At 36.3% G+C, this 72,089-nt stretch overlaps 2 protein-coding genes and 1 non-coding gene across 3 annotated transcripts; all 3 read left to right on the forward strand.

The window, feature by feature from the left end:
* The first annotated feature begins 31,101 nt into the window (after positions 1–31,101).
* On the forward strand, positions 31,102–32,246 carry LOC140866525 (protein IRX15-LIKE-like). The gene has a single exon (XM_073271526.1). It carries the CDS (start codon positions 31,201–31,203, stop codon positions 32,131–32,133), a length of 933 nt encoding a protein of 310 aa, XP_073127627.1. The 5' UTR covers positions 31,102–31,200; the 3' UTR covers positions 32,134–32,246.
* Positions 32,247–58,279: 26,033 nt separating this feature from the next.
* LOC140870201 (small nucleolar RNA R71) lies at positions 58,280–58,385 on the forward strand. Its single transcript, XR_012147174.1, has one exon. It is a non-coding gene; the product is annotated as a small nucleolar RNA R71 (small nucleolar RNA).
* Positions 58,386–66,858: 8,473 nt separating this feature from the next.
* Positions 66,859–67,320, forward strand: LOC140861175 (uncharacterized). Its single transcript, XM_073264185.1, has one exon. It carries the CDS (start codon positions 66,859–66,861, stop codon positions 67,318–67,320), a length of 462 nt encoding a protein of 153 aa, XP_073120286.1.
* Positions 67,321–72,089: the final 4,769 nt, after the last annotated feature.

Below are 72,089 nucleotides of genomic sequence, written 5' to 3' on the forward strand. Positions count from 1 at the left end.
ATTGATATCCCAAAACTCAACTGGCGGCATAACGGCTATAGCTGATCAAACCGGAAATACAGACAGTATAATATCAATCCAATAAACTCAAATCAACCATCAAACCCAAAAATGGCTCAAACCCAAAAAATCTCCAAAACCCAAATTTCGAATAATCTTCCAAAAATCAAAACAATTCCGAACGACGCTCAAATTCAAAACTGACTGAGAATAAACGATCAGAACTCTGCCAAGAACAACATACTCGAAACTCAGTCGATTCTAACAACATCCAAAAAACAAAACGTATCTGATCGGAGAAATACTTACGGTATAACGAAGCTCTCGCGGCCGTGATCGCTAATCTGCCTTCAGAATTAAATTCCAACGGACGGATCGACCGGAAATCAAAATCACAAAGCTTGGAATGGGTTTGGGGCGTCGTCTATGGAGGAGAGAGGCGAGGGAGAGAGGAAGAAGAAGGAGAAGGAATGGAGAAGAAAAGTCAAAAGCCCATTAAATATCTAACAATATCCATTTTTGCATTTTAGTCCCTGAAAAATCCGAAATTTGCAAAAAGGATCCTGATCAAAATCAAGTCGGCTCTTGAACTCTGAATCCTCCGATTAACTCAATTAAGCTCAATTAAGATAAACTCGGGGCGTTACAGTTGAGCCGAGTCTTTGATCGAGTTGTATGTTAATCTCGAGCCTTTGTTACTTCTTTTTCAGATTGTTTGAAGGTCGTTGAGTTGCGAGGGTGCAAAAGTTATATCGTTCTGAAGATTAGAGCCGGTTTAGTATCTAATTCTTATCGTATGAAGTAGATTCTAGGGAGTATCTGAATGAGTTTGTTGTTGTTATTTCCAGGTTTGGAGCATCGACGTCTTGAGAAGAGGTATAAGAAAACTTAGAGTGGAATGGAACGTTTATCTCGAATCCGACTTGATTCGAGTGTTCTGGAGAAATCACATACTTCCATGTTAATTGATTTGCTTGATTAATTGACTTGATTGAGTTATGATTTGCATTGCATTCATATTGAGTCAATTGATTCGTTCATTTTGATTTAGACGATCTGAGAATTATAGTATGGGGAATTGGCAGGAGATTTACTGCAATGACTGACTTAACCCTCTATTGTTGCTTCAGAGTCTAGGGGATTGAATTATACACTATCCACCCCGAGTGTAGAGTAGGTGTGATTCGTGTGATAGTTCATCCTCGGGATCCCAATAGAAGAAGAGAAGAGCTTATTACCTTTTGATTATCCAGACTTGATAATCCCAGATTTTAAAGTCATGCATTTCATTTTAGATTCCTTCTTGAAGTACATGACTGAGATTTGTGTATCATGCTTGAGATTTTATATCGTTAGTTGATATATTGAATGATATTGCATGTTTGTTGTTTATACTGGAAATGTTATTCTCACCGGATTATCTGGATGTTGTCTTGTCTTTGTATGTGTTCTTGGCAACAGGTGGGGCAGGACCGAGTCAAATATCGCATGGATAGTGGGGATGTGAAGGTAGAGTGAGACTTGATTTAGAAGTCGTATCATCATGTCTACCTAGTTATGTTGGAACATGTTTAGATATCGAACTTCGTTGTCTTGTTGTATTGAATAAGTCGACTTTGGTTATCGAATATTGATGTTTGCATGTTGTAATTTCTAATTTGAATTGTTGTTGAAAGTTGGAAAAACCTGTTCTGTTTTCTGATGTTTTTCTGGGATCAGGGTGCGCTCGATCTCACAATTTGGCACGATCGAGCTCAGCCCCTTTTATTCTTGGACAGAAGAAAGCGCAGGAGGGCGCGCTCGATCGCACGAGTTCATGTGATCGAGCGCGGCACCTCCAATTTTCCCGGGCAGAGAGTTGGAACTCTTGGGCTCGCTCAATCGGTTAAATTCGACCGATCGAGCGAGACACTTTTTAAAAAAAAAATTTTTTTTATTACTTTTAGTCTTGGATCTTGTATGCTTAATTGTTGTTTTATTCGAGATTAGTTGTTTAGAACCGAGATCTCACAATAAAACCATTTAATCAAGAATACTCTTTTAAATCACGAATAATAAAATGAAATAACATAAAAATCATTTAACACAATAAAAATATTTAAATGACAACAACGTTTAAATCAAAATTAATCAAATGAAATAGCTTAAAGTTTATTTAAAATTCCTTCAGAAATCATGAGTGAACTTAAGAATTTTCTGGGTATTACATAAGATCCTAAATTCTTATTAGACTTCTTCAGACGGTGATGTATAATACTAAGCTTTGAAGGCTTAGATTCCCAAATCATTGAAATACGGTTAGTGCTCTTCAAACAGCAGCTAGGATTTGAGTAACCTTTGAAAAGATCTCTCGAAGATTGTATTTGCTTCTGCTTAGCTAGGTTTGAAAAATCAGTAGAGTGTTGAAAGCTCTAAGTGCTCAAGATCGAAGACTTTGGTAAGGTTGGCTCACTTTTTCTTGTTTTCATATGTGATTTTTTTTATTTATATATTTCAATATTCCAACGTCTCTTTTGCTTCGATATCTGCATTCTATCTTAGTTGCATGGAAAGTTGTATGAAATGTCTTTTCAAGCAGATACTCTAGCAGATTAATTTTCCTTTTTAAACGGAGTAGGTTCTGCTATCATTTGAATATCTTATGTTGGAGTTTCCGTTTTGTCCATTCATTGTGTCTTCACAATACATGCTATATACGGCTTGAAGACTTTTATCAGAAAGCATCTTAAATGCTTGTCCTTTCGCATTTAACTTGTCTTGTCAAAGACCCATTTTCAATATTTGTGGCTTGGGAGATCGGTTGGCATCTTTGAGACAATAGATAAATTCCTCGGTCTCGGTTGACATCTTTATTTTTTATATGCAACATTGATCGGTTGATATCCTCTTATACTGTTGTTACCCCGAGAAAATATTTCAACCCGAGCCCGTTTATAATAGGTCAATCCGATATGGCCCAACATGTCAAGGTCCAGCCCAGTTTGGACTATGTTGGACTTTGACCAAGGCTGGTCATTATGGGCCTACCCAAGTTGTTTCTAATGGGCCGCAAATATTCTTTTCGAGTTCAAGTAGGACTCTGATATATATGAGATAAGCCTGAATCTTTTCAAATATTCACGAGATAGAGATAAGCTTACAAAGGGACCAATGGATGAAGAGTCCTAGTCCAAGACATGTTATAATTCTACTAGGTAACTTATTATTCTTTCCCTATAAATACAGGTATTGTTATGGTTGCATTATTCATTATTCATTATTCATTACTCACTTTTACATTCACGCACTCATATCTCCCAGTTTTCGCATTAATCATACCCTCTGCCTTCAAGACACTGACTTAGGCATCTGAGGGGTCACGCCGAAAACACCTTCGGCGTCCCTTTGACCTAGCTGTTGCTTGTGCAGTTCCGCCATACCCGACCCGACCTACTCTATAAAGGAATTGGAGGATCCATTCTACCAGACCGAGCCCGAGGTAAAATTTTGACATCATCAATTGGCGCCGTCTGTGGGAAACAAAATTTATTCCCATGTTTCTATACGGTTGAAAGAAGAAGAAAAAAAGAGTTTCGATCCAAAATTTGCCTCAAAGTCATCGGCATCTTCATACTTGGAAAGATAAGTGTTTTTTTTCCTCTATCAAATTATATCAAATATTTATAGAACCTCTTTATGTGTGGTCGAGAAAAAGAATAAGCACTATTTCCAGGATTGCCCGATCGCCCCGCCACTATTTTATAAATTGAGTAGAATTCGCTAATCCTCCTGTGAGTGTAGAATTTATGTTCATTATAATTTAAAATATTCAATACATGGATTCCCATCTAGGTTTCAACAATTTTGATATATTAAATCTCTGAATCTATTTGCACGTGCCTTTGTTGATTGTAATTCAAAGATCTATGTGTAAAAATTAAATTGATTATTATAATTTTATTTTTTTTTCCCGATAACTAATAAAATAATATTTAGATCAATAATAAAGTCTAATCTATCTTCTCAGCCCATTATGGGTCACCCAAGCCAAATTGAGACGACTCCAAATCCTTTTGGAATTGAATATGTTTCTAAGACTAAAAACACGTATACTATATATAAATTTGTGTAATTTTAATTATGACAGTTAACTCTTTATATCGCGATTATGTCATTATATCAAACTGACCCAAATTGTCATTGACGATCTTCATCATGTGGCCCATTTTGCATTGTTTCATGGATTTATCACCAGCCGAGCCTTTTAATGCTCTAATTGAGGCAAATATCTTCTATATAAGAGTTTATCAAATTCCAGAGATTTTCTTTACTGTATTTCCCCTCACGGAAATTTACACAAGGAATTTCATCTACTTGACTTTGGATTTTCTATAATATATTTATGGTGATCATCAGACATTCAAATTCATTTTGGATCTATTTTCATTGGTTCTGTCTCTTGGTGCAGAACTCAAATATGTTATATTTGGCTTCATGAACATTGTTTAGACTTGATTCATGACCTTTTTAATATCGGGCATAGTATCTTGACACCTTGTGACAACCTAGTCGAGCCTACTCGACCATTCGAGGAATAAAGATAAGTTTTCTAATTATTTTTGACAAACTATTTTTGTTGTGACAAATTTTGAGATATCTCATAATAAATTTTTTATGTGGAGTCATGTGTTTAATTAACTCAATATTATATTATGTTTCTATTGCTTGGTATTTTTGTTTGGCTTATTTTACAGAAATCGCCATGCAATCTAGCAATAAGGCCCAATTCATGGCTCAGCACTTCACAAATCCACTCCGGTGGTGCTAAACCAAAATTCTCTCCGGGGGTGGTAAACCAAAATCCTCTCCGGGGGTGGTAAACCAAAATCCTCTTCGGGGGTGCTAAACCAAAATCCTCTCCGGGGGTGCTAAACCCAAGCCCACACCAGTGGCATCAAAAGCCCACATCAGTGGCATCAAAAATCCACAAAATCCACATCAGTGGTCTTAAAGCCCAAGAAGGTCTGGCATTCAAGGACCACATCAGTGGAACTAAAAAGCCCAGGCAGGTCTGACACTCAAGGACCACATCAGTGGAACTCAAAAGCCCAGGCAGGTCTGGCAGACAAGTTCCATATAAGTGGAACTCAAAAGCCCAGGCAAGTCTGGCACTCAAAGTCCACCTCAGTGGCCCACGTCAGTGGTATTCAAAGCCCAGGCAGGTCTGGCACTCAGTTTCATCAGATTGTCGTCTATTGTTCTTTATTCGAGCTCGGTTCTAATCAGACCTTCATCTAGACCGTTCGTCCAAAGGAAGCACATGTAGTTCGGGGTCAGTTCTACATTATTGGTCTAAATTCATTCTTCTTTTAGACCAGTTAGGAAGGTACTATTGTTACCCCAAGAAAATATTTCAACCCGAGCCCATTTATAATGGGTCAATCCGATATGGCCCAACATGTCAAGGTCCAGCCCAGTTTGGACTATGTTAGACTTTGACCAAGGCTGGTCATTATGGGCCTACCCAAGTTGTTTCTAATGGGCCGCAAATATTCTTTTCGAGTTCAAGTAGGACTCTGATATATATGAGATAAGCCTGGATCTTTTCAAATATTCACGAGATAGAGATAAGCTTACAAAGGGACCAATGGATGAAGAGTCCTAGTCCAAGACATGTTATAATTCTACTAGGTAACTTATTATTCTTTCCCTATAAATACAGGTATTGTTATGGTTGCATTATTCATTATTCATTATTCATTATTCATTATTCATTACTCACTTTTACATTCACGCACTCATATCTCTCAGTTTTTGCATTAATCATACCATCTGCCTTCAAGACACTGACTTAGGCATCGGAGAGGTCACGCCGAAAACACCTTCGGCGTCCCTTTGACCTAGCTGTTGCTTGTGCAGTTCCGCCATACCCGACCCGACCTACTCTATAAAGGAATTGGAGGATCCATTCTACCAGACCGAACCCGAGGTAAAATTTTGACATCATCAACTGTGATTGGTAAAGGTCTTTGTAACGTCCCAATTTATCAATCGGAGTGTTACTCAGCATGCATACTTAAATTTGGTAAAAATAAAAATTTTGCAAAAGCATAATCTTCTTTATTAAAAAATGCGTAAAATAAGTGCACAAATAAAATAGCATTTAAAAATCTTTGCCAAACATGGACATCGACATAAGATTCAAAATTTGTTTAAAACATCTTCCATTCTAAAGCATTCGCACTCATGCATTGCCCGTTGCACCGACCCCTGCCTCTTCTTCATGTTCGCCCACATAATCATCAATAAAAGCATCCACATCCTCGTTACCTACACCATTCAAGTATAGTGAGTCGAAAGACTCAGCAAGAAAATGCATAAAAAAGGATTTTCTAACTTTAAAAGAGAAACATTACTTAATCTTTCATGCAATATCATCTCGTAAAATATTTGGGATGATGAAGTATGAGTAGTGTGGTAACCGTCATAACGAGTCATTCATAGTTTCCTGTTGATCAACAAACATATGGCATTACGCCCGTAAACTTTCATTCTTTGGATAGCCGCTTCGGAGCTCATCCCGAAATGCATACCCCGTATAACCATCCCGTGAGCCATGTTTGGATAGCCGCTCCGGAGCTCATTCCGAAGTGCATACCCCATGTAATCACCACAAGACGCATAAGTCATCAAAATATTTTTCATACATCATAACATATCATGCTTCATACATATTATCGTCATTCTTCCATAATCATGAACTTTCATAAAATAATGTCGTGCATGCATGAACCAATGTGAGAAGCCTTCATGCATAAAATACTTCCTACATTTCATGATTTTCATGGAAAAATAGTTTTCATGAAGGTTGAAAACATAACTTATATTACAAAGTATATTTGGTCCACGTGAGTCGTTCCGTCCGTCACGAACATTCAAAACTTGAAATTTTTGCATAAAACCTCCTAAATATACTTAAGACGTCTTAAAATAACATGAAAACGAATTTAGTGCCCTTAAAATGAAGGTTAAAAATTTTGGGACAGCGGCATTCCGGACCCTTGTCCGAAACCTTGCACGGACCCATGTCCGGATGGGGCACGGACCCCGTGCAACCATCCGTGCACAACAAAATTTCAATTTTTAGGGACAGAGGGTACCCGGACCCCCTTCCAGGGTCTAGACATTCGCGAAATAAAAATTTTGGCCTGCGAACAGCTTTCACGAAAATCAGATTTTTGGGTTTCTAATTCGGCCAATCTTCTTGAACCTTGGAAAAACAATTCAAAACTCTGATAAACCTTCAAATAACACCTCAAAACTCATTCATCAATCCATTAATTCAAAGATTTGAATAAAAAATTCATACCCAACACACTCAAACTCAAAACTTGGATTTCAAGCATCTAAGCCCTTACAACTCATCAAACTTGTACCAAAAACATCATGAACGCCTCACGTTTCACAATTAATCATATATATTCATGAATCATCAAGAACTATGCATAGATCATCAATCTTCAACATAGGGTTTAAATATTTAAAATAGCTATATTCTTGAATGGGTTTCAAAATGATAAAAAAAACTTGCCTGAATTGTTTGATTGGGATTAACCTGGACTGCAGAACGATCGAGCCTTGAGAAGTGGAAGAACCCTAGCCTGAAGATAGCAGTGTTTGAGAGAGATTTTGAGAAAAGAAAAGGGAGCGTTCAAATGAGAGTTCAGAATAAAATTCTGAACGCTTATTTCTTTTGTGACTAATGGGCTCTAACACGGCCCATTAGTTACATTTAAAATCCTTTAAAATTTTTACTCTTCCAATTTAATAAAAATACGCTGCATCCCTTTAAACTTAATTTAAAATATTTTCTTAACTCGTTTCAAGGCTAGACTCGTTTCTGCGACCCAAGATTAATTCCAACATGAAAACTTTAAAATCATACATATTACATAATATTTCAGGCATTAAAATAATTCACATAATTAAACATAACAATTAAGAATACTAAATAACATGCATTAAATCACATGATTTAATTATCTTAACGTGATTAAGCTAGTGGACTTTTGGACCTTACAGTCTTCATCTCGGTAGATGTCTTTAGATCGGTAGAAGTATTCAGCTCGACAGATGTATTCCTGTTAATACATTTGAATGGCGGAAATCCTATAACAATGATGTATTGTTTTGTTATCACCAAAAATTTAGGATTAATAAATTTTCCTTTTTTGGTGATGACAAAACTTATGCCTCGAAAGCTTGAAAATAATAACATGGTAATGAATTCATTGCGAAGATGAATTGCATTGTTAACGAACAATTACAAGACACAACAAACACAATATGACTCCTATTACACCTACTACCATATGCAAACATAAAACTTTACCTTTCGAACCAACTACTACCTCTACTATGGCCACCTCTACTCTTTTTGACATCAGATGCACTCTGTTTGTGCTGCTGCGTGTCTTGTCTGTGACGATCCTCACTTGATTTTCTCAATTATTCCTCCTTTTTGGCACCAATACAATTGAGGTGAGATATGATCTCGCCAAGTTGACTATCAACTGATGTTTGAAAAGAGTCAATGCATGAGTCGATATGAGCAGTTTGGTTAGCTTGAAGAAAAAATATTTTAGCTGAGGTGTGTTCATTGGTATGGCACACACTTTGAGTTATTCTATCGATGATAGCCTCTATAGCATGCAAATTCTTGTTCTTATATTTCTTTAACTTAGTGACGCATGCGTGGAGGTCAGACGATAAGACGGTTAGGCGAGAAATGATGGCAGAACGTGAATCGGAAATTGCGGCATCTTTCCCTTGAATACGATTGTTCAGACATTGCACAGTTATACGGAGGTTCTCAATGACATAATCTAAATCATGCTCGGAAGATTCATTTCCAGATGCATTGTGAAGAAACAAAATAGTTTTTTCCAAAGCAAGAAACAGAGGTGATTAAAATCTGAGTATCAATGGGACCTACAATGTTAGGCAAAATGGGAAGGGAATCATGAACTGCTTCCAAGATTTAAGTGTGCCTCGGAGGAGATTCTCATGTTTTCTGATTTTTTTTCGATATGTCGCCAAATTTTAGAAGAAGTTCTTCAAGGATAGTGTCAGGAGAGGAGACATCAGTTGTTTTCTCAGTGTGTTGAACCACTTCAAAATCTGATAGGGACTGGAGAACTTCAGTCACAAATGTGAAAGGAATTTCAGGCAGGTGACTTTCAATACCATATGTGGGTACAACCGATGAAGATTGGTGAGGTTCGACATGATGGATTGTTGGGGGTGCTTCAGAGATGTTGTACATTCCGCGAAGATGGATGAAAAATGCGGTTGTGGAAGCCGGGCTCGACTACTACCAAACCAAATCCGGGATAAATTATTTTTATAAATAAAAACTCTTAGATATATTTAAGATGCCTTAAAATAGCATAAACATGATTTTAGAGCTCCAAACACTAAAGTTAAAAATTGGAAATTTTAAGGTGCACAGACCCCTACATGGAGGCCACACGGACCCCTTTACAAACCAATTTTAAGGTGCACAGACCCCTACATGGAGGCCACACGGACCCCTTTACAAACCCAGGCACGGACCCATGCCTTCAATAAATTTTTGTAAAAGTTTTACGAAGAGGCACGGACCCTCTTAAGACCCTCTTCCAGGGTCTTGACATGCCCAAAGTCTACACATATCCAAAAGGGTATACCACAACAAGTCACAAATCTCACGAAGAAAAATCCGGATGTCTCAAACTCGATACATGGACATATCTTACAATAAAAATAAGTACAATGCCATGAACAAGACAAATACAACAAAACTCAACAATGTAATAACTCGACATTGTTCCAAAACGAGCCCGACATAACATGCTTTTATCTGGAGTTCCACTTCTAACTCAATCCCAAGCTCATGGCCTCCTATGACTCGACCCTGTAACACCTATTGCAATGCACACATACAAGACAAAGCAACAGCCAAAAAACCGGTAAGTATAAAAACTAAGTATGAGCAACAAAAACATATAATCGTTAAATACTTCAATTCAAATGCATTTCAAAATTGATAAAACTCAATCGATGCTATTTTAAAAGAGATAATGGTTTTCATGAAATGCATGTTCAAGAGTATGATATCTTCCAACGACGTATATCAAATCATCGAGGTTCGTATCCGAACCCGGCATCAAGGTTTGTCTCCGACCTTGACAGCGATGTTGTAACTCATCATCGCATCAATATTGTAAATCGCCATCGATTTATTCTGTTAGAACCTAATGGGGGGGGGATTAGGTTCTTTGGCAACTTTAGCAATTTAAAGCGATTATACTAAACGCAAGCGGAAGACTAATAAAGCAATCAAATATAAAGCGGTAAATAAATGCGTAAAGTAAATAAAGCAGTAAAAGAGAGATAGGAATTGTTTATGGAAGTTCGACGATAAATCGTCTACGTCTCCCCTTCTTGGTTAAGTACGATTAACCAAGGATCCACTAGCACTCGAACACTTGGCCTTGATGGCTCCAAGGATAGCCTTTACAACTCAACACGATCACCGCGCCGATACAACTCGAACACTTGGCCTTAATGGCTCCAAGGATAGCCTCAAAAACACTTGGCTTCACACTCAAGTGTTTACAACAATCTCACAATACACTTGGCTTCACACTAAGTGTTTACAACAATAGCACAACCAACTCACAAACTATTTTCACAAATAACTCTCAAATATTGATTGAGCACTTTGGTAGAGAGAATATTGCTTGCAAATGAGAGAAGAAATGAGTTTGGATGTCTCTAAATGGTCTTGGCAAGCCTCTATTTATAGTTGTCAAAGATTTGAATTTGAATTTGTGTGCTTGGAGCGTTTATTGGGAAGCCAAGGAGTAGAGACAAAGTGTAGGCGCCGCTGCCTTCTTTTTCCAGCACTGAGCAGATTTTGTGAAAAAATCATATCTCTCAATTTAACCGTTGGATTGAGCTCAAATTTGGACAGTCGCTTGAAAAATCTCAGTCTTCAATCTGAACGGTGGAGATTGAATTTGAAAGAATCAAACACGTCCAGTAAATCTCGGAAGTCGCAAAATCACGTTCTCGCTTTTGTTCTAAGCATTACTTTTCAAAAATTCGAATCTCACAATCCATCCGTTGTATTGGCCTGAAATTAACACACAATCTTTGTAACATCCCGATATTGATAGTGATTGGTGGAGATTGGATTTGGATGCTTCCATCGATTCCAGTAGTCTTCTGAATCCGATACTTCAGCAGTTAGCTCCTTGCAGAAATAGCTACTGTTCAACATATTTGCAAAAATCATAACTCCATATCCAGCCGTTGGATTGATTTGAAATTTGGATACAGACTTTAAAACATCATGGAAATCCATGTGATTGGTGGAGATTGGATTTTAATAACCGAAGCATTCCCAGGTATTTTCTGAAGTTGAGTCTTCATAGTTCATTCCTTGCAGAAGTAAGTACTGTGCAGCTTTGTTAAAAAAATCATATCTCCATATCCAGCCGTTGGATTGCTATGAAATTTGGAGAGAAGCTTGAGAACATCCTGATCTTGATTTTCACTGTTGGAGATCTGATTTGGATGAATGGAAAGTGCCCGGTGAATTTTGCAAGTTTCTGCTTTATAATATTGGCTTGTCCTTGTCCATTTCTTTTACAACTTCAAAGTAACTTCCAAGAATTTGATTGTTAATATGATCTAATCTGCAAAGTCTCACTTTAAATGGTTAGTAAAAATTAACCGAGTTTTGTAATCATCAAAACATAATATTATGAGACTTGTTAATGCATTAAAAACATTAATCTCATAACACGAGATTTGTATGCGTTTAAGGCGTAACAATCTCCCCCTTTTTGATGATCACAAAACTTGGTTAAATAGGGGAAATAAAAGTACAATATTAAATAAACAATTTAAATTTGCACAATATAATTGCAAGAATAAAACTATGCATAAATAAAACTCCCCCTTTTTTATAGCATATTATTCTCCCCCTTAGTTAACCATTTATATTCTCCCCCTTTTTGTGATAATCAAAAAGGCTGGAAAATTAAATGAAAAAAATAGAAAAGATGATTTCTAAATACAACACATAAATTCACATAATTAACAAAATATGAGCGTTTAATATTGAATAAATACAATTAATTTGTATTATCCAACATTAAATTTGCTCGAATTTTATATTAAGCTCCCCCTTAATATAGCATTAAATTTATTTATGTCTTCAAATGATTACAATTCAATCATTCCAAGTTCACAACGCAAACGAATAAAAGTATTTTCATCTAGTGGTTTTGTAAAAATATCGGCAATTTGATTTGTCGTGTCAACATATTGAAGTTCAACTTCATTTCGTTCGATGTGGTCACGAATAAAATGATGACGAATGTCAATATGTTTGGTGCGCGAATGTTGAATCGGATTCTTTGTAAGACATATGGCGCTAGTGTTGTCACAGAAAATAGGGATTTTTGAAAAAGAGACGTCATAGTCGAGCAATTGATGCTTCATCCAAAGAACTTGCGCACAACAACTACCAGCAGCCATATATTCGGCTTCGGTCGTTGACAACGCAACACAGTTTTGCTTTTTGGAAAACCAAGAAACCAAACAGTTTCCTAAAAAGAAACAGGTTCCACTAGTGCTTTTACGGTCCACCTTATATCCACCAAAGTCGGCATCACAGTAAGCTTTTAAATCAAAGAAAGAATTTTTCGAATACCACAAGCCAAGATTTGGAGTATTTGAAAGATATTTGAAAATGCGTTTTAAGGCGAACAAATGTGATTCCTTTGGACATGATTGAAATCGTGCACACAAGCAAACACTAAACATAATGTCCGGTCTACTAGCAGTAGCATATAATAAGGAGCCAATCATACTACGAAAGGAAGATTGATCTACAGTTTTACCATTTTCATCCTTGTCGAGTCTGATTGCTGTGCTTATCGGTGTGGATGATGATTTTGTGTTCTCCATTCCAAACTTCTTTAGAATCTCCTTGATGTATTTGCTTTGGTTCACAAAGAACCCATCCTTGCACTGTTTGATTTGTAATCCGAGGAAATAGTTAAGTTCCCCCATCATACTCATCTCGAAGTGTTCCTGCATCAACTTAGAGAAATCTTGACAAAGAGTTTCGTCAGTAGAACCAAAAATTATATCATCAACATAAATTTGCACAATCAAAAGATCATTTTTGACATTCTTGGTAAATAAGGTAATGTCGATCTTTCCTCTTGAAAAACCATTTGAAAGCAAGAAAGTAGACAGTTTATCATACCAAGCTCGAGGATTTTGTTTCAAACCATACAATGCTTTGTTTAGTCTAAACACATGATCAGGCAAAGAAAGATCAACAAAGCCATCAGGTTGCTCAATATAAACCTCTTCTTTCAATTCACCATTAAGAAAGGCACTTTTGACATCCATTTGAAATAACTTAAAATTTCTAGAGCAAGCAAAAGCAAGTAGCATGCGAATGGATTCTAGTCTAGCAACAGGCGCATAAGTTTCATCATAATCTATGCCTTCTTCTTGACTATATCCTTTAGCAACAAGCCTAGCTTTATTTCTAGTGATATTGCCATGCTCATCAAGTTTATTCCTAAACACCCATTTAGTATCAATGATAGATCTATCATGCGGCCTAGGAACAAGAATCCAAACATCATTGCGTTTAAACTCATTCAACTCATCTTGCATCGCAATTATCCATGCATCATCTAACAAAGCATCATCTATGCATTTAGGTTCAACATGCGAAACAAAGGCAAGATGATTACAAATATTATTAAGAGAAGAACGAGTGGCTACTCCCTTCGAAGGACTTCCGATGATAAGATCCATTGGGTGATCTTTGTGAAGCGTCCAATCCTTCGGAAGTGGTGTTTCCTCAACGGAAACATCTATATCATTTAGGCTTGAGGAAGCCAACTCTTCTTCGAGTAATTCTACATCATCAATGTTAGTGCGAACAATAGTAGACATAGATTCATCAAAAATAACATGCATAGATTCTTCAACAAGTAAAGTGCGTTTATTAAAAACTCTAAAGGCCTTACTTGAGGTAGAATATCCGAGAAAGATACCTTTGTCGGATTTGGCATCAAATTTGCCAAGGTTGTCCTTACCATTGTTATGTATGTAGCATTTGGAACCGAAAGCTCGAAAGTAAGAAATGTTAGGCTTTCTCCCTCTCCATAATTCATATGGAGTTTTCTTGAGAATTGGCCTTATTGATACGCGATTGATAATGTAACAGGCAGTGTTCATTGCTTCAGCCCAAAAATATTTTGGTAGAGAATGCTCACATAACATGGTCCTTGCAATCTCTACTAGTGTCCTATTTTTCCTCTCAACGACCCCGTTTTGTTGAGGAGTCCTAGGACAAGAAAAATTATGACCGATGTCTTTCTCTTCACAAAAGTTTGAAAAATTCTCATTTTGAAATTCAGTTCCGTGGTCACTATGGATCTGCTTTATTGAAAGATTTTTCTCATTCTCAACACGTTTCACAAAAGTTTTAAAATAATCAAAGGCATCATTTTTGTGGGCTAAAAACAATGTCCACGTGAATCGTGAGAAATCATCCACAATGACAAATGCATAAAGCTTCCCTCCTAGGCTAGCGTTCCTCGAGGGACCACATAGATCTAGGTGAAGAAGTTCAAGGGGCATAGAAGTTGATATAAAATTTTTGCTTTTAAAAGATTCCCTTGTATGTTTGCCAAGTTGACATGCATCACAAATAGAATCTAATTTTAAATTGAGTGGCATACCAACAACTAAATCAAGTTTAAAAAGTTTTTCTATGGTACTAGGACCAACATAAACTAGTCGTCTATGCCAAAGAATGTTGTCATCAACATTCAAGGATACAAGGCTTTTAATATTTGATAAAGATAAATTGTTTAAAGAAACCTTGTAAACATTTTCACTTCTATATCCTTTGAAATTTATGGATTTGTCACTAATAAATGATACAGTGCAGTGTTGGGGAGTGAATTTGACTTCATAACCTCTATCGCACAATTGACTTATGCTTAGTAGATTATGCTTAAGTCCTTTCACTAGGAGTACATCATCAATTAGACAAGAATTAGATATACCTATTGAGCCGATGCCTTCAATTACTCCTTTGCTGTTGTCTCCAAAGGTGACAGTCCCCTTCTCCTTTGGTTTGATTGATTGAAGAAGATCCTTGTTCCCCGTCATATGTCTAGAACAGCCACTGTCTAGATACCATATGCTAGGAAGAGCATTTTTCTTGTTTCCCTGAAAATAATTGATTTTGGTACCCTTTAGTTCTTTTGGGTCTACAATGTTAGAAAAGAGAGATACAAAATAGACTTCTAAGAGTTCAGTCTCTCATAGCAACATCATCGCCACTTTCCAAGAGTGCTCCCAGTAGTAGGTAGGGCATATGGCCACTTTAAAAACCTATTTCCTTGGACAGAACAACGTTCAACAGGGAGACCAGCCGCAAGTCAAGGCATTTTTAAGCCGGTCTATATTGAACTCCCTTAGATTGTGATCTCATAATGCCGACTAATGAGTTGTTAAGTACTCTTAGGCCTCAATTTCATATAGCTCTTTTGAACATATTGATATTTCAATGATCTGCATTTATGTCTAACATGACCAGATTTGCAACAATAAGAACAAGTAGGGGGTGATCTCATTTTAGCTTTAGCTATTAGACTATCAAAGTCTATAGACTTTTTACCATAGCCTATTCCTCCCTTATCAAAGTTACATTTCTGCATGCTAAGTAGGTTTTTCAATTTATTGCTACTCACATTGAATTTATCGAAAGATTTTTCTAAGTGATCTAAGTCATCCTTAAGTCTAAGGTTATCATGCTCCTTAGTTTCTAATTCCTTTTTAAGATTTCTATTCTCTTTTCTAAGAACCTTAACCATATCAAACATATCTTTATAAGCATGTAAGAGTTCATCGTAAGTAGGTACCTCGTCATCGTCGTTAGAGACGATGTCATCACTTTTAGCCATTAAGCAGAGGTTTGCTTCCTCGTCGTCGTCGTCGCTATCACTCCAGGTAGCTAGTAGGGCTTTCTTCTTTCCTTTGTCCACTTTCTTCTTGAGTGGGCATTCATTGGCGTAGTGACCTTGTTGTTGACAGTTGTAGCAGGTCACTTATTTCTCAGGTTTCTTGTCCTTTTTGAATTTGTTTCCTCGCATGAATTTCTTGAATTTTCTTGCGAAGAGAGCCATGTCATCATCGTCATCTTCTTCGACTTGTGTAGTCAAGGCTATCCCTTTGTGCTTGACATCTTGTTTCTTTGATTCTTTTCTTGTGGACACTTCTAACTCATCGGTTTTTAGGGTCCCATGTAGTTGATCAAGATCATAGGCGGCAGTGTCCCCTTTGTTGGATTCGATGATGGCGGTTCTCTTTGCATCCCATTCTTTTGGTAGGGCACAAAGAGCTCTCCTCCAAACTTGCTTGGTAGGATATTGTTCTCCCAATTGTGCTAACTCATTGATGATTTGAGTAAGCCTTCGGAACATGGTGTCAACATCTTCGTTGGATTTCATCTCAAATGTTTCGTATTTGAGTTGGAGTAAGTCGATCTTTGTTTCTTTCACTTGGTTGGTGCCTTCGTGACATATCTCTAGCTTGTCCCATATCTCTTTAGCAGATGAGCACATCGATATCCGGTTGTACTCGTTCATATCTAAGGAACAATGCAAGATATTCATAGCTTTAGCATTTTGCGAAATTAATTTCATGTCCTCTTTTGAAAAGTCATCCATTCCCTTAGGAATTTCAACCCCATCAACTATTTTCATAGGTGTATAGGGACCTTTCACCGTCACTTTCCATAGGTCATAGTCTACGGATTGGATATATAGGGACATACGATTTTTCCAATACCCGTAGTTTATGCCATTGAAAAGAGGAGGACGATTAGTAGATTGCCCTTGAGCATAATCACTTGCTAGGTTTGCCATAAAAAGGTTTTGAAAAGTATTTTCAAATGGCTTTGATACCACTTGTTAGAACCTAATGGGGGGGGGGGGGGGGGATTAGGTTCTTTGGCAACTTTAGCAATTTAAAGCGATTATACTAAACGCAAGCGGAAGACTAGTAAAGCAATCAAATATAAAGCGGTAAATAAATGCGTAAAGTAAATAAAGCAGTAAAAGAGAGATAGAAATTGTTTATGGAAGTTCGACGATAAATCGTCTACGTCTCCCCTTCTTGGTTAAGTACGATTAACCAAGGATCCACTAGCACTCGAACACTTGGCCTTGATGGCTCCAAGGATAGCCTTTACAACTCAACACGATCACCGCGCCGATACAACTCGAACACTTGGCCTTAATGGCTCCAAGGATAGCCTCAAAAACACTTGGCTTCACACTCAAGTGTTTACAACAATCTCACAATACACTTGGTTTCACACTAAGTGTTTACAACAATAGCACAACCAACTCACAAACTATTTTCACAAATAACTCTCAAATATTGATTGAGCACTTTGGTAGAGAGAATATTGCTTGCAAATGAGAGAAGAAATGATTTGGATGTCTCTAAATGATCTTGGCAAGCCTCTATTTATAGTTGGAAAAGATTTGAATTTGAATTTGTGTGCTTGGAGCGTTTATTGGGAAGCTAAGGAGTAGAGACAAAGTGTAGGCGCCGCTGCCTTCTTTTTCCAGCACTGAGCAGATTTTGTGAAAAAATCATATCTCTCAATCTAACCGTTGGATTGAGCTCAAATTTAAACAGTCGCTTGAAAACATCTCAGTCTTCAATCTGAACGGTGAAGATTGAATTTGAAAGAAACAAACACGTCCAGTAAATCTCGGAAGTCGCAAAATCACGTTCTCACTTTTGTTCTGAGCATTACTTTTCAAAAATTCGAATCTCACAATCCATCCGTTGGATTGGTCTGAAATTAACACAAAATCTTTGTAACATCCCGATATTGATAGTGATTGGTGGAGATTGGATTTGGATGCCTCCATCGATTCCAGTAGTCTTCTGAATCCGATACTTCAGCAGTTAGCTCCTTGCAGAAATAGCTACTGTTCAACATATTTGTAAAAATCATAACTCCATATCCAGCGGTTGGATTGATTTGAAATTTGGATACAGACTTTAAAACATCATGGAAATCCATATGATCGGTGGAGATCGGATTTTAATAACCGAAGCATTCCCAGGTATTTTCTGAAGTTGAGTCTTTATAGTTCATTCCTTGCAGAAGTAAGTACTGTGCAGCTTTGTTAAAAAAATCATATCTCCATATCCAGCCGTTGGATTGCTATGAAATTTGGAGAGAAGCTTGAGAACATCCTTATCTTGATTTTCACTGTTGGAGATCTGATTTGGATGACTGGAAAGTGCCCGGTGGATTTTGCAAGTTTCTGCTTTATAATATTGGCTTGTCCTTGTCCATTTCTTTTACAACTTCAAAGTAACTTCCAAGAATTTGATTGTTAATATGATCTAATCTGCAAAGTCTCACTTTAAATGGTTAGTAACAATTAACCGAGTTTTGTAATCATCAAAACATAATATTATGAGACTTGTTAATGTATTAAAAACATTAATCTCATAACACGAGATTTGTATGCGTTTAAGGCGTAACATATTCAATTCATCATCAATGTTGTAACTTGCCATTGATGGTATTTTTGTTCATCATCAATGTTGTAACTTGTCATTGATAGTATTTCAACAATGATGAAATCAGGCTCAATATGAATGAGATGATGCAATATACATATATCGATGTTGTAACTCAGACATCTTGTTTGTTCTCTTTCAAATCATGTAAATGGCAGAAAATCAACACCGATAATAATCGATAAATCATCAAAACAACTCATGCCATTTAATTCATGTGAATCAAATAAATCAAGAAATAACATATATCATGTAAAATGTGTGATTTTTCAAGGGACTCGAGAAATCAACTCATCTCGAGGCTCAATCCCTTTTATTCCTCGTATGCTCATACCTCAATTCTCGGTTTGGAATATCTCAATCCACAAAGCTACAATATACAAAGCTCATATCAAATTCTATTCAATCGAATATCAACTTTTTATGGCGATAATCAACTCAAACCTTGATCAAATTCTCAACAACTCGAATTATTGCAACTTAAATTCGATAATCTCCTATTCAAATTTGAAATGATAATATAAACATTCGATATCATTTTCAAATCATATCTCAATACTCATTTTAATCCAAAACTCGATAAACTCGTTTGGAGTCAAAACGACGGCATAATGACCCAAACCGGTATTTCCAAAATCTCAATACCATTAACACAACAATATACAACTCATTTCATCATCCATATCAGCCTCAAATTTCGAAAATATACAGCCCCCAATAGTAACATTTTTGAAAATTCTATTAAAATTGAAAAACATGTTCAAGCGATGGTATTTTAATAAACCGTCTTAGATATATCATCTCTATCAACTCTAAAACATGTTTATCAACTCAAATCTCGAATCCAAGAATCCAAAATTTATAACTTGGTAGAACCTTACAATACTTACGTAGAAACGTAGCTCTTGTTGCAAGGATCGCAACTCGGGAGCTCGGTAGCTCGGCCAAGCTCCCTCGCTATATGCTCCAGGTCGGCTCAGAAGCTCGGCCATGGGAGCTCAGCCATGGGAGCTCGGCCAAGTTTTCTCACTATATGTCTCGGGTCGGGTCGGGATCTCGACCAATCTTCCTCACCATGTGCTTCAGGTCGGCTAGAAAGCTCGGCCATGGGAGCTCGGGAGCTCGGCCAAGCTTCCTCGCTATATGTTTCAGGTCGGCTCGGAAGCTCGGCCAAGGGAGATTGGCATAAACTATGGGGTGGTCAGTTAAGAGATAAGATCGGTAGTGTATGGATTTGAAAGCTCAGTAAATAGGCTAGCTTGGCAGGTTGGCTCAGCGACCTCAGTAAGTTTGGCTAAGATGTTAGGATCAGTTGTTTATGGTGAGTTACGGAGTTCAGCAATAGCTCACTCACCACTCTCCCTATTACCCTTTAGGAGGGCAGCAATATATGGTCTCGGTGGTGGCAGCTCAGTTCGGACAAATCGTATCAGTGTTTCCTTTGTTGAGACAAGATTTGGACGAGATCTCAGCCTGGATATTCGGGATTGCAATCCCGGGATCCTCGGGTTTTGATAAAGAAGGTAAGCGCAAAATCCAGAGCCCTCTCCTATAAATATCATGTTCACTTTCATTATTGGGATTCCAATTTCACTCGAATGCACACACCACTCATTATATTTCGCTATCCTAGCATCTGACTTGAGCGTCGGATGGGATACGACGGAACACCTTCCGGCCCCCCTTAACACTCTTGTTCGTGGTTTGAGGTTAGCAGCAGCTCATCAGTCATTGGAGGAGTTTCATTAGCTCGGCTAGTTAGTTCATCCAAGGAGATCACATTATTGATAAATATCAGGTTTGAATTTTTTTTTATTTAAAACATTGAACCAAACCAAATTGATTTTCCGGTGTGGTTAATTTTAAAACCAATACAAACTGTAATCAATTGGAAACCAATCCAAAGTCCAAAGTCCAAACTATTACTTTGCTTTCGTTTTTGGCTTGGTTCAATTTGATGTGGATTTTGTTTACCCCGAGTGCACACAGCATCTTTATTTAAAAATATTTCAAATTTAAAAAGTAAGGTATAAAGCCGTGTTCTAGGCTTCTAGTCTAGCTACGTGATATTCCATCTCCAAAATTCCTTAATCCAAGCCGCTTTTTACTCCAAATTTGACACAAAATTTCCTCAATATTACTCAAATCAATGCTGACTAACTAAATTCCATGTGAACATGTGCCAAAAATTGCTATGAATTCTACTCCATTCTCTTAAATATATAAACAAATTTTTACCAGTTATCTTAAATATATAATCTATTTTCTACATTTAGTTGTATTTATTTTTTTTAATTATCATTATTAATATACCTTTATTAACTAAGTTTTGGGGAAAAGTGTAATCATTTTTAAAGTGAATTAAATAAGGATAAATTATGAATTTTATTTGTAAAATTTTCCAACGATATTGTTAGTCTATGAAAAACAAACAAGTATATATATTCAAGGCGGAATGAGAATTTTTTATTCATATAATCAAATAGCTAGCCTGTGTTTTGAGAAGAAATCTGTTGGGCTGTCACAATATGCCAATATATTTATGTTAGCATTCTGATTTTATATTTATGTGTAAATTTTCTTGGTGCTCGACTAGGGCCTTAACAAATTAATAAGGCCCCATTTTGATTTCTATCTATTACATATATTAAGTAGGGGAGGGAGGGTGTTAATTAGACCACCTATTTGGTACGATGGTATGTCATGTCTTTTTTTTTCCATTATTTTTTCATTTTTTATGGCTAATTTAAAAATTAGCAAAATAGCCTTGATCAAAATTTATGGTTTAAATTAAAAAGAAAATTTTTGAAATATGAAATATTGTACAATCACGCAACATGTGCGTCGCAACAGTAGTACATAATAAGAGCGAAGAAAATTGTTATATTTCAACATTGTCATCTTAAAAAGCCATTACATTATAAATTATAAGCCACTTACTACTTAGTGCGTTAGTGCAACAAATGACCAAGAGACATGATTTGAACTAAAGTATACAATTTGCCTGAAAACATAATCTAAGTTTTATTATACCTTCCAATTGATTAACTTTAGATAAGTCAAAAGATTTTCATATTGTTGTACTCAAAAAAAAAAAAAATCAAATTGTTTTTAAATTGACATTTTACCAAACGAGAATAAAGCATGTTTTTTCTTGAGATTTTTTTTTTTTTTTGCCCACAGGGGCATAGGCGAGTTGGTAAGGCCTGAGGTGGCGTGGAAAGAAATTCTCCAGCGTTGCGGGTTTGATCCTCGTGTGGAGCATATTCTCTGCTGAAATATTGTGGGGGTATGCTCTGGGGATTGGGTCGGGGTATTTTGTTTTCTAACCTCGGTCAAACATTTTTTTAAAAAAATGACCTTCTGTAGTGTAATGCAAATCACTTGGGGGAGGTTAATTTTTTAAAAAAATGTTTGATCGAGTCCATTTCCCTAAATATCCCGGATTGGGTCATGTGCTCCCTCCTTCAGGTCCCTGCCGCTCGTGCACATCCCTCGATTTACTCTCCGCATGAGCTAATGGGCCTCTGACTCATGTGGATTTTTAAAAAAAAAATAATAATAATAATAAAGCATGTTTTTTCTTGAGATTTGTGGCCATCCTCGATCTAATCTCCAAGCTCCGTTACATTAGCCAAAAATATTTTAAAATTTGTATATCTTTTCTTAAATAAATAATTTACTCACTCAAAATTACACTAAAATTTCCAATTTATCAATTTACACACTCAATATTACCCTAAATTAAATTTATCAATTTTTTAAATATCCACCCTTAAGATAATTTATTCTCTTTATCTCTTTCTAAATAATTTACTCACTCAAAATTACACTAAAATTTCCAATTTATCAATTTACACACTCAATATTACCCTAAATTTATCAGTTTTTTTTTAATATCCACCCTTAATATAATTTATTCTCTTTATCTCTTTGTTCCAAATTGTATAAGCAAAAATGGTATTTTTGTTCTTTCAAAAAAACAAAATGGTATTTTTGAACGGGAATGCGAATCTAGTCGGTGGATTTGTTTTCCCTCCTTCCCCTCCATACGTACCATTTATTGGTTCCGGACCCACCAGATAAATTTTCTCTACGATATCATTTCAAAAATATTTTTAATTTTTTTTTAAAAAAAAAACAAATTATTGGCCTCGATTTAGATTTTTATATTTTATATTGTTATTCCAAATTTCCAATACTGTATTTCTGCACACAATAAATAACATTTTATCTATCCATTACACCATTACCAATAATAATTAGGGGTGGTATACTGTGTCGTACTGTATCGTACCGTACCGAAAATCGTGTACCGTATATTGAAATTTTCGGTACATATAACTAAGATATCGATTATATCGATATTTTACGGTATATCGAAATTTCGGTACGGTATCGATGTATACTCTTTTATACCCAAAAAAAACCTTATATTTTTTAAATTTATTGTTTAAAAATGTTATATGTTTTTAAAATTTTATATATTATTTCGGTATTCCGGTATATACCGAAATTTTCTAATTTATATTGTTACCGTACCAAAAAATTCGATATCGTTACCGTACCGTATCAAAATTTTTGGTATACCGAAAACTCGATATTTTTTCCCACCTCTAGCTAAGACTAATGCTTATATATACATAGAAAACAATCCACATTGAACTTGATTCATGATAATATTTTGAAACAATGAATCAAGACTGCGTCAAATTCATGATTTTGAGTTAGAGAATTGACGAGATCTCGAGTTCTAAATCCAATTGTAACAAATTCTTCTCTGAGATGGAGCTAATTCAATATTATCCCAAACAAATAAAAAAGTTCAATACAAAATGCCACTTAAAAGGCCATTATGTGTTACTATATTTCTCTTAATTATATATATCAGATTTTTTTTTTGTTTATCTCAAATACATGAGCTGATACTGTGGGGACCCGGGTTGCTAATCTTATCTTAGGGAATTTATTATAATTAACAATTAAACAAGTACTTAAAAGAATTAAAGAAACAAGAGCTAAAAAAAAAAAAAAATTTAAAGAAGGGTCTCGCTCGATCGGTAAAACTTGGCCGATCGAGCGAGCTCAAATACTCAAAAGCTCTGTTTCCAAATTCGAGGCCTCGCTCGATCGGTTACATTCTACCGATCGAGCGAGAACAAAACTCGCTCCCTCTGCCAAGCCAATAAATGGCCTCGCTCGATCGGTAAACTTTAACCGATCGAGCGAGCTCGAAATGCAGAGAATTTTGCTGTTAAACTTCTGCTGTCAAAGTATGGAAAAATCAAACATAAACCTTTATACATGCTACCAAAGAAGATACATGCTATCTCATAATATCTTACAAGCTTCTAAACATAAGATACATAAACTAGCATGTGTTCAACATTAATATACAAAGATCTTGTATCAATTCTAGCATTGTTTAACAACTCAAGGTACAAGTCTTGCTGCTAAACCCGTGTCCTCACTTGCTATGATTCTATCTCGAGCTATCCTTGCCTTTTTTGACTAGCTCCCGCCCCACCTATTGCCATGCACACATACAAAACAAAGCAAAAGCCGGATACTTCCGGTGAGAATAAAATCCCAGTATAAACAACATAACATGCAATAAAGATAGCATCTCATCTAATGCTATAAAATACATGCAATGCATGTTTGAAGAATATGCTATCAAAACTGCTATCAAAGGCTTGGTTCTTTGGGATCGCGAGGAATAAAATAACTATCAAACCACCGACACCCCCAATCGAGGCGGCATCAAGTATTTTAATCCTCTGACTTTGGTGCAATTATAGAGAGTCTTCTGGCTCTGAAAGCGAAGGCTGCAATCCATGCCACTCAACTACAATCCGCCAAACGTCATATGCACTCTAGGCTTTTAACCCTCTGTGCTTATTAGGCTGGAGTTCAAGATTAATGCAACATATACTGTATGCATTAAAGGCTATAAAACATCTTAAACAACTAATCACATAAGCAAGCAAAGCAAGTAAAACATCTAATCACATAAAACATATAAACAATTAAGTATGTGATTAACAAGAGAATACTCGAAACGATAGCTATTTCGAGTGTTCTATCCCATCTGGATTAGCTGTCATTTATACCTTTCAATAACACGTCTGAAAGTACTTCAAGTCTGCAAAGACATAAATGATAAATCATATCAAACGGTTGCTCCAGTTCTCAACTCAAACTCAAATATAATGCTAGCAAACCTTGCTTCAAATTCTTCTCGTTGCGACTCAGCACTCTCGATTCGTAAATCTTCGATTGAAAGCTGATAAATAACATGTCAAAGAGCTAACAAGATCAGATGCAACTCAAACCATGCTTCTTTGAATCAAGAATATCAAAGTCTTGACATTTTGCGAATCGACGGCGTAACGGCTACAAACCGGCAATCCAAACAATATCCAAAACAAGATATCAATCCCAACAACTCATTATATCAACTCAATCCCATAAAAAACATCATATTCAGATAAGGTAGGGTTCGAATTTAGCTTGCTAAAATCATATAAAATCCGAACGATAGTTTTTTTCCGAACCGTTTGCGAATACACGATCGGTACAGCTGATATACGCATATATCGTAAAATCATAATTTTCCATCTTTCACATAAAAATAAAATCTGAGAAAAGTGAATGAAACTTTTACCAAATCGAAGGTCTCGGAGCTGTGATTGCAGATATATATTTATCTGGAATTTCTGACAACCGGAGCGCGAGTTATCGAAGCTTTTTCGGATCAAACATGGTGTCTTGGAGGGTTGAATCGTTTCCTCTGTTTTCCTTCTCCAATTTCTGATATGTCACGTGTAATTCAGAATTATTCAAGTGGAGAATGAGATATATATATAGCATATTTTCACTTTAGTCCCTGAACTTTTGGCTATTTGCAATTCAGTCCCTGGAAAAATGATTTAATTCAATTTCAATCCTTATTCATTTAAGAATATTAGAATTTAATTCTAAACTCTAAATATTCCCAAATTAAATATTCTCGGATTAAAATTAAATAATCTCGGGCCTTACATTTCTCCCCCACTAAGACATGAGTTCGTCCTCGAAATCATAAGCAAGCTGTATAGACAATCTGTATACACATAAGAGAATAAATAGCATAAAGCAGAATAAGAACTCACATCAATGAAACAACTCTGGAAATCTCTGTCTCATATCTGACTCAGTCTCCCAAGTCGCTTCTTCAGTGCCATGTCGACTCCACTGAACTTTGACTAGCTGAATCGTCTTGTTTCTGAGCTGTTTATCTTTGCGATCAAGAATCTGAATAGGTTTCTCAAAATAACTAAGAGTCTCGTCAAGTTCAGCTTCATCAGGCTGGAGAATATGGGAAGGATCAGGCTGATACTTCCGAAGCATAGAGACATGGAATGCATCATGAATACCAGACAAAGATGGAGGAAGAGCGAGTCGATAAGCAAGATCGCCTATCTTCTCGATAATCTCAGTTGATGATATCCAGATCGTAAATCAATCTTAGAATAGATAGCTGAACCCTGTAGCTGATCAAACAAATCATCTATTCTAGGCAGTGGATATTTATTCTTGATGGTTACCTTATTCAATTGACGATAATCGATACATAAGTGCATGGAACCATCTTTCTTTCGTACAAATAGTACCGGAGCGCCCCAAGGTGAAACACTCGGTCTAATGTACCCCTTGGCTAACAAATCTTCCAGTTGATCCTTCAACTCCTTCAATTCAATAGGTGTCATTCTGTAAGGAGCTTTGGATATTGGTTGTGTACCTGACATTAAATCAATACTGAAATCTATCTCTCGGACTTGAGGTAAACCAGGAATTTCATCAGGAAATACATCCGCAAATTCATTCACAACTGGAATATCTGTTACTGCTGGACTGGATTTCAATACATCGATTGCAATTAACAATTAAACAAGTACTTAAAAGAATTAAAGAAACAAGAGCTAAAAAAAAAAAATTTTAAAGAAGGGTCTCGCTCGATCGGTAAAACTTGGCCGATCGAGCGAGCTCAAATACTCAAAAGCTCTGTTTCCAAATTCGAGGCCTCGCTCGATCGGTAACATTCTACCGATCGAGCAAGAACAAAACTCGCTCCCTCTGCCAAGCCAATAAATGGCGTCGCTCGATCGGTAAACTTTAACCGATCGAGCGAGCTCAAAATGCAGAGAATTCTGCTGTTAAACTTCTGCTGTCAAAGTATGGAGAAATCAAACATAAACCTTTATACATGCTACCAAAGAAGATACATGCTATCTCATAATATCTTACAAGCTTCTAAACATAAGATACATAAACTAGCATGTGTTCAACATTAATATACAAAGATCTTGTATCAATTCTAGCATTGTTTAACAACTCAAGGTACAAGTCTTGCTGCTAAACCCGTATCCTCACTTGCTATGATTCTATCTCGAGCTATCCTTGCCTTTTCTGACTAGCTCCTGCCCCACCTATTGCCATGCACACATACAAAACAAAGCAATAGCCGAATACTTCCGGTAAGAATAAAATCCCAGTATAAACAACATAACATGCAATAAAGATAGCATCTCATCTAATGCTATAAAATACATGCAATGCATGTTTGAAGAATAGGCTATCAAAACTGCTATCAAAGGCTTGGTTCTTTGGGATCCCGAGGAATAAAATAACTATCAAACCACCGACACCCCCAATCAAGGCGGCATCAAGTATTTTAATCCTCTGGCTTTGGTGCAATTATAGAGATTCTTCTGGCTCTGAAAGCGAAGGCTGCAATCCATGCCACTCAACTACAATCCGCCAAACGTCATATGCACTCTAGGCTTTTAACCCTCTGTGCTTATTAGGCTGGAGTTCAAGATGAATGCAATATATACTGTATGCATTAAAGGCTATAAAACATCTTGAACAACTAATCACATAAGCAAGCAAAGCAAGTAAAACATCTAATCACATAAAACATATAAACAATTAAGTATGTGATTAACAAGAGAATACTCGAAACGATAGCTATTTCGAGTGTTCTATCCCATCTGGATTAGCTGTCATTTATACCTTTCAATAACACGTCTGAAAGTACTTCAAGTTTGCAAAGACATCAATGATAAAGCATATCAAACGGTTGCTCCAGTTCTCAACTCAAACTCAAATACAATGCTAGCAAACCTTGCTTCAACTTCTTCTCGTTGCGACACAGCACTCTCGATTCGTAAATCTTCGATTGAAAGCTGAGAAATAACATGTCAAAGAGCTAACAAGATCAGATGCAACTCAAACCATGCTTCTTTGAATCAAGAATATCAAAGTTTTGACATTTTGCGAATCGACGGCGTAACGGCTACAAACCGCCAATCCAAACAATATCCAAAACAAGATATCAATCCCAACAACTCATTATATCAACTCAATCCCATCAAAAACATCATATTCAGTTAAGGTAGGGTTCGAATTTAGCTTTCTAAAATCATATAAAATCCGAACGATAGTCTTTTTCCGAACCGTCTGCGAATACACGATCGGTACAGCTGATATACGCATATATCATAAAATCATAATTTTCCATCTTTCACATAAAAATAAAATCTGAGAAAAGTGAATGAAACTTGTACCAAATCGAAGGTCTCGGAGCTGTGATTGCAGATATATATTTATCTGGAATTTTTGACAACCGGAGCGCGAGTTATCGAAGCTTTTTCGGATCAAACATGGTGTCTTGGAGGGTTGAATCGTTTCCTCTGTTTTCCTTCTCCAATTTCTGATATGTCACGTGTAATTCATAATTATTCAAGTGGAGAATGAGATATATATATATATATATAGCATATTTGCACTTTAGTCCCTAAATTTTTGGCTATTTGCAATTCAGTACCCGGAAAAATGATTTAATTCAATTTCAATCCTTATTCATTTAAGAATATTAGAATTTAATTCTAAACTCTAAATATTCCCAAATTAAATATTCTCGGATTAAAATTAAATAATCCCGGGCCTTACAGATACTATAGTTAACACTATGTTATCTACTCTTTTATCAATGGAGAGTGTTATTTACATTCCAAAAAATGTTAATCACATTTCATTTCACATTTTTATTCCATTATTTGACAAATATATCCTTATATGCACATTTCTTTATATACAAAATTTTGATTGATCCTCCAAAATCTAAACTTATACTTTCCCATATTAACTATTAGTCTTATTATTATATTCAAAGCTTTTGATATTTTAATTTAATTGTACATATCAAATTTTGTACAATTTCACTTTAATTGTAAATTTTTAATATGTTTATATTTATATCTTAAGTTCTATCGAAAGTCCACATGATTAGATCAAATTAATCATCCAATATTAAATAAAGATATTCTTATGATTAAATCAAATTAATCATCCAGTATTAAATAAATATATACTTATAATTAACCTGATTTAATTATCTAATACTTTGTTTTTAAATTTTTTTATTTTATTTCAATTCATTAAAAAAATTTCTAAATCGAAGAAAAAATTTGATAAAGTTCTACATGAAAATATATTTTTTATTCACATATTGATTATACTGTTTTTTTTAAAAAAAAATATCTTCATTTACTACTAATATAACTTGATGTTCTTTGTTAGAAATAAATTAAAATTATTTAATTTAATTGGTATTCAAATCAAGCAATATTGTGAGACCCCTGTCCCGCATGAAAAAAATGAAAGCTTTAAAATGAGTTTAAAATGGGCTACAATGGACTTCTATAGCAACTTGGGTTAATCATTTTCGTAAAGCGATGACGAATACGAAGTAGTTGCTATAGGGGCTCATTGTGCAGTCGCGAAGGCACGGGCCAGGGCCCGGGGCGTGACAGAATGGTATCAGAGACGGTCACCAGCCGGCATACCCCGGGAAATAAGTGCTATGCGGGGCAAAGTGCTACGTGCGTGGGAACAACCTCTTGAACCTGCGGGGCAAAGTGCTACATGACGGGAGCCACCTAGGAGCCACCTCTAGATTCTCGGTTCTTGTGGATCGAAGGTCAGGTCGCAACGAGGATGTCGCGCTCTGAAGGAAGGGTGATTGTGAGACCCCTGTCCCACATGGAAAAAAGGAAAGCTTTAAAATGAGTTTAAAATGGGTTACAATGGACTTCTATAGCAACTTGGGTTAATCATTTTCGTAAAGCGAGGACGAATACGAAGTAGTTGCTATAGGGGCTCATTGTGCAGTCGCGCGGGCCAGGGCCGGGGCGTGACAAATATACTATAAATTTTTAGTGACATAACTTATTTGAGATATTTTTAAAATAAAATCTTTCCTAATAATGCGATGATATTTGAAGATGATTTATGATATAAAACATTTTCTAATTTAAAAATTAGTTTCATTTTATATATGAAATTTTTATTTTATATTTTATATTAAATATAATAATGTCATTAAATAAAATAAAATAGGAAAAGTGTGTAAAATTTAGGGATGACATGCCGTACCGTATCGTATCGAAAATCGCATACCGTATACTGTACCAAAATTACGGTATAAATAAATGTATACATATACCGTATCGATATACCAAAATTTTCGGTACATATAAATAGCATACCGATTATATCGAAATTTTACGGTATACCAATATACCGTTTTATACCGAAATTTTTTTTATATATTTTTAAAAAAATTAAATTTATTGTTTATAAATATTATATATTTTTATTTTTTAAAAATAATTTTCGATATTTCGGTATACCGTTATATATCGAAATTTTGAAATGTCATATCGTTACCGTACCGAAAAATTCGATATCGATACCGTACTACCGAAATTTTCGGTATACCAAAAATTCGGTAAATTCGGTATTTTTTTGGTACGATATCTTCGATATTTTGACATTTCGATATTTTTTCTCATCCCTAATAAAATTTAAAAAGATAGATTGCTATCACAAAATAATTAGGAAAGAACATGTAAGGATAATAACATCAATCTATAAAATAAATATATGAAGTTGAGTGTTATTTACATTTTTATGAATGTAAATAACACTCTTCTTTACCAATATACCCAATTACCCATATTAATTGGTTAAAAAATAAATTTTTGAACCAATTAAATAGAGATAAAATAATCGTCCATGGATTGTGAAACAAAAGAAGGTACGTATGTCAGAATGTTTATTTTCAAAAGCAAAAGAAAAAGAAAATTTTTCAAAAAGAAAAAAAGAAAGAAAAAAAAACCATTTACGTGTTGCTAAATTGGGAAACAAATTATATATAGGGATATTCAAAAGCAAAATAAAGAAAAATAATAATTTTTTTTTTAAAAAAAAAAGTAAAGGCAATTGAAAAAATCTAGGAACATTTAGTACAGTGCACAGCACCCTACCTATGAACTCGCGCCACAGTCTTAAATTCCTCCATGTGAGGGTTTTTAAAAGAAACCTGAAATCTCTGTCCATTGGTACTTCTTAAGCAACTCAATATCTCTTTTCCATCTTTTATCGAACACTTGATCTTCAAGATAAAAAATGAAGCCCACCGCCAAGTTCATCGTCCTCCACCCTTCCGTCCACAAATCCGGCGGCTTCGGTGGCCCGATTGTCCCCTCCCACCGCGCCTGGCTGGCGGTTTTGGCTGTCTTTATTTTCACTTTCGCTTTCACTATCATCACCACAAGAGAACCAACCACCATCTCCAAAAACCCCCCCGCCGCCGGGAAACCGAACTCTCAGCTGCCTAAACCCGTGTTCGACGCGCTTCTGCACTACGCTTCCGCGAATTCCACCTCCTCGGACCGCATGTCGGCGGACGAGGTGAAGGCCGTCGCCGCCGTCCTACGCCGCTGCAACCCTCCGTGCAACTTCCTCGTGTTCGGACTCACGCACGAGACCCTCCTCTGGAACTCGCTCAACCACAATGGCCGCACGGTGTTCATCGACGAGAGCTCGTACCTGGTCTCGAAGCTCGAAGAAAAGCACCCCTTCATCGAAGCATTCGACGTCCAATTCACCACGAAAGTGAGCGAACTGTACGATCTGATGGAGCACTACAAGCAAGAAATCAGCAACGAATGCCGCCCGGTTCAGAACCTCCTCTTCTCCGACTGCAGATTGGCGATCAACGACCTTCCCAACCACGTGTACGACGTGCCATGGGACGTGATCCTCGTCGACGGGCCTCGTGGGTATTTCGCGGCGGCGCCGGGGAGAATGGCCGCCATTTTCACCGCCGCAGTTCTCGCGAGGAGCAAAAGGGTCTCCGGCGGCGGCGAAACCCACGTGTTCGTCCATGAAATCGAGAGGGAAGTGGAGCGGATTTGCAGTGAGGAGTTTCTTTGCAAGAATAATTCGGTGGAGACCAAGAATCGGTTGGGGCATTTTGTGGTGGCAAAAATGGAGCCTAATCTTAATCGATTTGAATTTTGTCCCACATCTGATTCATCTTCAGTTTCTCCCAATTGAAAATTTTCTCTCTTGAGTTTCCAAATCAAACTTCTAAATTTGCCTAAGATTGTATAAATTTAAGTTATTTTTTTAAAATTTTGCATTCGTATTTCTATGGTATCAATCGAATTTCCAACAAATAATCAAATGTAAATATTTGAATTTCAAGAATGCAAGTTTCTTTGATTTTCATCATCTATATAAGTTGTCGGTTATTTTTTTTTTTGTTACACTATGAGTGTGTTTGGATGCTTAAAAAATAAAATTTGGAATTGAATTTGGATTTGGAATTGGAATTGAAATTCCTGAAATTCAAATTTCATTTTGATGTTTGGAAAAAAGTTAAAATACATATTGGAATTTGCTAGTATAAATTTTAGGAAAGCGATATTTTTTTTAAAAAAAAAGTTGTTTGAAAAACTTAAATTTATAACTAAAGTTTATAAATTTATTGTTAGAAATAATTTTATTATTTTATAAACTCAAATATCATGAAATCCCATGAAATCCGATCAAATACCAATCCCATTTTAAAATTTTATTTTGCCAAACACCAAAACAGTATTTGTAAATCCAAATTCCATCAAATCCCCTCCAAATCCTATCCACCAAACACACTGTACGAGTAATTATCACATATATCTTATATTATTAGACGATGATACGAGTACCTCGCATTTTCATAGATTTGATAATTAATTTGGTATGTTTGATGTGTGTATTGTAGAATAATTTATAGAAAAAACTGCAATTTTGGTCATGTAAGTTTGTTATTTTGAGATTTCGATTTATTATATTTTCATATTTCAGTTTTAGTCTTGTATGTTCTGATTTTAGGCAATTTTGATCATTTTTTTTCGAAAATGTTTACGTGAAATTATACACTTTAATTTAACATCAACACTGCATTAGTGCCGCATCAGCGCCACATTGGAAAAAAATACTAAAATTGCCAAAAAAACTAAAGATAGCAGACTAAAACTGAAATCTGAAAATATAGATGATCGAAATCGCAAAATGAAAAATAAACGGAAATTTTTTTTTTTTTGCTAATTTATAATCAATTTGATAACGTTTGCGTTTGGATTTGTGAATTTAAGTAGTATTAAATTTTGATTTGGATATAAATTTTATGATATTCATTAAAATTGAGTTTCTTATTCAGAGTATTCAAATGAAATTCAAATCATTAGTTTGAAATAATCCAATTTAAATGAGAGAATTTATTCCATCTTAAATAGATAGATTATGTGTATTAATATATGTAATTACCGACTATTATATATATATATATATATATATATATATATATATATATATATATATATATATATATATATATATATATAAATTCGAAAGTAGTCTCAATGGATCTAGTAACTTGAAGCTCAGCATTGAGACATATGCGATATCACGTGGCTCGAGTGACTAAAGTTGTCTGACCAATAAATATTTGCCATTTAACGAAATTAAAGTTGGAGTAAATTTCATTCACCAATAGCATGTGCTTGTGTGACATAATATGTTCCATAAATTAATCAACAACCTTTTAAAAAAAATAATGTAAAATAGAAATTTATTTAATTTTAAAACGTATTGAGCCCTATGTTCCCTATTCGATCTAAATTTTTTTTAAAATAAAAGTATAAATTTTTGTCGAAATATATTGGATTATCAAATATATAGCAAAATTTACGTCAATATTTTCTCTCATAAGAGAAGAATATCTACATAGTTAATTAAATCACCCGTTAATATTTTCACGTTCCTTCAGATTCAACCATTATGTGATGATCTGTCCAGTTAATATTTCAACGCTCCAGTTAGAGTTCCTAAGAATTATGTATATATATATATATATATATTTCTTTTATGTAAAAATTGGACTTGGGCACCATAAAAGAACTCTATATATATATATATGAATGAAAAATCCTCCTCCTAAGCTAGTTTTTGGGGTTGAATATACCGTTAATATTTTCACGTTCCTTCAGATTCAACCATTATGTGATGATCTGTCCAGTTAATATTTCAACGCTCCAGTTAGAGTTCCTAAGAATTATGTATATATATATATATATATATATATATATATATTTCTTTTATGTAAAAATTGGACTTGGGCACCATAAAAGAACTCTCTATATATATATATGAATGAAAAATCCTCCTCCTAAGCTAGTTTTTGGGGTTGAATATAGATCCAAGTCCAATTTTTACATGGTATCAGAGCCAGATTTTACCGTTATATATTATATTGCCCATAGTTGGGCAAATCGTTAAAGTCTCCACGTTCCAGTCATTTTATTTCTAGGCATGAGAGGTGTGGGTTGGGTTGGTGTGCTAGTTGTCCCACGTTGATTTGGTAAATTCATGAAAATTCTATATATAGAATTAGGTAATCCTTCCTCCTAAAGCTAGCTTTTGGTGGTTGAGGTAAGTCAGAAGTCTATTCTTTTTAACGATGATGATGATATGATATTATCTAAAAAGCCTTAGAAATCATATTAAAATTATTAATTAAAATAATTATTAGAATATAATTTTTTTGTTATTTTGAAATTTTTGGTCTTTTATTATATATTTTGCGAAAAATTTTTAGAGGAGGGGTGATCTAGTACCTTTTGTTATAATATATTTAATTTTTACTAAATTGGTGACTCCACATACATCTCATCTATCATAATATAGTACATGTTAATGGTGCAAATTATTTTAAGACACGTGCAATGTTTCACCTAAATATGCGAATAATAAAACCAAAACATGAATGATATCGTTTTGGGTTGAGATCTCTGTTTTAGAAAAGTATTTATCTTTACTAAAAATGTTATTCAAACAAAATTAACTATGTTTTATTTGGATTTTTTTTGAAATTTATTTGTACCTTAGATATTAGGAAAATATGATTTTAAGCTTTTCTTCAATTTCTCTTCAGGAATTTAAAAACCATCCATACGTAAAAAAAAAAAAAAAGCTCTTAAAAGACCATATTTAATAATTTATTCTTGTAAATCTAGTAATTTTGTTCCAAGTTGCATTATTTTTTTTAAAAAGGGAAAATAACTTCAAAACCCAACTAAAAAATTTTCTTATTAGAAAAACCGTAATACTTAGTTTTTTTTCCCCATAAAAAGTTAAAAACCCATCCGAATAGATTTTATTAAAAAATATTCCAAAAAGTGAAATTAGTGTGCTTTTCCCCCCGAAAGGCCCTCTCGTAAATTTTGTTTTAATAATTAAAATTTGGCACATTGTTACATTTAATGGGAAGTCTTAAGCTTATTACTCAGTAAAAAAAATCTACAAAAAATAATTTACATAAATGAAATAAAGTTATTGATATTAAAGTAAAGAAAGAATTATGTGAAAAATAATATTACTTTAATATTTGAAATAAATTAGATTATAATTAATTATAAAAAACTTATTAATAAAAAAATATTTTGAATAAATACATAATAAAATCATATTATATATGATTTTTAATTTGAAAGCAGTAAAAAATGCGTTTAGACATAATAAAAATGAAGCGAATTAATTTGAAAAAAAATTGAAGTATGCCTTTTGGAAAAAAAATATAAGATAGCAATAAAAAAAAATTAAAATTTGAAATATATATATATATATATATATATATATATATATATACAGAAATGCAATATATTTTTTTTTATAAAAATTTAAGGAACAACAGGATTTTTTTTTTGAAATATTACAATATGTATATCTTAAACTTGAACAATTTATTCATTAATCGACAATTTATTTATTTAATAAAAAGGAATAATGTTCGGTATTCAGAGTTGGGGCAAAGATGAAGGGCGTTCACAAAATTTGTGCCCAAGAATTTATTACGTTTTTATTATTTAATTTCCGCTAGATATTTAATAGCCCCTTACTTTTTTATTCATCTTATAATGTCCCGAGGGAAATTAATTCAAACGCTGAGATTTGATTAGTGTGACCCCATTTCGGATTTGGATCTTTTCTTGGCCCATTCTAACAAACAACAATTCAGTAATCTTGAATTTTTATTTCAAAATTTGTGTGTCTTTGTGTGTGTATATATATATACACATGAGAAATAAATAGGCTTTCGATATATATAATTTCATACTTTTACAGACACTATTTCAATGATGTATTGAATGTGTACTTTTAGACATATTTATAGATACTGTGAGATTCTTTAAGCTTTGTTTGGGCCGACAAGTACTTTAAAGTATGTACGCACACAAAATTTTTGGAACGAATTTATAATTTTTTTCCTAAAAAAATTGTTCTATAATTAAGGTATACTTTTAAAGAATAATTAGGAGGCATTTTCTGAGTTTTTAAAATAAAAAACGACGGTAAAACGTATAATAAATCGCAAACAAGAAAAAAAATTGAGAAACAATAAGTTACAATTAAGAGGTTTTTATAAAATATTTGTCCAAAAATATTTTTAAATAATTTTTAACAATTAAAAGGTTTTTATAAAATATTTGTCCAAAAATATTTTTAAATAATTTTTAACTATAAAAATATTTTTATAGAACAATTATCCAAACACTTATTTATTCATAAAAAACCTTTTACAAATTTTTGTAAAAAAACACTTTTATAAAAAATATATTTTAAGTACTTGTCCAAACATAACCTTAAATTTTCAATTTTTTTTTGGTGATTTCAAACTTTTTTGTGTAAGAATGTTGGTTGTAAAAATGACTAAAATTACAAGAAAAAAATATTCAAAACTAAAACTAAATTTTGAAATGATCAAAGTTGTAAAGAGTCAAATCTACTGTACCAAAATCATTATTTTCCCTAAATATTATTACCATACGATACAAGGACTTAAAGGCGTTGATGGACAATACATATTGCACTTGCCCACACAATGTATGTGGACTAATCAAATTTCTATTTTATTTTTCTATTTTTTTATGACCATCCTCTGCATTTTTATTTGTGTGATGTTTCGTGGTCCATCAAATCCAATATTTAGGGAGAGATCAGTGATGCATCGATTTAATGTATTTGAGAGCGACATAATTTTGCACATAAAATGTCGAAGAGTCTCTTATAAGACGGTCACATGGATTTTTATCTATTAGACGAATAAACATTATTCATATTTACAATAAAAAATAATATTTTTGGTATAAAAAGTAATATTTTTTTATGGGTGATCAAAATAAAAAATTTGTTTTATAAAATTGACTCGTGAAACAATTTCATACGAGTTTATTTAAAATTTATTTATTTTGATTGAAGATTTTCTAACGCATCATCCTTTGTGTTAAGGTTTATATATCTTATACTATATATAAATGCAGGGCCCAATATAATGAATATTCTTTCTCCATAAAAACTATTAGACTGCGTTTACTTGTCTTCATAAGACAGAGATGACATAATTAATAAGGATTAATCATATGTTTATTTGTAAAAATGAAAATCTTTCTAAATCCTTAAGCCCGTTAATAATGAGATTTACACATGATTTTCAGTCCCAAATTTTATAAGGGATTATAAATATATAAACTATGATAAAAGAAAAAAAAATCTATTATACCCTTCCCATTTTCTCTTTCACTCTTCCTTTCTCAATTTGTCCGCTTATTTTTCTCCAATTTGCTCGATTCTTCCCCTTCAATTTGCCGCTTCATTTGCCCAAATTTCACTGCAATATATTTCATCGCCGAGGCAAGGTCGTGTCTACCTTTTCTTCTAAGCAAGTTTTTATCATTCAAACTTTGTAAGGTCCAAACAAATAAACTTTGAGATTTTCCCCCTTTTTCATCTTCATGCGTTTGCATTTTTTATTTTTTTAAAACTTTCTTTCTTATTTGTAAAAATTTTTTTTTCTTTATTTGATAGTTTTTTTTATCGTAGTTTCGTAGATCTATATTTATATCATAGTAATTAAAGGGTAAAATCATAATTTACCTCTTAATTATAATTTTAATCACAAACTTAATCCGTCAAAGTAAACATATTATTAATTATCCATACCATAACTACTCTATATATATCCTATCAAATTAGTTTAATAATCATACAATAATTTATCCTTACACAATCCATCCCTCAAAGTAAATGCAGGCTTATAAAACTGTCTTATGAGCAAATTTTGTAAGATAGATCTCACATTTGATCAGATCTTAATCTCATGCGTGCGATGCACGAGATGTTAATTTTATACAATCCACAACACACGAGATGTTATTTTATACAATTAACGATAAAAAATAGTAAGTATGAGCATTTGAACATATAATTAAAATATAAATTAGCTAAATGCATTATATATCGTAAGAAAATAAACAAATTATCGTACAAATTTTGAAAAACTTCCTTAAATACAAGGTTTGTCGTTTAATTTTTCTGGTTGCTCCTGCTTATCAAATATCAAAATTTCTAGACCTTTAGGATTCATAACTCCAGATACGACGACATACAACTAACCATGACTAAAAACTAGGTTCTTCAAAAGAAATCCTACATAAAACAATGACCGACCTTGACTTTTTTTATTGTCGTTGCGTATTATACAATCAAAATATATTGTCTTCATTGAAATTTTAAAAGTAATTCTTGGATCAGAAGGGGGTCAGTGACATTCTTGGAATAAGCACTTTATAGTCCGCATTACTTCCAGTCAGAATTTATCCTTTCAAAACATGATTTTCGAGCCTCGTCACTATCAATCTAGTGTGCGCCATTGCATAAACAAGTTCCATAGCAACATAAACAGAGTTCCAATTAACCTTCAAGTTTAACTAGTGATTTGGTACTCCAGAACATTTTATTTCATTTAAGTATTTAGGGGTATGCACATCATGCAATAAATCAAAATTTCTATCCAAGTGAAACGCCATATCAGAATTTAAATACAATCTTCCCTCAGAATGATTTAGAGAAATCATGTATTCATTTATGTACTAAACGTCATCAAGAGTCGGTGCCAAAATAGTTATCTACTGAAAATATGCAGTATCACAAATAGTGATGTATGAAGACGGATATGTACTCTCAATTATTGATGCAATATGATCATTACAATCTTTCGGCAAAAGTTCATTAGGAATATCGATTTTCGCATAATCATCATTTGGTTCTCCAATTTTCCATCTTCTATATTAACAATCCAATCTGAAAATTGTTTTGTTTGAACACATTCTTCATTAGAACCTAAATTTTTTAGTTGCATGATTTTTGTCAATTTCAAAACTGTGCAATGTCTCCAGATATATGAATAGTTGATGGTGACGAGAATAATATCTTGCCTACTGCTTTTTGGAATAACATGCAATATTTGTCGAAAGTTGCCACAAAAAAAAACAACTATTTTGCCTCCAAATGACAAATGAAGGCTTGAAGAATTGACAAATCTCATTATATATTTCATGCTTTTATCCAAAACTTTTATAAACAAAACTTAAGTGTCGTTTGAGCTTCATCACAAATGATAAGTTTAGATTCTTCAATAAGCTTCACAATAGTAATCCCTTGTTTGATATTGCATTTTGATTCCTCGTTAGGATTAAATGAAATTGTAAAACGGAAAAGTGCATATATTCCACCAGACAGTAGAAGAGATGCAATACCATTGGTTGCCACATTCAATACAATTTCTCCTTTTGATTTCAAGAATGCAGATAGAGTCTTCCAGACAATATTTTTCTAGTACCTCCATATTCATATACAAAAAAACCTTACCTTATGAACTGCATTAAATATTGTATCATATACACAACGTTGCTCAGAGTTAAAATTATTAAGGAAATTATCATGTTCTCCTTCTATCAAATCAAAACTCATTATGTATTAATCTGTTTCGTTGGAGTTTTACAATTTGAAGTCATCCTAAATATGAATGGACATTAACATTATGTTAAAATCAAAAGATAAATTTAAATTTAAACAAAACGAAATAATTTAAGAATACTATTGAGATTAATCACCAATACCAATTCTTTGAATCTCAGAAACACACCCTCAAGAAATATGACAATTGACAGAACAATATATGAACAAGAAAAAATACTCAAAAACAATTTACGTGGTTCGACTCACTTCAAGTCTACATCCACGGGAGAAATGATAATCACTTTATTGATCAAGACAAGTATTCAAATACAAAGCTTGCGATCCCAAAATCAATCACAGAATATAACCAGAAGAGAACTCAGAGAGATTCCCAGCCTTTTTGTGATTTCTTCTTTTGGATTTCCTTTGTATTCTTGATATTGATTGCTATCCGATGCCCCCTCAATGAACCCTTCCTTAGAGTATTTATACCAGCTCTTTTACAACCATACTTCCATGATTAAAGTCCTCCCACTCAAGATAAGATCCAGCTGACTTTCAAGCTCAATAATAAATAACCAACTCTAACTGTTAAAACTATTATCGGTTATTTATTTCTCTTAGTGCTTCCAGCTAAGCCTCCTTGATTAGTCATTATCTAACTTTGAGAGACATATCTAACAAATCTCCACCTTGTCTTCATAAGTTGATTACCCTCCTCCACTTATAGACCTACGTTATTTCACCTATGTTAACCAAGTCTTGGCAGTGTCTAAACTTAGCTTGAGGCAATGACTTGGTTAGCATATCAGCAGGATTCTTACTTGTATGTATCTTCTCAACAATGATCTGTTCCTTACTCAGAATATCTCTTACATAGTGAAGCTTGATGTCAATGTGCTTACTGCTCTCATGATAAGCTTGATGTTTGGTGAGGTGAATGACACTTTGATTATCACAGTGTACCTTTAGTTGTTTCTGATCAATTCCAAGCTCTGCCATAATTCCCTTAAGCCAGGTAGCCTCTTTTATAGCTTCAGTTAAGGCAATATACTCAGCCTCGGTGGTAGATAAAGCCACAACTGACTGAAGTGTTTCCTTCCAGCTAACTGCTGAACCAAATAGAGTGAAGATGTACCATGTGAGAGATTTTCTTGTGTCTAGATTTCCTGCGAAATCAGAGTCCACATAGCCTTCCACAAGCTGCTCACAATCATTTTGTCTTCTAAGTATCAATCCAGTGCCATCAGTTCCCTTTAAATACCTCAAAGTCCACTTTAAAGCATCCCAATGCATTCTTCCAAGATTTGCCATAAATCTTGATATAACACTTATGGCATAGGCTAAATATGACCGACTGCATACCATTGCATACATTATGCTTCCAACAGCATTTGCATAAGGAATACCTTTCATGTCTTGAGCCTCTGCCTCATTGCTTGGGGACTGATTTGTAGATAGTTTGAAGTGTTGTCCTAATGGTGTACTCACTATTTTAGATTCATGCATGCGGAATTTGATCAACACTTTTCTTATATATGAAGTTTGATTCAAGTATAACAACTTCCTGTCTTTACTTCTCTGAATATCCATTCCTATTATTCTCTTTGCTTCACCCAACTCTTTCATTTCAAACTCAGAATTCAATTTTCTTTTCAAACTCTCAAGATCTTTACTGTCTAAGCTAGCAATAAGCACATCATCTACATACAGCAGAAGTATGTTTTTAATCTGATCTCCAGCCTTTTTCACATACACACAGCTGTCAAAGTTACTTCTTTTAAACTGATGCTCGTTATGAATTCATCAAATCTTCGATACCATTGCCTAGGACTCTGTTTGAGACCATAAAGTGACTTTTTCAAAAGACATACTTCACTTTTATGAGCTGAAACCTTATATCCTTCAGGTTGTTCCATGAAGATTGTTTCATCAAGATCTCCACGTAAGAATGCTGTCTTAACGTCTAGTTGTTCCAGTTCCATATTCCATTGTGTGGCTAAGGCTAGCACAATCCTAATTGAGCAGTGTTTCACAACAAGTGAATATATTTCATGGAAATCTATTCCTTCCACTTGAGTGAACCCTTTTGAAACTAGTCTTGCCTTTTGTTTTACCTTAGTATCCTTACCAGTGACATCCTTTAACTTGAACACCCATTTGCATCCTATTACTTTCTGATCCTTTGGTTTAGGTACCAGTACCCATGTTTTGTTCTTGATGAGTGAATCATATTCCTCTTTCATAGCTGTGATCCAATGATCCTTTTGTTTACTGGGAATTGCTTCTTGGTAAGAGGTTGGTTCTGAGCTGTCTATTCCAGTAGATACATTTAGAGCAAAGGATACTAGATCATCTTGTATGTAACGTTTAGGCATTCTGATTTCCCTCCTTGGTCTATCTCTTGCTAGCATATATGAGCTAGTATCATCATCATGCTCTTCCTGCTCTAAGCTTGATTCCTCTGTCCTTTGATCATCTTTTCTGTTCTCAACATCCTTTTCCTGCTCCACCTCAACTTGTAATTTGTTGTTTTCTCCTTCATTTGATACAGACTGATTTTCTTTTATTTTGTAAGTCATCTTTTCTTCATCAAAAGTTATGTCTCTTGTCACAAAGCATCTTGGCCCTGAGGTTTCTAAATTCCATACTTTGTAGCCCTTTTGACCATTAGGGTAACCTATAAAAATACATCTTAATGCTCTTGGATCCAGCTTTCCTTGTTTGACATGAGCATACGCTAAGCAACCAAACAATCTTAGTTGTTTGTAATCAGCAGGAGTTCCTCTCCACCTTTCTATGGGAGTTTTGAAATTTAATGCACTTGAAGGACACTGATTTATCAGATAACAGGCAGTGGAGATTGCTTCACCCCAAAATGACTTTGGAAGTCCAGCACTAAGGAGCAAACACCTTACTCTTTCTAATAAGGTTCGATTCATGCGCTCGGCTATTCCATTTTGCTGAGGATTACCAGGTACAGTCCTATGCCTTGTTATCCCTTTATCCTTACAAAATCTATTAAATTTCTCAGAAACAAACTCCAAACCATTGTCTGTTCTAAGATGTTTAAGTTTCCTGTCTGTCTTGTTTTCCACTGTAAGTACCCAATCTCTGAATTTAAGGAGTGCTTCATCCTTTGTCTTGAGTATGTAAACCCAAGTTCTTCTGGAATAATCATCAATTATTGACATGAAATATCTTCCACCTCCATGAGTAGGAGTTGAGGATGGCCCCCACAGATCTGAGTGAACATAATCCAAAGGTCCTTTTGTTGTGTGCTTTGCTGTATGAAATTGAACCTTTTTAGTTTTGCCTAATATGCAATATTCACAAGATTCTAGTTCTTGAATCTTATCACCACACAATAGATTTTGTTTAGCTAATTCAGCTAATCCTCTTTCACTGACATGGCCCAATCTTTTGTGCCATAGCTGAGTCAAATCAATTCCTCTTTGTACTGTTGATGATCCTCCAATAACAGTGTTTCCCATAAGGATATATAAAGAATTTATCCTTTTGGCTTTCATGACCACAAGTGATCCCTTTAGAATTCTCAAGTTTCCATTGTCTGACTTGAATGAATAACCCTTTGAATCCAGGGTACCAAGAGAGATTAGGTTCCTCTTAAGTTCATGAACATATCTTACCTCCTGGAGTAACCTGTCTTTACCATCATGCATCCTTAATCTTACTGATCCTACCCCTTTAACTCTGCATGATTTGTTGTTTCCTAGAATGACCAAGCCTTGATCTGATTCGATTAAATCCTCAAACCAAGACATGTTAGGAATCATGTGAAACGAACACCCTGAATCAATAATCCATTCATTTGATGAGCTATGTTCAGTTACTGCCAAGGCTTCGGCAGATTCATATCCACCAGATACCATAGAAGCTTCTCCATCACTTTCATTTCTGTCGTGAGACTTCTTCTTCCTATTTGGACAATTCCTTTTATAATGACCCTCCTTATGGCAGTGAAAACATTTAAACTTTGATTGACTCTTGGACCTTGATCTTGGTTTAAAGTTTTTTTTGAGACCTCTTCTCAGTTCTTCCACGTATTACCAGGCCTTCAACTTGTGGTTGAATATCAAGATGAATCTTCCTTTGGAGTTCTTTTGCTCGTATAGCCAATTGTACTTCATCAAGTGATATGGTCTCCTCTCTGCCATACAACATGGCATCTCTTAGATTTTCAAAGGATTTTGGAAGAGCATTTAGCAGAATCAGTGCCTTGTCCTCATCTTCCAGTTTCACTTCGATGTTCTCCAAATCATCCAGAATCTTTATAAAGATTTCTATCTGTTCTGTTAATGACTTGTCTTCACCAATATTGAAAAAATACAATCTCTGTTTCATATATAAACAATTTGCCAAGGATTTGGTCATGTAGAGGCTTTCGAGTTTAGACCACATAGCAGCTGGAGACGTCTCTCTTGCTACTTCTCTCAGTGGCCTGTCTCCTAAGCACAATATAATCGCACTTAATTCCTTCTGTAGAGTCTGAGTCTTTTCTTTAGAATCTCCAGTTATCGATTCTTCTCCCAGAAGGGCATCATCAAGCCCTTGTTGGATCAAGATAGCCCTCATCTTGACTCTCCAAAGCCCAAAGTCGTTTACCCCAGTGAACTTCTCGATGTAGAATTTCATTCCTACCATTTCCGATCACGAATTCAAAGAATTTGTTCGATTCCCACGGACGGCGCCAATTGTTGAGATTAATAACCAATACCAATTCTTTGAATCTCAGAAACACACCCTCAAGAAATGTGACAATTGACAGAACAATATATGAACAAGAAAGAACACTCAAAAATAATTTACGTGGTTCGACTCACTTCGAGTCTACATCCACGGGAGAAATGATAATCACTTTATTGATCAAGACAAGTATTCAAATACAAAGCTTGCGATCCCAAAATCAATCACAGAATATAACCAGAAGAGAACTCAGAGAGATTCCCAGCCTTTTTGTGATTTCTTTTTTTGGATTTCCTTTGCATTCTTGATATTGATTGCTATCCGATGCCCCCTCAATGAACCCTTCCTTAGAGTATTTGTACCAGCTCTTTTACAGCTATACTTCCAAGATTAAAGTCCTCCCACTCAAGATAAGATCCAGCTGACTTTCAAGCTCAATAATAAATAACCAACTCTAACTGTTAAAACTATTATCGGTTATTTATTTCTCTTAGTGCTTCCAGCTAAGCCTTCTTGATTAGTCATTATCTAACTTTGAGAGACACATCTAACAAATACATGTTTCTAAATTCAAGAATTTCATCGAAGTTACTATTTAATATAATCTTGGTGACTAAAATGCATTCAAAACATGTAATTCACCTCACATAATATCATTCACCCGACCACATTGTTGTAAAGTTCAATCTTGGCGAGGCAATTTCTAATGAAAGACTAGTTAATAAAGTTCTCAGGTCACTCCCAGAGCGCTTTCATATCAAAATCTCTGTAATAGATGAATGCAAGGATACATCTACACTTCGAGTGTATGGCTTGTGATAAGTGCATTTTGTATGCATTATTTTATTTTATTTTTATGTTTATTTTGCATACATTCGTATCATATCATTGTGTTTTTATGTGTTTTTATGTGATTAATTGCATATGTGTGCATTTCACTCTCCGAATTAATTTTGTAGGAAAATGGATTTTTGAAAGAATGAATTACAGAGCAGCAATGGTCAAAAATTCATTTTTGATGATAAATATATCCACATCCAATCTTCACCGTTCAAAATAAATTTCAATATGTTTTAAAGCTGATGTCTGAATTTCAGCTCAATCCGACGGCTAGAAAGTAAAATATATTTTTTTCAAAAAAATTGCGCGCTGAAAAGTGGGTATGCACGGACCCAGGCACGGACATGGCACGGGGTCCGTGCATATCGCAGAATTTTAAGAATTGTGACAGAAATTTGCTCGCTCGAGCGCATGTTTCACCCGCTCAAGCGAGCGATCGCGGATCAGAAAAAATTAGATTTTCGGGAATTAAAAACCTTATCTTTCTCGGCTTTCAAAGACATATAAATAGGAGATTGTCAGACGTGAAAAGGGGGTTCAAAACGCAGAGATCGTGAGGCGGCTATGAGGCTTGGAGATTGAAGATCTGCTCCATCTTCTTCAGAGTTTTTTCCTTTTTTTTCTTCTTTTTTTATTTTTGAATTATTGTTTTTAATTATTGAGTAGATTTTTTTCAACCAAGACGGCGTGATTGAGCCGAACAAATTTATGTAGAAAATTTGGATGTTTATTTGGGATTTTTCAGACTTGATTTTATTTTATTGATTATCAGATTTATATTTGTCTTTTGAATAGCCTGATCAACTGTTTGTTTGCATGTTAATCGATTTCAAGTCGACAGAGGTGGGATTGATTTCGATCACTTTGATAATTAACACATGGTAAAACCGACTAGAAATAGAATTCGGTTTCAGTGTGCGGTTTGGGTGTAAACTGAATTTTCACAAATATTTAATGCACTCAAATTTGATTAGAATTACGAAAAATTAATCCGTAAATATTTAAGTATGTTTTATTGTTCTAGAAATAGACCTTTGAACAAGTTAGGAGAATTCCCGTAATCTAAGATTAAATCTGAGTTCTAAATCGGCTACATGTTAAATGATTTGTTCGGTACATGCGTGTGTCTTGGTTGTCTCATTTTAATTAAATTCACCTTTTAGATATTTTAATTATTATTTCTTTTTAGTAACTTTATTTTTATTTAAATCATCTTAATCCTTTTATTAATTTGTCTAGATTAAGTAAAATAATTAATTCTTGAGAATTGACTACAGTCCCTGTGGGATCGATACATGGACTCTCTTTCCACTTACTATTACTTGACCTAGTGCACTTGCTAGTAAATACCAAATTAAGCGGTCAAGTTTTTGGCGCCATTTCCGGGAAATGTTTAGTTTATATTAGGATAGATTATTTGCTTGAGACTAGATATTTTTTTTCTATCTTTTTGTTCCTTTGCTTAATTTTTAATTTTAATTTTATTCTCTTTTTCTTGTGAGGTTCTTGGAGATGGATCATCGACGGATATTCACAAGTTTTGGCCAACAATACTCGGAGCCATTCTATGTTGCTTGGGGGAGATTCAATGATTTGACAAACAGATTTCGATGCCATGATTTTTCGCACTACACGCTAACTCAGATTTTCTATGGTGGTTTGGATGAGCCAACAAGACGTTGGGTATATTATGGAGCTTTAGCCACTGGCAGTCACTGTTCAAAAGAGATGATAACAGTGCGATGCACCTGTTAAATGATATGGCGGATTTTGACTACTATTGTCATTGTGATCCTTCACTGCAGGGTTGGAGTCACCAATATCCTTCAGAATTCAACTCCAAAAATTTTGCGAACCAACCACCAGAGTATCAAGAAGAGTGTATCGAGCATTTTGAGGATTATCATGGGCCTCAGTTGGAGAACATTGTGCGACATCAGACAAAGATAAATAAGTTCTTAGAAAGCCGCATCAACTCTTTGAGTCTCTTGGATGAGCAGATTGAGCGTTTTATAGAACCATTTTCTAAGATCTGTCAAGAGAATGAAGTAATTGCGCTAGATCAAGAGGAAATAATTTTTGAAGAACCTTCTTGCAAAGAGGAGTCAAAAGTTACAGTGGAGGAGGAAGAAATTTCCAAGGCGACATATTTGACCTCGTCAATGGACTTTTCATGCACATCATTAGAAGATCCATTCTTGCCATTGACACCACCTCCAAAATATTACATCCTCCATGAGCTTCTGCCTAGAGTCGGAATCTCTTTCCAAAATTTTTAGTTCATGACAAGTATTGCTGGACCGACGAGCTTACAAAGTCAATATCCCGCCAAAATTGAGGGCGAAGAAAATCAAGACCCATATGTAGAGTCGTATGATTCTTACTATGGGCGGCAGCCGCTCTTTGATGGTGGATTCTGCATAGTCGGGCTATAGACTATAACTTTAGCGCTGGCTGGGAGGCAACCCAGTGTTTTCTTACTTTTTATTATTATTTTTTATTTTTATTATTTTTTGTTGCTCCTACGCCTTACCCGTTGCCTTTATTTTTGCAGTTTGTGGCCCTACTAAGAAGAGTTACTGTTGGAGTTCTACAGATGGAGGAAGATAACGAAGCATAAACCAGGGGAGTGTTATTTTTATTTTCATTGTGTTTTTGTTCGTCTCGCATTAGTTTGTTTGTTTATGCATTCTGTTCATTGTATCTAAAGCATTGAGGGCAATGCTTTGGATAAGTATTTTTTTTTTTGGGGGGGGGGGGGGGGTATTCTAGTTTTTCTGTTTTTATTTGTTTGTTGTGTTTGTGTTGCATCTATCGTGTATCGTGTTTGTTTGCATATAGTTTGTTTTTGTTGTTTTCATTTGTGTTGAGTAGGATGATAATTGAGAGCCAATGATGATTAAGTTGATAAAAAAATTTGAATTTTGGGAAAATTTTTGCTCTTGATTAGATATGAGAAACCGTAGGTTGAACTATAAATATTTAAGCACGCATGTTGTGAAATTTCCTCGCAAGCGTACGAATGTCAAGTTTTAGTATAGTGAAAGAGAGAGTGTCGATCCCACAGGGAGTAAAATGAAAATATTCAATACTTGTAATTAAAATAGTTTTAATTTTATCTAGAAAATCAAACTTCGAGAATTTTGCAGAATAAATAAAATAAATAATGAGAAATTATCAAACTCACACACACACAAATTTCGAGGAATTATCAATCAGAGAAAAATAATCCAGAGGTTTTGATTTCACTTGGTCTCGACAATATTCAATCCTAATTAATCTATTTTATGAATTTCCTTCGATTAATAACCAAGAACACTTAGATTATTCTATTCCCCTCTCACGAGCAACAAATAGATTGTATCAACTACAATTCGATTTCAATATCCCTATTAAAAATCTAGATGTAGTGATATGTGTAAAATGATGTTCCTTAAAGGTTCTATTAAAGCTATATACTCTCCCGAGCTATATAAACAATTAACAGTGTAGTTCCTATTGATACTACTCAAAATCCCCTCTCCCGAGCAACGATTCTAAGTAAATATAACAACTCAATTTATGGCCAGTAAATTAAGAAGACATTCAATTCTAGAAACACAATTAATCTATAGAAATTCAATTTATTAAAATCAAAGATTTATGAATATATCTCAACCAAGCTATGTCAACCTCTAGACTAGAAAAGTTTAGTTCATACTCGAATTCAATAAAAACCAATTAATGTTTAATATCTCAAACATAATTCAACAATCAAAAGAAAAAATAAAAAGAAGAAACAAAACCGTAGTCTTTCTTCCGTGTCCAGTCGAAAAGTCTTCGTCTTCGTTCCAAGCAATCTTCAGTTCTTCAACTCCAAAAACTCACAAAAGTGCTCTCTAAAATATTGTGTGTATTGTCGGCTGATAGATAGTTTTTTTGACTCAGAAAAATATCCTAAATATCACCTAACAATCTTCCAAAATAATACCAAAGATATCCCCAAAGTTTCCATAAACAGTCGGACTCTAATATTCCAAACAGACGACGGCATGGGCGCGCAGGAAACAGGGCGGGCGCGCTCTCAATTCACAAAACAAACTTTTGAACATTCTTCAACGGCGCGGGCGCGCCTAGGGATAGGGCGGGCACCCCTCCAGCTCGACTTTTCTTCTTGAGTTCTTCAGTAACAGCGCGGGCGCGTCTAGGGATAGGGCGGGCGCCCCTCCAGCTCGAACTCAGCCTTTTTCTTCTCTTTTCCAACTCTTGAATTTTCTTGTAAACTTCCATCTTTTAAGCTTATTTCCACTTGAACACATCGAAGTCCATAACTTCCTACAAACACAAAACAACAACAATTTCACGCAATATCTACCAATAAATTCCAAAAGTCAAGTAAAACCAAATACAAATTAAGTGCACAAAATGCACTTATCAAATTCCCCCAAACTTGAACTTTTGTTCGTCTCGAGCAAAACTAACACAAACTCCACTCAATTGCAAGAACAACAACCATCAAGAATGACTATGGATTAATGACCTCAGTATGGAATTCCAAAACAATTTAAATCCAATCATATCTGTCCTACTAACACTTGAAAAATAAGTTAGCCAGAAAAGTAATTCAACCTCATAAACTCATAAACTCCGCAACTCACGTTTCAAAATACTCTTCTCTTAACTCAATTCAAACATTCACAAATCATGAAGACTTTCATGGTAGAGCAGGATCAAATTCAAGGATATATCATCACAACCACACTCAATTGGTTTAATTCAAAGAACGTAGTGTGTGCGTGTTTCGATCAAGAATTCATAATCATTAAAGTTTCAATCAATAGTCCATAGGCTAAATTCTCGCAACCCCTCTCCACTAGTATATTGGGCAACTGTGACTCGGTCAATAGGACTTAATAAGATTATAATGCAAGGCCTGGCTCATGGCTACAAATGAAGGAAAAGAATTCAAATAAGGAGTAATTCACATTTATGCTCAAACTCTAATGTCAACTCCTTTTCATTCACACTTCACACTTATTTCACTTCATTGATTTTTCAATTTTTTCACAACTTTTCTTTTCACAACTTTTTCAACTCTTTTTTTTTTCTTTTCTACTACCTTCCTCTTTTCCATTCATCCACCACACCATTCCATTTTTCACAAATAAAAACTAGGAGCATATAATAATTTAGCATTCAAATTACTCCCTTAAAGGTAGGAAATAATATATAAGCTATTCAGATAGTCAATGTAGGACCTTGAAATAATGACGAATGGGGGTTTCATCACACGTTTACACGCATGCCATTCGATTTTCAATAAAGCTCAAACAAGGTACTAGGGATAACATATATAATAGGTAGCTTGAAAGGCTCAAACGAATTCAGAAAAATTGCCTAAATCATTCCTAATCACAGTTTTGCCCGTCTTTTGCCTCGAGGGGTGTTCGAACTAGTTCTAGACAAGTCTCAACCCACAATTAAATCATACAAATCTCAATCAGTGCAGAAAGGAATAATCATCAGCAGTAAATGATGATTTTCACAAGTAGTTTCAGAATTCTCGTACGTCTAAGTACTAATATGCGTGTAAGCTCAAATGGGCAAATAAGGATAAATTGATTCAATAAAATTCAAGGCCCAAAAAATCCAAACAATGCCTCAATCATTTTTATGTTTGTCTGTCTCAAGATTCAGATTCAAGCAAAATCACAGAATATATAGGAGTTCAATTGTTCACTTGGTTCCGTTTATTTCAAAATTTTGTTAGCTAGGCAGGTAGTCATGGACTTCAGTTACAAAACAAAAATTAACATCATTGGCCATCAATCCATTTCATTATGATTTCTCAACATCATTCACCAAAAAAAACACAACTACATAAATTTCTCAAATTCAGCCACACATCAACACAACTCCTAAGAACCAAACAACTAAAATAAAAACAAAACAAAAGCAAAAGCAACTAAACAAAAACAATAAAAGTCAGAACTGACACAACTCCCCCAAACTTAGTACATTCATTGTCCTAAAGGAATTAAAACAAGAAAGCATAAAGGACATGTACCACAAACGATGACCATCAGTGGTTGTTGCCATCATCAGCGGCATCATCATGGGACGGACTTCAAGGGCCAAAAGTAGGCGGCCACTGTGGATACAGAGGAAATGGATGAGTCGAACTAGCAGCCTGTGGAAACTGATGTCTCAAAGCATCTGTAAAATCCATCATGTAGTCCATAAAGACACCAGTAGTCTGCTGAAATGTCCGAAACTCTTGACGGTGCGCTCTCAATTCATCCTCCAGAAGAGCAACACGATCGGGCGCAACAGGGGGAACCTGAGGTCGGGGTGCAGGGCCGCTTCATGCAGCTGCTCTCTCATTAAAATCTCGCCTCTCAGTGCGAGTTCGGTGCTCAGAAGCCGATATCAGACGAAAAGGAGTGTGACAAGCAATCGGAGCAGTAGCTTTCAACAATTCTTCATTTTGGCCCCACTCAACTCCAGCCGCTTCACAAAGATTAGTGATAAGTGCGGGAAATGCAAACCCGCCAGTCGTCTTACCTGCCGCCACACCCTGAATAGTTGCTTGACAAATCTGTCCCAAGTCGATTGCTTTGCCCTCCAAAATACAATAAACAAGAATCGCTCATTCTCGTGTCACCTCATGCTCGTGGTCAGTCGGTTTAAGATGAGCACACACAAAGTTATACCACAGCTTAGCAACAGGAATTAGCTCGGTCTTCTTCAACTTAGAAGGCTGATGATCACGGCCCATGCGCCATTCCGCGCCCGGAACACAAATACGGCTCAGAATCGCCGCGTAATCCACTTCATTCGCTCGGTACTCCGCATACTCATCGTGAAATACTGGCGGAAGGTTGTACAGGGTGTTAATAGTGTGAGCATAAAAAGGCACCAGCTGAACTCGGACAAGCACTTTCAACTGCATGTGCTTTACTTTCAAGTTTGCATAAAATTCACGAACGACTGGGACGACTGCATCCTGAGGTGGCTTAACAAAATTTAACCATTGACGCCCATTCACAGCCCTACCAATTGTACTCAAAAACTCATCGTTCCCAAATCCCGATGTCGTATCAAACCCACGCTCCGGTAATATCATTTTGCCTAGAAAATTTTGATAATGCTGTTCGGCACTCTCATTCCAGAAACGCTGCGGCTCAGGCTCCGGATTAGCATGAGAAGAGGATGCAACAGACTTTTGTTTCTTCTTTGGTGCCATGAATCAAACACTTAGTGTGCACCACAAGTCACGCAACAATTAACCAATTTACCACAATCACAACTTCCCCAAACTTAAATCGAATCCACAATCCACACACAACAACAACCGCTTTCGCAATAATCCAATAGAATTCACACTTCAAAGATCGATTAATCAATTAAGACTTCAAGACCCACGAATTGCACGAGTAGAATTTGGAAAACTCACCACCCAAAACACTTTTAGAAGTACCAAAAGAACGACTTACTCCATATGAGTTCAAGAAGAGTAGATAATCAAAAGCTTCCCCAATGTACAATCCTCCAAAAATTAAATGAGGTGTGCCCTGGATAAAAGTGGTTCGACCGTCTCGCGTCAAATAGATGATGAAAGACATTAGATTGTGGGGGGTGGAGATGAAGAGATAGACGAGCCAATTATAACAATAGAAGAGTGGAAAAAATCGTGAGGAAGAAGGTGGACAAGAATTTAGGGAAAAGATTTGGGAGAAAGAAAAGAAAAGAGTATGTTATATGGAAGAAATCGGTGTCGGGGCGGGCGCGCGTATGGTAAGGGCGGGCGCGCCTTCGATTCGTTTTGTGAGTTTTGTAATAGCAGGGGCGGGGCGGGCGCGCGAGTGGTAAGTGCGGGCGCGCCTTCATCTCAAAAAATTTGGCACAAATATGGTACAGGGACGGCGCGGGCGCGCCGAAGGAGGGGCGGGCGCGCCTTGAGCTCGAAAAATTTCACCATTGTCATGCTAGAGCGGCGCGGGCGCGCTAATTAATAGAGTGGGCGCCCCTTCGGTTCGAGATTGGTATCCAAAATCCTGCAAAAATCATAGAAAAAACCAAATTACTTCCAAAACAACAAAATTAAAAGTAAAAACGAAAAAAAAACGAGAAAACAAAGACAAAAACTAAAAAATTTGGGTTGCCTCCCAAAAAGCGCTTGGTTTAAAGTCATCAGCCGACGTGCACCAGTCTTTAGTTGGGATCATCAAGCAATGCACTGGATGCGGGTAGTACTTCGTTGCCAAAGTAGTGCTTGACTCTCTGCCCATTAACCTTGAAAGTTCTTCCATCTGTACACCGCAATTCAATGGCACCATGTGGATAAACTGTCTCTATGAGAAACGGCCCTGACCATCGCGATTTCAACTTCCCTGGAAATAATTTCAACCAAGAGTTAAATAGCAAAACTCTCTGACCCTTTTCGAATTCCCTATGCACAATGATTTTATCATGCCACTTCTTTGTTTGCTCTTTGTAGATCTTGGCATTCTCATATGCTTCACTTCGGAATTCATCCAATTCATTCAACTTTAGTTTCCGCAACTCTCCGGATGCTTCGAGATCCATGTTTAGCTTCTTGATAGCCCAAAACGCCTTGTGCTCCAATTCCAACGGTAAATGACATGCCTTACCAAAAACCAGCCTGTAGGGAGACATCCCAATGGGTGTTTTGAATGCTGTGCGGTAGGCCCAAATGGCGTCATCTAGCTTGATTGCCCAATCTTTCCGATTTGTCTTAACCGTTTTCTCCAAGATTTGTTTGATTTCCCGGTTAGAGATCTCCGCCTGGCCATTGGTTTGAGGGTGGTATGCACATGCCACCTTATGCCTGACACCATACTTAGTGAGCAAGGTATTAAAAATCTTATTGCAGAAATGCGTACCTTCATCACTGATTATTGCTCGTAGAGTTCCAAACCTCGTGAAGATATTTTTATGCAAAAATTTAACTACAACACGAGCGTCATTAGTCGAGGTGGCAATGGCTTCCACCCATTTCGAAACGTAATCAACTGCTAATAAAATATAAGTGTACCCAAAAGAAGGGGGAAAGGGACCCATAAAATCAATACCCCACACATCAAATAATTTTACTTCTAAAATATTTGTGAGGGGTAATTCATGCCTTCTAAAATATTTCCCGTTCTTTGACACTTATCACATGATTTCACCAAGGTATAACTATCTTTAAACAATGTAGGCCAATAAAAACCAGATTGTAGTACCTTAGCAGCAGTTCGGGTGGCTCCAAAATGTCCTCCATAGGGTGAGGAATGGCATTGTTCCAAAATTTCATTTGCTTCTTGCCCCGCCACACATCTCCGAATCACTTGATCGGCACAACGTTTGAAAACATAGGGATCATCCCACAAGTAGAACTTAACGTCATGGAAAAACTTCTTCTTTTGATGTCTATTCAACTCTGGAGGCATAGCACCACGAGACAAGAAATTCGCAATATCAGCAAACCATGGAATAAAGGAACTTACCTCAAAGATTTGTTCATCCGGAAACAATTCCTTTATGCTCTCCTCCTCCTTCACGTCTTCTAGCTCCAATCTTGACAAGTGATCAGCAACTTGATTTTCGCTACCCTTCTTGTCCTTGATCTCAAAATCAAACTCTTGTAAAAGTAGAATCCACCTTATCAAGCGTGGCTTGTCATCCTTCTTGGCAAACAAGTAGCGAATTGCTGCATGGTCAGTATAAACAACTACTTTAGTACCAATTAAATATGGACGAAATTTATCAAAAGCAAAAACTACTGCAAGCATTTCTTTTTCGGTGGTAGTGTAGTTTTGCTGTGCGGCATCCATGGTGCGACTGGCGTAATATATAGCTCTGAAAATCTTATCTCTCCTTTGGCCTAATACCGCGCCCACTGCATAGTCACTAGCATCGCACATAAGCTCAAAGGGCTCCTTCCAATCCTGCACAATCATGATGGGTGCTGTGGTCAATGCCGTCTTGATCTTTTCAAAGGCCTGCAAACAATCATCATAAAAAATGAATGTAGAATCTTTTTCAAGTAAATTACACAGGGGTTTTGTGATTTTAGAAAAATCCTTGATGAAACGCCGATAAAACCCTGCATGACCTAAAAAACTTCTGATGCCCTTGATATTCTTCGGAGGTGGAAGCTTCTCAATTGCAACCACTTTGGCTCGATCCACCTCTAATCCATAGGATGACACTTTATGTCCAAGGACAATGTCCTCTTGAACCATGAAGTGACATTTTTCCCAGTTAAGAACTAAATTCTTTTCTTGGCACCTCTGCAAAACAAGAGACAGATTATGCAAGCAATGATCAAAAGAGGAACCAAATACTAAAAAGTCATCCATAAACACTTCCATCACGTCCTCCACCATATCTGCAAAAATTGCCATCATACATCACTGAAAAGTTGCAGGTGCATTACACAGTCCAAACGGCATCCTCCTGAAAGCAAACGTGCCATAGGGACACGTAAAAGTAGTCTTCTCCTGATCTTCCGTTGCTATAGCAATTTGATTATAGCCTGAATAACCATCTAAGAAACAGTAATAGCAATAACCAGCAAGTCTATCAAGCATTTGATCAATGAAAGGAAGTGGAAAATGATCTTTACGAGTAGCTTTATTCAACTTCCTATAATCTATACAAACTCGCCAGCCAGTTACTGTACGTGTGGAGATTAACTCATTATTCTCGTTCTTATCCACAGTAATCCCACCCTTCTTAGGCACCACTTGAACAGGAGATACCCAACTACTGTCAGAAATAGCATAAATCACTCCCGCATTCAACAGCTTTAAAACTTCTTTCTTAACTACCTCTTTCATGGCGGGATTCAACCGTCTCTGATGATCAACATAAGAAGTATACGACTCTTCCATCAAAATTTTATGCATGCAAATTGTTGGACTAATACCCTTAATGTCAGAAATTGACCATCCTAGAGCGGTTTTAAAATTTCTCAGAACTCTCAACAACTTATCTTTTTCTACAGCAGACAAATGAGCAGATATAATAACAGGACAAGTAGAATTTTCACCAAGAAATTTATAACATAGGTGCGCAGGCAATGCTTTCAGATCATGAGTTTCAGGGGATACCTCTGGTGCACTATTTTCCAATGTTTCAGATTCCTTAGAACTCACCATTTTTTCTTTCGGAGCGCTGTCTAGGAATACTTTTTGTTCATGTAACTCCCAATCCTCTTCCTTCTCAACCACCTCGTCCGCCACCAAACATCGCTTGAGCGGATCCGTTTCCTGCACATGAAAAAGAGTTATGAGAATCAATAATTTCAATGCTCTTACACGTACTTACCTCATTTGGGCCCCTCATGGTGTGATAAATATTAAAAATCACCGCTTCACCACCAACTCGAAGTGTGAGTTCTCCCTTGTGTACATCGATCAATGCGCGTGCAGTAGCTAGAAAAGGTCTCCCAAAAATCAAGGGAGTTTCTTCATCTTCATCCATGTCCAAAATCATGAAGTCTGCTGGAAATATGAACTTATCGACCTTTACCAAAACATCCTCCACAATACCCCGTGGGTATGTGATACTCCGATCAGCCAGCTGGAATGTGATGGTGGTCGCCCTGACTTCTCCAAGCTCCAAAGTCCTGTAAACAGAAAAAGGCATTAAATTTATACTGGCTCCTAAATCACATAAAGCTCTATTTACCTTAGAACCACCAATAAAACAAGGGATAGTAAAACTCCCTGGATCCTTCAGCTTTTGTGGCAACTTTTTCTGCAGGATTGCGCTATATTCTTCTGTCAAATTCACCACTTCGTTGTCCTGCAATCTCCTCTTCTTAGACATTACATCTTTGATGAATTTTGCATAATTAGGCATTTGTTCCAAGGCATCTGCAAATGGAATATTGATGTGTATCTTCTTGAAGATATCTAGAAACTTGGAAAACTGCTCATCAAGTGCCTTCTTCTTAAACCGCTGTGGATAAGGAAGTTGTGGCTTGTATATCGGTTTAGATTCAGCTTCCTTCTTGGGCTCTTCAACCACAATTTCTTCAGTCACTGGTTCTTCACTTTCTTTGGCTTTGCTCTGCTCTTTCTCTTCTAACTTCTTCCCACTTCTCAACTCAACTGCTTTGCACTGCTCTTTTGGATTCACTTTAGTATTGCTGGGAAACTGTCCTCTGTTTTGATCCTTCAAAGCATTTGCAAGCTGTCCAATCTGTGTCTCCATGGATTACATCATAGCTCCCAAACTACACATGTGTGTCTCCATGCTGTCCATTCGAGTTTCAGTCCTCGACATCCGCTTGTTAGATTCAGTAACAAATGTAGACACCACATCTTCCAACGACGCTTTACCTTCCCCTTGATTTGTATTGAATCCCGGAGGGGGTTTCAACACATTCTTGTTGTTGGCATAAGAAAAGTTTTCATGGTTACGTAAACCAGGATGATAAGTATTAGGAGGAGGGTTACCTCGATAGTTTCCATAGCCTCTGGGATTGATATATTGAGCTTCTTCAGGTGGATGAGATTCATCTATGGCAACCGACACACCTACAGGTTCTGCGATATTCACCTTGTTCAGAGAAGCCACTTGTGTACTCAACGCAGATAGCTGTGCAGTAATGAATGTAAGAGGATCCACACTGTACACTCCTTTCTTGACTCCCATACGTTCAGATGGCCATTGATAACTATTGATAGTCATATGTTCCAGCATATCATAAGCCTGAATGGGGTCCTTGGCAAATATGGTACCTCCAGCAGTAGAGTCCACAGACATTCTTGTAGGCGCATTCAGTCCATTGTAAAAAAACTCTATTTCTTCCCAATCTGCAAAATTATGATTAGGACAACGTCTTGACAAATCTTTGTACCTTTCCCATGCCTCGTATAGCTGTTCTGAATCATGCTGTTGAAAGGTACTGATCTCAATCTTCAGCTGGGTTGCCTTGGATGGTGGAAAGAATTTCTCTAAGAATTTCACAGCCATGCCCTCCCAAGTTGTTATGCGTCCTAGTGGCAATGACTGCAGCCAACTCCGTGCCTTGTCCCTGAGAGAAAAAGGAAACAAACGTAAGCGTATTGTATCCTCAGAAACACCATTTATTTTAACAGTATCAGTAATCTCTAGAAAAGTGCGCAAGTGTAAGTGAGGATCAGCTGTGGCAGTTCCATTGAATTGGTTCTGCTGAACCATGTTGATTAAGGCCGGCTTCAACTCAAAGTTGTTGGCATTTATTGTCCCTCTAGCGATTCCAGAATAGTGAGCCTGGATCGTTGGCCTGAAATGATCTCTAATTGGCACCAAAGGCAATTCATTGACATCTTCTTCAGCCATGTTTAATTGTTCTTCTCTCCTAGCTTTTCTCAAAGCTCTTGCAGTTCGTTCAATCTCTGGATCAAAGAGCAAAGAATTCGCACTTTGAGATCTTCGCATAAACTGCAATTAAGAACAATAGCAATTTATTAGTACTTAAATCAAAATAAAGAAAACTCTAAATTAAAACTTCGACTAATTGGTAACAAGACTAAAAAATAATCAAAATTACTCCCCGGCAACGGCGCCAAAAACTTCTTGTGAAATTTCCTCGCAAGCGTACGAGTGTCAAGTTTTAGTATAGTGAAAGAGAGAGTGTCGATCCCACAGGGAGTAAAATGAAAATATTTAATACTTGTAATTAAAATAGTTTTAATTTTATCTAGAAAATCAAACTTCGAGAATTTTGCAGAATAAATAAAATAAATAATGAGAAATTATCAAGCTCACACACACACAAATTTCGAGGAATTATCAATCAGAGAAAAATAATCCAGAGGTTTTGATTTCACTTGGTCTCGACAATATTCAATCCTAATTAATCTATTTTATGAATTTTCTTCGATTAATAACCAAGAACACTTAGATTATTCTATTCCCCTCTTCCGAGCAACAAATAGATTGTATCAACTACAATTCGATTTCAATATCCCTATTAAAAATCTAGATGTAGTGATATGTGTAAAATGATGTTCCTTAAAGGTTCTATTAAAGCTATATACTCTCCCGAACTATATAAACAATTAACAGTGTAGTTCCTATTGATCCTACTCAAAATCCCCTCTCCCGAGCAACGATTCTAAGTAAATATAACAACTCAATTTATGGCCAGTAAATTAAGAAGACATTCAATTCTAGAAACACAATTAATCTATAGAAATTCAATTTATTAAAATCAAAGATTCATGAATATATCTCAACCAAGCTACGTCAACCTCTAGACTAGAAAAGTTTAGTTCATACTCGAATTCAGTAAAAACCAAATAATGTTTAATATCTCAAACATAATTCAACAATCAAAAGAAAAAATAAGAAGAAGAAACAAAGCCGTAGTTTTTCTTCCGTGTCCGGTCAAAAAGTCTTCGACTTCGTTCCAAGCAATCTTCAGTTCTTCAACTCCAAAAACTCACAAAAGTGCTCTATAAAATATTGTGTGTATTGGCGGCTGATAGATAGTTTTTTTGACTCAGAAAAATACCCTAAATATCACCTAACAATCGTCCAAAATAATACCAAAGATATCCCCAAAGTTTCCATAAACAGTCGGACTCTAATATTCCAAACAGACGACGGCGCGGGCACGCAGGAAACAGGGCGGGCGCGCTCTCAATTCGCAAAACAAACTTTTGAACATTCTTCAACGGCGCGGGCGCGCCTAGGGATAGGGCGGGCGCCCCTCCAGCTCGAACTCAGCCTTTTTCTTATCTTTTTCAACTCTTGAATTTCCTTGTAAACTTCCATCTTTTAAGCTTATTTCCACTTGAACACATCGAAGTCCATAACTTCCTACAAACACAAAAACAACAATAATTTCACGCAATATCTACCAATAAATTCCAAAAGTCAAGTAAAACCATATACAAATTAAGTGCACAAAATGCACTTATCAACGCATGTTAGACCAGTGAAGTGTAGCGATATCATTGATGATGCTCGTGTATATTTGACCATTGCACGACCATAAGTGTTTGTTGATCTTGATTTTTTTCTTTGAGTTCTAATGATTTTCTGACATTACACTTATAATCTTGGGCGCACCAATTTTTTTTTTTTTTTTAAATTTGAAACAAAAATTCTTTGAAAAAATATACTCTATCCGGGTAATGGACGAGGAATTGAAATTTTAATTACCACGTCCAAGACTAAGAGCGTGTTTGGGAGATCTTATAAGCTCTTGAAAACAACTTATAAGCTGTTTCAGAGCTTATAAGCTCTTTAAGTTTATTTGAAAATTTTTTTGTCAAACAACTTAAAAGCTGTCAAAATAAGCTGTTTGACAGCTTATAAGCTGTTTTTAAAAAAGTAAGGGGGAGGGTACTTTTTTCAAAAAAGATCTTATTTTGATATTTGACTTCACCATATTATCCTTATATATTTTATTAAATTCTCACATGCCCTCTGTCCATTTTTTATACATAATTTATCAAATTTTTTTCTAAATTAAAATTAAAAATAGTTTTATTTTTTTAATATATGTTTAATATTTATAATAAATTTAACACTATTTTTAAATGTATGTTATTATTTATATTATTTATATAGTATGTTATCGTTTTTGATAATTTCAACAATAAAAAGATCTTATAATACCAAACACATCAACATCTTTAAGTTGTTTAAAATAATTTCATCAAAACACTTTAACAACTTATTTTAAAATAAGATCTGACAGCTTACAAGCTCCCAAAACAACTTATAAGCTCCTAGAGCTTATAAGATGTTTTTAATAAACTTAGCCAAACACCCTATAAGTTTGCGGATTCAATGGGGTTAATGCTCCATCCGGGCTATAGACGAGGGAATTGAAATCCGAATCCGATCATAGTTATAGCCAAGTTTGCGGTTAATTATTGGGGCTCTAAGAACAACCGGGTGTAAAATCCGGAGGTTCGTAATTTATCTCAAGAGAGTTTTGTTTTTGTTAGAAATTATTGGGAGGAAGGAACACTTGATTGTGAAACTTGCATTGATTTGTCATAGGTCGCTAAGAAGTCGTATAGCGGATTCTTTTTAAGTTTCACGTAGCTGAAATAATATGACACACACACACGTTCACATTAAACTGATGGTGTATTATGAAAAATCGAGAGCAATTTTTTTTGTGATTTTGTTTTGTTGGTGTTAGAACTTATCGGAGGCTGTATTTTCCATGACTCGTCCATACTTATGCTTGTGTTTGCATATTGTTTTTGTATGTTTTACTCGAGGGCGAGTAAGATTTAAGTATGAAGGTGTTGATAAGTGCATTTTGTATGCATTATTTTATTTTATTTTTATGTTTATTTTTCATACATTCGTATCATCTCATTGTGTTTTTATGTGATTAATTGCATATGTGTGCATTTCACTCTCTAGGTTAATTTTGTAGGAAAATGGATTTTTGAAAGAATGAATTACAGAGCATCAATGGTCAAAAATTCATTTTTGATGATAGAGATATCCAAATCCGATCTCCACCATTCAAAATGAAGTTCAAGATTTTTGAAGCTGCTGTCCAAATTTCAGCTCCATCCGACGACTAGAACTCAAGATATGATTTTTTTCAAGAAAACTGCGCGCTGAAAAGTGGGTATGCATGGACCCAGGCACGGACCTGGCACGGGGTCCGCATATCGCAGAATTTTAAGAATTGGGAAAAAAAGTTGCTCGCTCAAGCGCATGTTTCGCCCGCTCGAGCGAGCGATCGCGGATCAGAAAAAATTAGATTTTCGGGAATTAAAAACTTTATCTTTCTGGGCTTTATTTTATGAGCTTTCAAATACATATAAATAGGAGATTGTCAGACGTGAAAATGAGGTTCAAAACGCAGAGATCGTGAGGCAACTAGGAGGCTTGGAGATTGAAGATCTGCTCCATATTCTTCAGAGTTTTTTCCTTCTTTTCTTATTTTTATTTTTATTTTTGAATTATTGTTTTCAATTATTGAATAGATTTTATTCAATCAAGATGGCGTGATTGGGCCGAAAAAATTTATGTAAAAAACTTGGATGTTTATTTGGAATTTTTCAGACTTGATTTTATTTTATTGATTATCAGATTTATATTTGTCTTGTGAATAGCCTGATCAACTGTTTTTTTGCATGTTAATTGATTCCAAGTCGACAGAGGAGAGATTGATTTCGATCACTTTGATAATTAACACATGGTAAAACCGAATAGAAATAGAATTCGGTTTCAGTGTGCGGTTTGGGTGTAAACTAAATTTTCACAAATATTTAATACACTCAAATTTGATTAGAATTACGAAAAATTAATCCGTCAATATTTGAGTAGGTTTGATTGTTCTAGAAATAGACATTTGAACAAGTTAGGAGATTTCTCGTAATCTAAGATTAAATCTGAGTCCTGAATCGGCTACATGTTACATGATTTGTTCGGTATCTGCGTGTGTCTTGGTTGTCTCATTTTAATTAAATTCACCTTTTAGCTATTCTAATTATTATTTCTTTTCAGTAACTTTATTTTTATTTAAATCATCTTAATCCTTTTATTATTTTGTCTAGATTAAGTAAAATCTGCAATCCCTGTGGGATCGATACTTGGACTCTCTGTCCACTTACTATTACTTGACCTAGTGCAATTGCTAGTAAATACCAAATTAAGAGGTCAGATTGATAAGCTCTCTTAGCACCTACGAGTTGGAGATGGAAGAACAAAAACAAGACAAATGTAAAACCATTATTTTCAAGTTTCGAATGATTCTAGCAATGATTTATTGAAATTTTCGCTGGAAGCGAGTGAGTTTGATCTATGATAAGATTCAATTTCTTTAATCACGAAGAAAATCGGTGATTATTTTAAGAAGATAGGGGAAAATAAAAAAAGTGGTCAACCATATAGATTTCCAAGCTTTACTGCACCGGAAAAGCATCAAAAGTTTCTCTGCACGAGGAAAAACTGAACCTTTGTATGATGGTAAGAATCAATCTAATACCAAGAATTATGATTTTGAACAATACAAAGAATTCAATGTATATGGACACCATGTATATGAGTATGAAAATAGGATCTGCAAATGTACGACTGTTTCCTTGATTGATAATGAATATGATGAAGATCAAGAACTAAATGAAGAAGAAGATCATACCTCCCTGACTGCATTGTTGAAAGAAAAGATGCATTTTTAAGTCAACCCACTGCGTGTTGCCTCTGGTGTTGCGACACCCGGCTGCAACACTAGTAAAAAAATCAGTTTGCTTGAATTCATCTATTCTTTGTAATTCTAGTGATCAGGAAGCTAACAATGATGATATAACTCTGGATAGTGTACACAAATTTTATGAGGAGTTGTATGCTTATTGGATCAGAGGAACAAGTTGAACATAACTCTCTTTAAAAAAAATCTGATTTGAAGTCTGTTGTGGGCAAGCTTGAAGTGATTCTAGGCAAGAAAATTCTTGAATTGTTCAAGGTTAAGGGAGATCTTGAAAAAAACAAATCTAACACTGGCTAAGTTTAATTAAAGTACATCCAAGCTTGATTATATACTTATGTTGGATAAATATGGTAAGGTTGATCCAAGGTTAGAAAATAGAGTGTTTGAAGTTGGATAATCATCCAATCCAACTGTGTTTGTAAAAAAAAAGTAGCAATACTTTTAGCACTCCGACTGTTGCTCCGCCGATAAATAATTCTCCACCAAAAGAGTGTTTTCCTACTTAAAAACCAAAGCATTTTTAGCGTCATTTTGTGTGTCATTACTGTTTCAAACCATGTCACATTAGGCCCTACTGTTTCAAGATCAGGAATGACTATATGTATTGAGAGTCAAATTGGATGTTGCCCAAAATGTTTCACAACACCTCCAATAAAAGACCCACAATGAAGAAAATATGGGTATCAAAATCTAAATTTCAGTTCTTTGTTGTTGATATATCGTTTAAAATTAGCACTGCAGATCATTGATACTTTGATAATGGAAGCTCACGCCACATGTCAGGTTCGAAAGAACATCTTACGGAATATGTTGATCAAAGAAGTGGAAAAGTGACTTATGAAGGTGGTGCAAATTAAAGGATGAATTGTTGGAAAACGCTGAATGTGAGAGGACTCCCAAAGCTTCGCAATGTGCTACATGCCGAGGGAATAAACTCAAGCTTGATATCTATTAGTCAATTGTGTGATGATCATTTGCATGTCAAGTTTGATAAAAAAAATATTTGTGAAGTTTTTGATAATGCTAACATGTTTGTTATGATAGGTACAAGATCAGTAGACAATTGCTATCAACTTGGAGAGGAACTTGACTGCAAACACACAAAGATTAATTGTAACACCCCAAAATTAGACTAATCGAGATTTTAGGAGATTAAGATTGATATCTTAGATTAAGAAATTCAAGGATTTAATTATTATTCGATAAGGGACTAAAATTCAAATTTTGGTTAATTCAGGGACCAAAGTGCAATTTTGAGAGTTTGACTTGGTCTTAAATATAAAATAAGAGAGAGAGGCGTTGGTCTTCATCTTCTCCTTCTCCTCCATGCCTCCCAAGCCGATTCCTCCATTAGCGTGAGCTTCCAAGCTTCCAGATTTCATCCCGAGCTCGATCCGTCCGATAGAATTTCATTCTGAAGACAGATTCGCGATCACGCCTACGAAGCTCCGTTATGCCGTAAGTTTTTCTTCGATCCAATATACTTCAATTTTGGGATGTTTTCAGAATTTGTTTGAATTCTGATATGTCGTACATGAGCTAGCATGTATCGTTTAATCTCAGTCGGTTTTGAAAAAGAACATCGTTCGGAATTGTTATGAATTTTTAGGCTTAAATTCGAAAGTGGGTTTTGAGATTTGTTGGATTTTGGATTGAATTGATTAATTTATGGACGTTGGGAGTTGTTTGGTATCGATATACTGCTGTCTGTGTTTTTGGTTTGATCAGAATACAACCGTTATGCCGCCGGTTTGAGTTTTGGATTTTCAATCGGTTTGAATTGTTTGAGTTGAGTCTTCGATTGAGTTGTATGTTAATCTCGAGCCTTTACTACTTCTTTACAGATAGATTGAAGGCCGATAAGCTCAGAAGATTTCAGAGTTTGGATTTTTTTTGGGAGGATTGAAGATGGTATAGTATGGTTCTTTAGCGAAGATAGTTTTGTTTGAATGTTATCCTTTCTTTCAAGTGTTTCAGAAAGCTCAGAAATTTTGGTGGAGTGAAGAATGTGAGCGGGCCTTCCAGGAGTTAAAGGATCATATGGAGAATTTTCCCATATTGGTCAAGCCTAAGCCCGGAGAGAGGTTGTGGGTATATCTCTCCACAACTGAGTATGCTGTAAGTACCGTGTTGGTTAAGGAAGAAGGAGGAGATCAAATGCCTGTGTACTATGTGAGTCACACTTTAAAGGACCCGAGACTCGCTACAGCGAAGTAGAGAAGATGGCTCTGGCCCTTATTCTTATTTCCAGAAAGCTCAAACCCTAATTTTTATCTCATCCGGTCACAGTCTTGACTAACAGCCCTTTGGACCAGGTGATGACCCACCCGGATGCTTCGGGTCGCTTGGTTAAGTGGGCAGTTGAATTGGGGGAGTACGATGTGGAGTATCAATCCCAAGCTATAATTAAAGCGCAGGCCCTGTCTGACTTCTTGACTGAGGTGATTTTCTTTGGACAGGAGGAGATATGAAGGATCTTTGTAGATGGAGCCAGTGACTTGGAGGGAAGCGGAGTAGGGATTGTTCTGATCTCTCCTACCCAGGAGAAAACTAAAGTGGCAGTAAGATTACACCCTTCCAAATCCAACAATGAAGCAGAGTATGAGGCAATGATTACCTGGTTGAGGTTAGCCTGGGAAGCAGGGGTCGGGCATGTAATGGTGTATTCTGATTCTCAGCTGGTGGTACAATAAGTCATAGGAGTTTTTAATATCAGGGAGGAAAGACTGCGGGAGTATGTGGAAATTATCAAGCAGATGGGTGGGGAATTTTCTAGCTGGATCATGGAACAAATCCCCCGGGAACATAACATGGAAGCAGACATGTTGGCTAAAATGGCAGATAATTTAGTTGATGCTAGGGACATGGAAGTGATACAACTGTCGGAGTCCGTGTTGACTATAGAGGAGATGGTAGAAGAGTCCCCGGGAAATTCCTGGATGACTGCTCTGATTGGTTCCTTGCGAGCAGGTATCCTTCCCGAAGAAGAGATGCAGGCCCGGAAACTTAAAAGACAGGTATCCCGATTTATCCATGTTAAATGTAAAATTGTATCGGCATTCTTTTCAAGGTCCTCTGTTGAGATTCCTAGCCAAGGAAGAAGTGGAATATGTACTTTTAGAGATACACGAGGGGTGTTGTGGAGATCACGGAGGAATCTTAAGCCTAGCTCGACGTACTCTATTGGCTGGGTGCTGGTGGCCTACTTTGCACCATGGTGAATGGTTCGGTCTTGCGAAGGTTTTCAGAGATTTGGAAACTTCTCTCATAAGCCGGCAGCAGAGATGCAGACAATATGGGCATCATGCCCTTTTGATCAACGGGGATTGGATAGCGTGGGACCTTTTTCTATAGGCCCCGGTCAGAAGATTTTCTTGTTAGTTTCCGTGGATTATTTTTCTAAATGGGTGGAAGCTGAGCCCTTAGCCAAAATTATTGAGGGAGCAGTGTTGAATTTCATCTGGAAGAATATTATGTGCCGTTTTGGCCTACCTCGGAATTTGATCTCGGATAATGGTAGGCAATTCCAGGGAATAAAAATAATGGAGTGGTGTGCCGAGATGAAGATAAGGCAGACTTTTACCTCAGTGGCTTATCCTCAGAGCAACGAGCAAACTGAGGTGACCAATCGGATGATTGTCCGATCCTTGCAAGACCGTCTTTATGGTGTTGGGAAGGACTGAGTGGATGAAATAACCGGTGTATTATGGTCTTACCGCACTTCTCCTCGGACAGCTATAGGGGAGACACCTTTCAGTCTAGTGTATGGGTCCGAGGCTATCTTATTAGTGGAAATCGGGCAGATTTCCCCCCCGGGTTCAATCTTACCAGGAAGAAGAAGTCAGTTCCCGAGCACAAGAGCTGGATTTAATTGATGAGAAAAGAGAAAGAGTTGTTGTTCGGATGGAGGCCTATCGAAACAGAATAATGAAGGCTTTCAATCAAGGAGTCAGGCCCCGAGAGTTTCACGTGGGAGATTTAGTGCTGAAAAAGACTAGTCCTACGGGAGTGGTAGGGAAATTGTAAGCTAGGTGGGAAGGACCTTACAAAATTACCCGGATGGTGGGAAGGAACGCCTGGTACTTGGAAGATAGCCAAGGCAAAGCTTTGCAAAGACCTTGGAACACCATACGCCTTAAGCAATATTATCCATGAAAAAAGCTTCTCTGTAAATGTATCGTTATCGTATGAATGAAGAATGTTTTTGCTACATTATGTTTGAAAAGTGCATAGCAAATATTTATCAGGATATTTGGCCTTCAAAAGAAATTCCCAGCGTGTCAAGGCCCGATCATCTATACTCGAAGCCTAGGATATCTACCACCTTGGCACTTATCAAAAAGCCCGTGGCAATCTCATGGTAATCAAAGCCCAGGAGATCTACCATCCTGACACTTATCAAAAAGCCCGTGACAATCCCACGACACTCAAAGCCCAGGAGATCCACCACCTCGAAACTTATCAAAAAGCCCGTGTCAATCTCGCGGCACTCAAAGCCCAGGAGATCTACCACCCTGACACTTAGCAAAAATCCCGTGGCAATCTCACGACATTCAAAGCCCAGGAAGTTCTCCACCCTTGCATGCATTAAATTCATATGGTTACTCCATGACTCTTAGAGATCGAGAAATTCCTTGCTTTGATAACATTATTCCATGAGGGTTAATGTCACCATACTTTCCCTTATATTTGTCGAAATTAGATTGTTGTTTCTACCTTGTTAAGGATGGAATAATGCTTTATTTATCATGTCGGTCATCTCTAGTTTCCAGGGTTACTATATACTTATATCTTACCTAGAAGAGAAGATAAAAATATAAATACAAAAGCTTTCATTCATCCAGCAAGAAAGATAAAATGTTTTTTTTTTACAAAGAACACTTTAACTACTCCTCTCTTCGGGCCCCTCGACCACTGGTTCCTCGGGGGCATGCTCGGACTCGGGCTCGTTGGCTTTTTCTTCATCCTTGTAAGTTTCTTCATCAACCTGCCCTGAGGGTAGAGAAGAAATGGCCTTGTTGATATCGGGGATTTCTTCCTGGCTTAACCCCGCTTCCTCGTACTGATTAGTGCAGAGATCAAATCCTTGAGCAAAAAAGTCAAAGGATTTTTCAAGCACTGTCTTCTCGAACTCCTTGGAGGACAGGTAAGATTCCCGCCACTCCTCCTCGGATCTCAGAAGTTTCTCCAAAGACCTGGTAGCATCATCACAGTATTCCGCTCTTCCTGAGAAATCCTTGCCTCCGCCAAGGCTTTCTCCACTTCCCCCTGGATACCTCTGCCTCTTTTTTGGCCACCTTAGTCTCTTCATTTGCAGCCTCTACCCGGGCCTGGGCCGTTAGAGATTCCTCGGCTTGATTTTTTAAGACTTCATCCAGGCGCCTTTGTAAAGCTTCCTGGACTCGGGTTCCATCTTCCAGGGATCCCTCCAGAGCCCCTTGTAGAGATTGGACTTCGGTGACGTGAGTCTCCTGCATCTGGGTCATCTTTAAGTGGAGTTGGGCGGTGCTCTCCTAGAATGAACGAACTTTATCACCCTCCCGGTGCAAGTCAAAGTTTGTCTCTTCCAAGGCGTTCACCAGCATGCATAGTCCCTGAAAAGGTTTTTATTCAATACAAGTATGTAAAGATTTTAACACAAAACTAAAATAAGGACGAGACTCTCCGTGTACGCATGAGAAATTCCCTCGGACCATCTAGCCATAATTCCTCTCTCGGCTAGACGAGATCTGTCTTCCAGGGTGAGCAGGCTTTGAAATTGGGATGACTTGGAAGAAGCTGTCCCTGATAGAAAGAGTGAGGTGGAAGGACTCCAGTTTAGGCCTACCTGGGTATCCCTGGATCGCTCTACCCTGTCCTCCCCAGCAGCGCCAGCCTTGTCTCCTGTTGGGAAAGGAGATGCCTTTGGACTAGCCTGCATCGGGCCTTTCTCCTCTGAGCCAGGAAGAATGATGACTTCAGGCTCCTGTGTGGCTTTCCTCTTACGGTGGTTGAGGGGAATAGTATCTTCCAGATCCTCCGGCGACAGGGCCAACTTGGTAGTAGATTTCATGAAGGAGGCTGCAAAGTGTACCACCCCGATTTCGATAGCCGGGATCTTTGTGGCAGTCTTCGCAGGAGGAGTGGGAGATGGTGGAACCACCGCCAAAGCCCGGGAGGTTTGGAAGCTCGGGTTTCCCTCCTGTGGCCCTCCCTGGATGGCAGTTTGTTCTCCATGAGACATTTTAGCTCTTTTCCTGCTCTCAGCTAGAGCAGTAAATCTCTCCTTGGCAGCTCTTCGCTCAGCTGCCCGCTTCGCAAATTCTTGCTGAAACATTTCTGAAGACCCTGCAAGGGAACAAGGAGGATTTAGCAAAAAATAGTTCATTAAAATGTAAGACGCAAGTAAAACAAGAGCCAGATATTACCAGATTGAGTTCTTGGATGCCGTACGCATCAATCACCTGGTTAAACAGATCTTTCGCCCGGGCACTCAACCTGTAGGATTCCATATTATCACCCTTCTGATGGACAGAAGATGGGAAAATCTTGTTCCCAACTAATGCAAGGCTACGGGTGTAGGGTTCCTCGGTCTTATAGTGGGGTGGGAGTTCAGGTTGGGGAGGAAGGCTAGTCAAGAACCCGGTCTTAAAGGAAAAAAGGGACTGGGGGATGTATGAAGAAATATCTTTCTTTCCACCCCTTCAGGGATGAGGGGATGCCACTAAGAAAACAGGTGTTTAGCCGGGCAGCCAGGGAGAAGGCCCCTTTGTTGAATCGGCAGGTAAAAAAATAATGGAAAATCAGGGAAGTGATAGCCAGATTGTTCATTTTAAAAAGGATATAGGTGGAAGCCATAATACGGAAGGAGTTGGGGTGGAATTGATTAACAGGGACCCCGAAAAAATCAGCAATTTCTAAGTAAAAAAAAGGGTATAGGGAAGCGGAGACCACTGCGAATTTGGTCCCGGAAGAAGGTATAGCAACCCACCGGAGGAGTGTCAGGAGAACTCCCCCTTGCGGCAAAAAAGAGAATAAGAAAATGGGATCTCTCCTGATCGACGGAGTTCCTCCGCAGCCCCTTTGGATAAATTATTGGGGAGAAAGGTGAACCAACCAAGAGCAGGAGAATTGGAAGGGGAGGGAGGAACTGCAGAAAGGGGCTTAGGGTTGCGGATTTTCTTCTTGCCTTTCCCTTTCGGGTTGGAAGAAGAAGCAACAGCGGGTTGGGACAAGGAGTGAGAAGATTTTTTTGGGGATTTGAGGGTGGAGGAATGGTAGAAACGGATCGAGCATCACTCGAGCCCCCACTCATCTCCTCATATCTGGGCTAGCCTTTGGCATTTTCCCCGAAGGTAGAAGATGTATCAGTAGACATAATTAGAAGAGGACTTACAGATATCAGAAGCTGGAGAAAATTATGCGAGAAACGGACGTCGGGTACGTAAAAGAGATTGCAGGAGAGTTGAAGAATCGCGAGGAAGAAGACGATGAGAGAGAGGAATGGGTAAAGTGAAAATTATATACTTAGGAGCCTTAGGCAATCTAGGCCATATAATTTGAAATGAACTGTGAAGATGTACAAAGCGTGCTCAAGAAGATGAAGCGACAACTGACAAATCTCTGACACATGCGTACTAGGGAGGTGGTTAGGGCTGACACGGATAAAGGTATCAGTGACCACGTTGCAACAATATGAGTTTACCCAGAGATTACGGAAAACATTTAGTCATATTTAGTGCTATCCCATCACATTTAATGATTATCAGGTGAGCCCATGTTGTGAAATCATTGAATAACCCAGTTGATCGGCTATATATATCGGGCTCTGGGGCTTGGTTAAAGGTATATTCATTATCACCTTTCACAAATATTTACACACTCACTTTCTCAAATTCTTAAGCCCACTCCATACATCTTAGTTTGGCTTAAGCATCGGAGTGGCGACGCCGAAAACCTTTCCGGCTCCCCACTTATGAGTTTTCTTGTTTTTTTTTTTTGGTGTGTAGATTCCACTTCCAAGGAGATAAGAAGATTTGCTGATTCTTATCCCGGGTTCTCACCCACCACCCGGGAAGTCTTTTTGTGATATTCGCATCAAGAACAAATACAATTAAAACACCGATCCAAGCTTGGACACCACCAGCCCCTAACAAACTGAGACTTGACGTGGACGCCGGGTTTGACATTGACAAAAACAAATATGGTGTGTTGGGGGCAGTTCTCCGAGATGATAGAGGGAAGGTCAGGGGTGCTTTGTCTTGTGCTATACACAATCCTAGATCGGTGAAAGGAGCGGAGTTTTTGGCTATTAGACGAAGGATTGGAGCTTTGCTTAAAATTGAGGGCTAAAGATGTGTGTTTTCTCGGACTCGATCCAAGCTATAGAGGCTCTCAATAGCTCAGAAACAAATTTGGGTCCGAATGGGGTGATAGTACTGGATATTTGAGATTTAATGGAATCATCAACAGC

This window comes from Henckelia pumila, chromosome 4 (genome assembly GCF_033568475.1).
Source record: "Henckelia pumila isolate YLH828 chromosome 4, ASM3356847v2, whole genome shotgun sequence".
Taxonomy (NCBI): domain Eukaryota; kingdom Viridiplantae; phylum Streptophyta; class Magnoliopsida; order Lamiales; family Gesneriaceae; genus Henckelia; species Henckelia pumila.

Bases quoted from the DNA above. Each gene is read 5' to 3' on its own strand.
- LOC140861175 (XM_073264185.1), top strand. From the start codon at position 66,859: ATGGTTCGGTCTTGCGAAGGTTTTCAGAGATTTGGAAACTTCTCTCAT.
- LOC140866525 (XM_073271526.1), top strand. From the start codon at position 31,201: ATGAAGCCCACCGCCAAGTTCATCGTCCTCCACCCTTCCGTCCACAAA.